Source organism: Eriocheir sinensis, chromosome 63 (genome assembly GCF_024679095.1).
Source record: "Eriocheir sinensis breed Jianghai 21 chromosome 63, ASM2467909v1, whole genome shotgun sequence".
Taxonomy (NCBI): domain Eukaryota; kingdom Metazoa; phylum Arthropoda; class Malacostraca; order Decapoda; family Varunidae; genus Eriocheir; species Eriocheir sinensis.
Genome location: NC_066571.1, coordinates 1375381 through 1447469, shown reverse-complemented (window position 1 = coordinate 1447469; position 72089 = coordinate 1375381). Strand labels below are relative to the sequence as shown.

Here is a 72089-nt window from a genome sequence, read left to right as displayed (position 1 = left end):
GCGAAGGGAATAGCCAAGCAGGAGAGAATTAAAAAAAAAAGGCCTAGATTAGCCTGTTTTCTAGGGAAAAAAGACAAGGCGCCAAAGTCCCAGCTCAAAAACCAAGATTTAGTAAAAAAAAAGCCAAGGAGTGGCAACGCGGGTCACGTGAACAAAATCAGTAAGGCTAGCCAGAATTCAGGCTGCTAGATGTGCAATAGCCTTTTTTATCATTATAATACAATAACATCAAAAAGTTAACATATAATAAGATATTCAGTAATATCAATCATAATATAGTTTTTATTGCTGCATATCATTAAAATTATATGTGAACAAATAGTACGTATTATGATAGTGATAAGCAGGTTATTTTTTGGTTACTTGCCGAGGGCCGCATTAAACTTCCTTGAAGTCCGCATGCGGCCCTCAAACAGTGGGTTGAGCACCCCTGTTCTAGAGTCCGGGTAGATGGTGGTCTTCAGGACATCATGTGGGTAGTCTTTGGCCATTCGGCGGTGACTGAAAAATCTCAGGTGGTAGCGGCGGATTCGAACCCGCGTCGTCCAGAACGCGGTGAATGCAGGGCCCGCACGCTAACCACTCAGCCACCGCATATATATATATATATATATATATATATATATATATATATATATATATATATATATATATATATATATATATATATATATATATATATATCTATAGATATAGATAGATATTTTCTCTCGATGTGTATATATATATATATATATATATATATATATATATATATATATATATATATATATATATATATATATATATATATATATATATATATATATAGGTAAGGTGTGTTGCCCCTAAAGAGAGATTACCTGTTGTAGCCACATTTTTTGCAATAGAACTTTAAAAAAAAAAAAGTTCTGTTGAAATCTAAGGCTAAGGCCTATCTATGGTATATATCATATCCATTCATTATGATTTTGACTTTATTATAATGACAATTTAAAAAATAAATAAATAAAGGGGGCTTCTTACCCCGCATGTGGGGTAAAACGCCCACTGTGTAGGCCTTTTACCCCACTCTGGCTTACAATAATAAAACTCACAGAAACATAAGGAAAATAGTTTTTCACATTATAAAAATATAATATGTATTCCCTTTTTGAAAACTATACCCTATAAATCTCTCTTGATGTGAAATATAGGAACACAATCAAATTTGTGTCTCCTAATGAACAGAATGTAAAACTAAACAATTAGTTAATTTTCTAAAAGGTATGCCCTTTTTTAGACTAGTAATATTAGACTAGGTTCCCTTTCTTCTGAATTTTTGTAACAAAAGGAACATCTACTTTCATGAAAAATATATGGAACTAAATATTCAATTAATTTGATAAAATATGTCCTTTCTGTTGAATATTGATATCTGAAACAGTTAAAAACACCAACTTCTTTATAGTCTCAAACTCAAAAGTGTTCACTTATGGATGCCTTTCAAAAACTTAAACAAATTCTTTTTATAGCAATACCGTAATGCCTAATCAGACTCACAGTTTTGACATACATACAGATCTAGGCCTACTCCAGTTTTGCATTCTGCATGTGGCCAATTTCTACAACCCCGACATTGGACCCATTTTTCTGAAGGTCTGCTATTCGCAAATAGTTTCCCACACACACACAAAAAAAACAAGGCCATTTGCCAGTTTGTTGATAATGCGGTAAAAAGCCCACTTGTGGGGTAAAAGGCCTCCCTGTGGGCAACTTACACCAAAGGCACAGGGGACCTCTTACCCTGGCAACTCATATATACACAAAATGTCACCATCTTTCCTACGAGTAAGTAGGCAGAGTATAATCACATGCAATATGGTCTAGACATCTTAGAGCAAGTATCCATTGCCATCAGGCTATCTCTAAAGTTCTTTGTCGTTAATTAGGTATCATTAAAATCACTGAAAACTTACAAGAAATTAGTCAAAAAGAAGAAATGTCCCCTTGTGGCCAGAACAACTGTCCATTGTTTACTCCAGTTGTTCCTGTGAGCACAGAGAGTTGGCGTTGCCTACTTGATCATGTGACTGCTTGAGAAAAGAAAGAAAGAAAGACAAAACCAAGGGGGGCCTTTCACTCCAGGGGGGCATCTTACCCCACCTTACCCTTTATATATATATATATATATATATATATATATATATATATATATATATATATATATATATATATATATATATATATATATATATATATATATATATATATATATATATATATATATATATATATATATATATATATATATATATATATATATATATATATATATATATATATATATATATATATATATATATATATATATATATATATATATATATATATATATATATATATATATATATATATATATATATATATATATATATATATATATATATATATATATATATATATATATATATATATATATATATATATATATATATATATATATATATATATATATATATATATATATATATATATATATATATATATATATATATATATATATATATATATATATATATATTTTTTTTTTTACGTCGTGGCTTATTGTGCCGGTAGGCTTCTTCCCGGTGGATCCTGATGGTCGGCCCAAGGTTTCTTCCTGGTGGGGCCTGATGGTCGGCCCAGCCCGTACCGGCGCAGGCAAGTGTTTATAGTGGCGCCATCTTGCACTGGCTCATGCTGCCCTCCCGGAGCTAATCTTTAATCCTAGAATCTAGAGTTCGGGTTGATTGGTGGTCTTCTGGACAGAATGTAGGTAGTTTTAAGCCACTCGGCGGGGGCTGAAAAAATCCCAGCTTGGTGGCACCAGGCGGGGACTTAACTCGCGTCGTCCTGAATGCGGTGCCGTCACGCTATCCATTTAGCCGCCGCCTCCCCAATATATACATATACATATACATAGTGTTATGCCGGACGTATTACTTGGGTTCCGTGTCGCCGTCAAAAGACTCCGTGGGAGGGAGACATGTAAACACTTTGCATAGCTTCTGTAGTTTAATTTTCTTCCTTAGTAGTACAATTCACTCTGACTCTTCACTGGCCACTAGCTTACTATGACTGGGACTAACTCCTCCCGCCCTCTTCTCCTGTATATATATATATATATATATATATATATATATATATATATATATATATATATATATATATATATATATATATATATATATATATATATATATATATATATATATGTATGTATATATATACCGAACAGTACAGTCTAGAACGTTACAGTATATAATCGATTATACAAAAAAATGTAGAAAATATATGTGCGAGTTGGCAATACTTCCCGCCTGGGCCCCTGGGCGCGGGGCTTGCTCCTCCCGCCCCTGCTCGCTCCTCCCAGAGTCTTCCAGAGGCCCATAGACCCCGGGGGAAGCTTCCAGCACAACACTATCCCCCCCTCTTAATTGTGATCGTCCCGATCACACACTTAACTATATACAAACATAAGAAAATTAATCAAAAACATAATAATCGTCGTATCGCTGTGGACGCCTGCGTTGTCTCTGTCTTCTGTTCGCTGCCTCCTGCGCGTCTGTCTCCTGGTGCGCCTCGTCGTCGTCCGCTTCTTGGGGCGTCCCTGGAACATCTGCCGAAGCCGGGAGGTTATCTCCCTCGGCTGAAAGGTCCAGAAGGCCTATGTCTTCGTCGACCTCCTCTCGGTCCTGGACGTCCCTTGCGTTTTCGTCGGCTGCTGGGTGTCTGTAGTTGTTCCAGGTGTAGTTTACCGGACCGTGGTACCTCCATAGGCGGTTGACGTGGACAACTTTCGGCTTGGTCCTTTCCGTTCTCCGGATTCGGTAAGTCACGTCGGAGAGGCGTTATAGCACAGTATAAGGGCCTTCCCAGGGGCTTTGTAGCTTCGGAGACTTTCCTTTCTTCCCCTGCGGGTTGTAAAGCCAGACTTGGTCTCCTTCCTTGAAATCAACGTGGCTTGCCCTCATATTGTAATCAACGTGGCTTGCCCTCATATTGTAACCACGCTTCATGGCCTCCCCGGAGAACTTCAAGGCATCACGGACTTGATGGTGCACCTCTTTCAACCGTTCCTCTAGCTGACGGGCAAAACTGGAAGCGTCCCTTGGAAGGCTTTCCTCAGGAGGCCTTCCTATCAGTAGGTCCACCGGCAATCGCAGCTCACGTCCAAACATCAGCTTTGCCGGCGAATACCCCGTAGTCTCGTGGGCGGCAGACTTGTAGGCCATGAGGAGCGCAGGCAGCTTCTGATCCCATGAAGACTGATCATTGTTGCAATGCTTGGCCAACTCCAGGCCCAACGTCCAATTAAACCTCTCCACCATTCCATCTGACTGTGGGTGCAGAGGAGTGGTCCGGGTCTTCTTGATACCCAGAAGCTTGCAGCACTCAGCAAGGACTGTTGACTCAAAATTCCTTCCCTGGTCGGAATGGAGCTCGTTAGGCACACCGAAGCGACAGAAGAACTCCTCCACCAATACCTTAGCGATGGTAGTGGCTTCCTGGTTAGGGATGGCGTAGGCTTCCGGCCACTTGGTGAAGTAATCCATTGTGACACAGATGTACCTATTTCCGTTCGTCGTCAGAGGCAAGGGTCCTGCTATATCCACTGCCACCCGTTCCATGGGGGCTCCAACCTGGTATAGTTGCAATGGGGCACGGTGACGCTTCTTGGGGCCTTTCTTTGCACAGCACACCTCACACGCGTGACACCATTCTTCCACGTCCTTCCTCATGCCAACCCAGTAGAACCTTTGGCGCAGGCGACTCAGTGTCTTCTTTACCCCAAGGTGTCCGCTGGTGATGCTGTCGTGCATTTCTTTTAAGACGCCTTCCCGGGACTTCATAGGTAGCACCGTGGACCAGTAGTGGTCAAGACCATCATGAGAGACCTAGCGTCGCTGCAACACCCCGTTGTCCATCCGAAGAGTGTCCTGCTGAGTCCAGTAATTCTTGGTGGTAGATCTTTCTCTCGAGATTACTTCCCACCCAGGTCGCGTTGACGACTGACTCAGCCACTCCATAATTGGTCTCAGATCTCGGTCCTCCCGCTGCAGTTTTCCCAAGTCTTCCTATGGCACCTCCGCTGTCTGTTCCACTGTAGTGCGGCGGCACATATTCTGGACACTTTCCCTCTGGAGGCAATGTTGACACTCAGGTAGGCAGGCCGCGCTGTCGGCGTGCAGTACGGGTCACTCACTGACACCTAATGAGCCGTGTCACTTCTGACACGCAGTGATCACGTTCTTCCAGCGACTCTGTGTACCGGGACGCCACTCTTTGGAGTCTGCCCTTTGTCGCTGGCGCAGCTTGCCTTATTGCTGCCTCGTGTGTGTGTGTGTGTGTGTGACTGGCCTTTTTAGCTCCTGCTGTAGTACGAAGCCGAACCCCGAGGGCAACGCCACGAGGGGGCCCCCAAGGATAACGGGGTGGTTATAGGAGGCAGCAGGAGTCTTGAGTTAGTCTTTCAACAAGTCCCTTTTTAGGGGCATCTGCTGGGTCTCCTGCGAGGCTTATTAGTAGGCCGGGAGTTTAGGCCTCAGCAGATGTAGGATGGCCACTTTTTATTTTAGCTGTGGTTCTGGCTTCGGCCAGTCTCGTCGCAAGGAGTTTAACTTAGTGATAAAAGGAACACTATTCATGGGCAAGGGTAAAATCTATAACTTCAAGTATGGCTAGGGTTAAGTTAAAACACCCCGACCCCACGAACGATGCTAGACTGAAGCTTTTGGAAATTTTATCCATTCACCTGATTTATGCCACTAGAATAATACAGTATCCTGATGGATTTGTCGCATTAACAAGGAGAGAGGAGGACATAGATAAATTGTTCAGTGAGGAAGTAAGAAATGCTCTCAAAAAAGATAACTTTACACCAATTCTTCCTCCGGACTTACGAGCCAAGAGAAGCATCCTCATTTTCAATGTCGACAGACACATTTTCGAACACCAAGAAAAAGAAATAGAAGAAGAATTTATAAGTAAAAACCAATGGGTCACGGGTATCGAAAGCATTTTCAAAATACCAAATAAAAACATTCTTAAAGTCCAATTCAAAACCACCGGAAATGTAAAGAAGGCCACGGAAACCGGGTTACTGGGTTTCAGTATGAGCATCCCAGACTACAACATCAAAATAGAGGACTACATTCCAATAATTACCTGCCTGAGATGTTATCAAATAGACGATCATTATACCAACCAGTGTAAGAAACGTAATGACTACAAAACCTGTTCTGAGTTTGCTTCCAAAGAACATACATGGAAAGACTGCAACTCAAACATTAAAAAGTGCATTAATTGTTCAGGTGACCACAGAACATTAGCTTTCAAATGTCCAGAGAGAAAGAAAATTAGAGACAAAAAGACTGAAGAACATAAGGAAAAGAACAAAGTCACTTACAGTCAGATTACTGCCCCAGTTCCACAACCTCTAAACATGCCATCATTAAATATCGGAAAGGACACAGCAGCAACAATATTGACCTGCATGATGCACGCACATATGATGAACACAGCCAACCCAGGAACCTACAATATAAGAATTAATAAGTTGCTGAAAGCGAACAACCTACTCAGTGTCAATTTACCTGATAATCCCCCCTCTCAGGAAATTATTAATACTTAATTTTCACAACCGCAGCCTACAGAGGATAACCAAACACGTAAGGAGGACGAAGGAAAGGTCATGGAAGCTGAACATCAGGTAGATCCAGAGGATGATGAGTCCGAGCAGATCATCGGAAAAGACATCGGGCTAGAAATTATTGCCAGAAAGAGCGTGGGTTTTCCCAAGAAACATTCAGCTTAAGAGCACTAACAACTGGTCTACTACAAGGGGAGTACAAATGGACATATAGCAGTAGCCAATACAGAGAAGAGGACGTATTGCGCTCTCTAAACAATAACAAAATAAGCCTAAAGGAATGCTGGAGACTTGTGGATGATTTTCAGAAAGATCAGAAACGGGTATACTCAGCAAAACACTTCACCACCAAGTAAAATCAAGGATAGGAAAAGCAGCAAGTAGAACAGTCTCTCTGTAGATCACTCAACTTCTCCATATTCATGGAAGAACTAAGAATCGTACAACACAATGTCTCTAACTGGAAAACAAATAAGTACAATCTCATAAATACATATAACAACCTAAAACCAGACATAATCATGTTAAACAGTCATGGTCTCAAAAACAACGAAAACATCAAAATGTATGGCTATTCATCTCATCTAATTAATTCCAGCAACGAGTTACATGATGGCTCTGCAGTCATGATCAAGAACAATATAAAATACAGATTAAAAGACAATTTCGATACTGACTTCTTACAAATCACGGTTGATACGAGCACAGGTCCAATAAACTTAGCAACAACCTATCTGCCTCCACGTAGACCTTACTTACCAATCACTGATTTTCACACAATAGCATCTCAGGCCTCACCAACTTATATTTTAGGAGACCTAAACGCAAGACATTCATACTTGAACAGCACAACAACAAATACTGTAAGAAGAGGAATTAAAATGTTAATTGACATCAATAAACTAGACTTCCTGGGACCCAATTTCCTAACCTTCTTCTCCCATAACGCATCCACTACCCCCGACATAGTTCTTGCCAACAATAAGACTTACCATAATATAACAATAACACCAGGCCCATTAACATCCTCTGACCACTTACCAGTAATAATAAATATTACTGCCAAACCAATAAAGGTACCATCTGAACCAAGGATGGACTTCAGACACGCTAATTGGGAACAATTCGCAATAGAAATAGATAACAACATGCTTAACGTTAATACTAACCCAATACAAAATCAAGAGGAGCTAGATGACTCGACGAGAAGATGGATAAGCACCGTAACAAATGCAGCTACAAACCACATCCCTACCAAAACTCAAGTAACTGAGCAAAAATGAATTGTGAATGAACAAATAGTTATTACAATATTGGATAAGAAGACTACTAGAAGACAGCCAGAGGACAGGATGGACATACCAAAAATACATCGCTTTTAAAACAATAAAACAGCAATTAATAAAAGAAAGCAGACAAAAACTGGGAGAACAAAATAAAAAACTTAAACATTCTCTACAAAGATCCTAAGAAATTTTGGCAAAAAATTAAGAATCTTAAAGGAACCTCAACCCCAACAAAAGCGTACCTGGTACACAACAACTCTAAAGTGTACGAAGCCAGAGAACAAGAAACAATTTTTTAGAGAAATATGGACCAATGTCTTTCAAATCAGTGCACAAGAAAACCAACACTTTGACCTGGACACAGACCAGCAAGTAACAAACTTCATACAAACACATAATGAACTCTTCTCACCATTCGAACAGGCTAACCCAAGCAAATTAGACAACAGCAACTATCTAACCGCAGAAATCAAACCAGAGGACTTAGCGAATGTGATTAAACAAATGGAAAACAATTCTCCAGGTCACACAAAAATCAACAAAACAATACTCCAAAATCTACCAAACATAGCAATGACAAAACTTACAAAATTATTCAACATTTCCCTTTCCATGGGATTTTTCCCTAATAGCGGGCACATGACCCCATCAATTATAGACCGATCTCCCTGTGAGAAGTGCCTGGAAGAATTTTAGAAAAAATATTAAACCATAGACTACGCAATTACCTAGAACACCAAAAAAATTTATCCCTGAAACACAGCATGGTTTCAGACAGAACCGCTCAACGGACACAGCGATTGCAACAACTACTGAAGCCATAGCCAGCGCAGTAAGTAATAAAACCCAATGCTGTCTGGTACTCAGAGACGTGTCAAAAGCATTTGACAAAGTCTGGCATCATGGCTAGATCTACCAGCTTCAATTACCGGATATAATCACAAAAATACTCTGTAACTTCATAGAAAACAGAACAGCTGCCATATCCCTCAAAAACTATGATGGTCCTCCTTTCCCAATACTAAGTGGTGTTCCTCAAGGTAGCTGTCTCTCCCCAACCCTATATACAATATACACATCTGACATTCCCCAACCTCAGGCAGACTGCATAATGTACGCGGATGACATTACGCAGATCATCACACAGCCAGGGAAATCCAGAAAAATGTTAGCAAAGAAAATAGAGAAAGAAGTGAAGCGGATAAATGATTACGAACAAAAATGGAAAATAAAAACCAGCACATCAAAGTTCACAATACTACCCATAGCCATTAAAAAGACCTCGCCAGTAAAGATAGATAACAGAGAAGTTGAATACTCAGGAAAAACAAATGTATTAGGGTTACAAATAAACAGTCAAGGTTATGGCACACAACTAAAAGAAATAAAAACAAAAGCCAATGTCGCACTATCAAAACTTAAAAGATTCAAGCAACTTAAAACTAACATAAAACTCCATTTAGTTAAAGCATGTATTCTTCCACTACTAACTTACCCAGCTTACCCCCTCAACACTTTATCTAAAACGGCATTGTCGTCACTACAGAAAATTCAGAATAAAGCACTAAGATTCGCTCACGACGAAAAACATCCATACGTTAAAACAACATTACAGCTACACCAAATGGCGGGAGTTCAGTCTATAAACACAACACAATTTGACAAAGGAAACAGCACAAAAAACAAACTAGTTAATCTCATTAAGGACGAAACTTACATCAATCTACTCAACAGCCAAAACATAGGGAGAGATCACAATTGGTTCCCAAAACCATGCAAGAAAATAAATGTCAGAAAACTTCCTCCTCAATACGAATAACAAAGGAAAGCAACAATAACTAAATAATATGTTTGCAAGTGTGAGTGTATGCGCGGGTGTGTGTGTGTATATGTTACAATATCGATTTATTTATATGTACTTGTAAATGTATATGTTAATGAATTTAAACTTAAAAGGCACTGGCGGTCTTGATAATAGGTTAGTTGTATTTTGTTAGGTCAGCTGTGTTTCTGCCAGTGTCATGGAAAAAAAAGAAAGAAAGAAAAATAAATAGATAAATAAATATGATAAGTTTGCCGGAATAGTTAAAATAGTTAAAATTTTTAGACTCAAGAACCCGGGCGCGGATTACCGGGATTAGATTATTAGATTTATAAAGCAAAAAGATCCAAAGCAAGGTGGTTAATCACACCACTTTTCTCTCACACTACATTTGTACTCTTTTTTTTACTTGAACTAGTTTTTCCCCCCCTTTTTGTTTTTCACCCCTCCTTCGACCTATCCTCCCAAGAAGAAGAAGAAGAACCCCATCAGTCACATCGCGACAGTTGACCTGATACCTGACCTCCGCTCTCAGCTCCCTGCCGTCCCTCGCCCGCTCCCGCTAAATTCACACACACACACACACACACACACACACACACACACACACACACACACACACACACACACACACACTCTCTCTCTCTCTCTCTCTCTCTCTCTCTCTCTCTCTCTCTCTCTCTCTCTCTCTCTCTCTCTCTCTCTCTCTCTCTCTCTCTCTCTCTCTCTCTCTCTCTCTCTCTCTCTCTCTCTCTCTCTCTCTCTCTTTATTTAAACATCAAGATACATATGACAAAAGGGGCGGGGAAATTGTCTCCATGCTAAAGACGACCTCTGTCTTGGGGTCGCCTATCTTAAAGCATTGTCACTAGTTGTGCTTGTGCTCAGGCGGAATGTGACTAGGGCGGGTAAGTGCGACACCAGGCATGAGCCGCCACCTTCACCTGCTGGGTGTTCATTGCCCTAACGCCCACTTCACCCGTGAAGGCGTTCCACAGGTGGGCCGTGGCACTCGTGAAGGCCCTCTAGCACCTGGCTGTGCGGCTTATTGGGATTTCAAGGAGGAGGTCGTTAGCCACCGCCGCTCTCGTGGTGCGCTGGCTTCTCCTCCTAGGAACCCGTAGTGCCGCCAGGTGAGGTGTGTGTTGGACCTGGGCCTTGTGTAGGACTGTGATGGCATCGACCCTTCTCAGGTGCCCGAGGCTGTCGAGCATGCAGCGGGGGGCGACCTGCTGGTGATGTAGCCGGTGTCCATGTGGTCGCTGCTGTGGTCTTTGTGGTCTTTGCCTTCTGTTTTCTCTTTTTCTATCTCCTATTGCTTTTTCTACTTCTTCATCCCACCAGCCTTTCAGTCTCCTTTTTTCCTACCTTGTACTTCTTTATACCTATTGATATCTTTGTCTCCTCTGCTATTACCTCTTTTACCTGTTTTTCCCACTGATCACTTGTCCTGTTGCCTTCCTCTATTTCCCAACATAGCTTTCCATCTAGGTTATCCTTATATTTCTCCCAGTCGGGATTCAGCGTGTCCCATTTTGTCTTCCACTCTGTCTTCATCTCCTGTTCCTGTTCCTTCCTCCCTCCCTTTCCACATGTTACACCTATCATTATATGGTCTGATATATCTACGGTCTACCTCCTCTTCCTTCCATATCCTACATTTGCTTTCCTCCACTGCCTCACTTGCCATGATATAATCTATAGCTGATGCTGCCCCTCTGTCCCTCCAAGTTATTGGGTCCTCAAGCTCCCAGTTCTAAATTTTCAGGTGAGCTGACCCCGCAAATTCTAGCATCATGTGTCCATTTCTGTTGACTGGTGCATTATTTAGGCCTATGTGTTCATTGAGGTCTCCCATTACTATTCACTTTTCTTTGCCTACCCTGCCGCTAATTTCCATTAATGCACCATACAGTTTCTTATTTTCCTCTCGGTTTTCTGCCCCTTCTACTCCCATATATACCACTGTCAACCGCCATTCCTCCTTCAGGTCTGTCACCTTAACTGTGATCAGATCTCCCTTGTTATATCCTAATTTTTTCTCCGTTTCTTCCAATAAGTCTACCTCCGTTACCTTTCTTCCCGCCCTCTCCTTCACTATCACACCCACTCCTCCTCCCTTTTTCTCTCCTACTTTCCTTCCTCTCCCTATACACAGCCAACCACCTTCCTGCCACTGTACCGTGTCATGCCACCCTGTTTCTCCTACTCCGATCACTTCAATGTTTTCACCCTCCTTCAACAAAATTCTCCACTTCCCTTCGTTCCAGCCTCTCGTGTTCAGGAAGGAGAAACACATGTGTCTTCTTGTGGCCTCATGCTATTTTCTTTCCTGTTCAACACCTCTGTACTGCGCCCACTCCACTATGTTCCAGCCTGCCCACACTTTTCCAATGGTGGACAGATGCACTCCATCACCTGCCCACACTCTTTTCCAGGCCATATTTTCATTGAGTTGGAGACCGTCACACTGCCACTCTTCAGTCTTTTTCATGCACTGTGTGTTCACCCACTTCCTTTTCCAATCATACGCAGTGCCCTCCTTGCTTCGCCTCCTCGGCACACTTATCACTAGCACTTTTTCTGGCACCCGTGATTTCACTCGCTGCACTATTTCCTTCAGCGTTTGCACCGTTCTTTCCTCACCCAATCTCTAGACCATTTCCTCCTCCTTCCACCACGACTAGGTCATCTGGTAGAATTTCCGGTAGATGCTCCTCCACTATGTCCTTGATCTTTTTTACTCTGGCACCACTTTCGGTCCTGTCCAATATCCTGTAGAAGCCATCTGTTACGAAGTGGATCTCCTTTCCCACCCCCTTCAGGATGCTGTCCCCGAACAGCCACAGCCGTTGCTGAAACTTTCCTGGTCTTCTTCTCATTCGCCGCCCATCCTGCACCTTCTGCCAGGTTTGGCTCCCCACCCCGACCCATGGGGTGAAGTGCTGGCCAGACTCGTTCTTCTGCTTGTCCTGGTTGTCCTCTGCTGCTCTTTTTCTCCTCGTCCCTGCCGTCTGGGCTGCTGCTGTTGTTTCCTTCCCTTCCTTAACCCCTGACGTCTTTCCTGTTGCTCCCTTCTCCCCTCCTGTCTGGACCCCTGTTGTCTCTCCTGCGGCTTCCCTATTCCTCATTGGTGGGCCTGTTGATGAAACTTCCTCCTCCACACTTACCTCTGGTGTAGTTACTACCTCCTGTTTCTCTGCCGCTGCTCCTTTGCCCTCCTCTGGACTTTCTGGTATTGCTGCACCCTGCCTTACCTTCCCTACTGCTTCTGCCTCCTTCTCACTCTCCGTCCCTGGTGCAGCCTCCTTCTCCTTCACTGCTGCCTCTGGCTCCCTCATACTCTCCGTCCCTGGCGCAGCCTCCTTCTCCTTCACTGCTGCCTCTGGCTCCCTCATACTCTCCGTCCCTGGCGCAGCCTCCTTCTCCTTCACTGCTGCCTCTGGATCCCTCATACTCTCCGTCCCTGGCGCAGCATCCTTCTCCTTCACTGCTGCCTCTGGCTCCCTCATACTCTCCGTCCCTGGCGCAGCCTCCTTCTCCTTCACTGCTGCCTCTGGCTCCCTCATACTCTCCGTCCCTGGCGCAGCCTCCTTCTCCTTCACTGCTGCCTCTGGCTCCCTCATACTCTCCGTCCCTGGCGCAGCCTCCTTCTCCTTCACTGCTGCCTCTGGCTCCCTCATACTCTCCGTCCCTGGCGCAGCCTCCTTCTCCTTCACTGCTGCCTCTGGATCCCTCATACTCTCCGTCCCTGGCGCAGCATCCTTCTCCTTCACTGCTGCCTCTGGATCCCTCATACTCTCCGTCCCTGGCGCAGCCTCCTTCTCCTTCACTGCTGCCTCTGGCTCCCTCATACTCTCCGTCCCTGGCGCAGCCTCCTTCTCCTTCACTGCTGCCTCTGGCTCCCTCATACTCTCCGTCCCTGGTGCAGCCTCCTTCTCATTCACTGCTGCCTCTGGCTCCCTCATACTCTCCGTCCCTGGTGCAGCCTCCTTCTCATTCACTGCTGCCTCTGGCTCCCTCATACTCTCCGTTCCTGGTGCAGCCTCCTTCTCCTTCACTGCTGCCTCTGGCTCCCTCATACTCTCCGTCCCTGGCGCAGCCTCCTTCTCATTCACTGCTGCTTCTGGCTCCCTCATACTCTCCGTCCCTGGCGCAGCCTCCTTCTCATTCACTGCTGCATCTGGCTCCCTCATACTCTCCGGCCCTGGCGCAGCCTCCTTCTCATTCACTGCTGCTTCTGGCTCCCATACTCCGTCCCTGGCGCAGCCTCCTTCTCATTCACTGCTGCCTCTGGCTCCTCATACTCTCCGTCCCTGGCGCAGCCTCCTTCTCATTCACTGCTGCTTCTGGCTCCCATACTCTCCGTTCCTGGTGCAGCCTCCTTCTCATTCACTGCTGCTTCTGGCTCCCTCATACTCTCCGTCCCTGGCGCAGCCTCCTTCTCATTCACTGCTGCCTCTGGCTCCCTCATACTCTCCGTCCCTGGCGCAGCCTCCTTCTCATTCACTGCTGCTTCTGGCTCCCTCATACTCTCCGTCCCTGGCGCAGCCTCCTTCTCATTCACTGCTGCTTCTGGCTCCCTCATACTCTCCGTCCCTGGCGCAGCCTCCTTCTCATTCACTGCTGCCTCTGGCTCCCTCATACTCTCCGTCCCTGGCGCAGCCTCCTTCTCCTTCACTGCTGCTTCTGACTCCTTCTCACTCTCCATCCCTGGTGCAGCCTCCTTCTCCTTCACTGCTGCTTCTGACTCCCTCTTACTCTCCGTCCCTGGTTCAGCCTCCTTCTCCTTCACTGCTTCTGGTTTCCTCTTATTCTCCGTCCCTGGTGCAGCCTCCTTCTCCTTCTCTCCCGCCTCTGCTCCTTCCTCCATCTTCCCTACGTCCTCGCTGGCTGCGGTACCCTTGTGGCTCTGCCTTCACCTCATCACCAGGGGGATGTCTCTTGTCGTCTGCCGTTTCCTCCTCTTTTCTTGTTTTCTTATCTTTTTCCTTCCACTCTCTCCTTGTTCTATCTTGACACGCTTCACACACAAACCATACGTTCTTGCATTTCAGGATCTTCATGTGTTCGGGCTTTACCGCGCCCTTCACCACCATGCAGCCCACATGGTACCAGTCATCACATCTCTCGCAGCTCACTCCCTTACTCCAGGCTGTGACCTCTTTTTGGCACTTTGCACAGTCGCTGCTGAACATTGTTCTTGTCCACGGTGTGTTCCTTGTTTTTTTCTATAACATGGTTTTAGTGTGCCACACCTCCGCGCCTCCGCACCTCTGTACCACTGTAACTCATCCCACCAGACATGGTCAACCCAAGAGCTAGTCAGAGCACGTTCTATCCCCTTGAAGACCTGAGGTGAACTGAAGACCTGAGGTGAACTGAAGACCTGAGGTGAACTGAAGACCTGAGGTGAACTCTCGCAATCAAGATGTATATTATTCATTTTGTTGCCTTCCCAACACGGTGAATATCTAATATATTGTTGTGCTGAAAGCTTCCCCCGGCGTCTATGGGCCTCTAGAAAGCTCCGGGAAGAGCGAGCAGGGGGGCGGGGAGCAAAGCCTCGTCCGCGCCCCGCGGGGCGCGGCCAGGCGCCAGGCGGGAAGTATTGCCAACTCGCACATACTTTTGCTACATGTTCTTGTATGATCTAAAATATACTGTAACATTCTGTAATGCCGGGATGTGAAGGCAGGAGAAGAACCTTAGAAGTACAAGGACAAGACGTAGTTTAAGTCATTATAAGTGATTACAAGTAGTTGTAAGTAATTATAAGTCACTGTAAGGCCATCATAGATATGTAAGACTGTAGTAGGTATTCTTGATCACAACCCATAACAGAATACATTCCCCCCCCCCCTCCCTCAGACTACGATTACACCATATGGTGCAATACCACGCCAAGTATTTTCCCGCCCAGAGACATAGCGTCGGTCGCCCCTCCCTTTCCCCCCTTCCCCCCTACCAGCGCACGCACCTTGGAATTGTTACCAGCCCTTGCTTGTCAATCCCCTATCAGTTAAAATCATCCACCCTTACATAGATTTTTTCCGCTGCTTCACATGAAATTTCGTCACCTTACACGTTAAGAGATCATACCCATGTATAAACTACCCTAGTCTTCCCTTCATTTTGAATTAAAACGTGATAGATTATTAATCCGCTACTTGGCTCCCTTGTCCGTGCGACGGGGCCGCCGCAGGGCTGGTATAAAACGAGGAGAGCGTCGTTTCAGGGCATCTTCCGGCATCTTCCGCACATTGGCTAAAGGGGAGACGGTAATTAACCCTGGGGGAGCGCTTTAGGGGGAAAAGTGGGATGGAGGAGGGAAAAATCACGGAGTACAATACCTGTGAGTAGTAAGGAGGATGAGTGGGCGGAAGTCTTCCGCCCACTCATCCTCCTCTCATCTCCCCTTTAGCCAATGTGCGTCTTAATTATCCTATAAATGCATTTCTGAGTCCAGTATATGAAATAAGCTTGATCAATCTTCCGCCCACTCATCCTCCTTACTACTCACAGGTCGGGCGTCCCAGTCTCTGCCACACCCACACACCCACCCCACACACCTACACGAACCAGTGTATCCACCCCGATATGTTCTTTTAGTTGTTGATCTCAATAATTCTCGTCTTTCCGCGGTAGGAGCTGGAGCCATACCAGGGGTAGGAAACGGGGAGTCGAGTCCCCCCTACAATTCCCTCCTGCACCCCCTATTGCGGGAAGTATTTTTGGGAGTATTTAGGCCAGTAATCTGTGCTTTACCTGTAGTGTAAGAAGTGTTTAGTGAAATAAGAGGCTGTATGTTTGTGTCTTTACGACAAAAATGGTTCTCGTCGTGTATGGGTTTTTCCCGGAAATGTAACGTTCCCCCTCTCTGAGTCTCATACATCATATGTACCTGGTTTTTACAATAATTGTACACCCGCCCAAGGGTAAAGATTTCGTGGAGAATCCTCAGCCTTATTCTGGTTACCATTGCGAGAGGAGAAAACTAGAAATCAGTCGTGTGTCCATTCGCCCATTTCCGTCAGTTTCGGGTAAATCGTGCCTTCAATGAGGAATTAATTGTAAACCGTGTCGTCAGGTATGCCTATGTATTACCTTCTAAACTAAGTCAGAGGAATAAATGTAAGCACTCCTATATATAGGCCTTTATTTCTTGTCACTCCCCGTTGTAAGATTTGTCCGGCCGGCTGTGAGTTAAACTAACCATTTACCGCACCCGAGCCTGCCCCTCTCACCTCGCTACCCTGCCCAAGGGATCAGAGTCTCGCTCTGGGTCATTTAAATCCCTCATTAAATCCTTAGTCCTTTCTATACACATACTCTTAAGGTTCCCAGTGAGCTACCGGTGACATAGTTCATCGGTAGATCTCTGGGTGGTGGCAGCAAAACTACCCCCAGGGTGAGTCCCCCTTGTTTTCCTCAGATATCCAAAGGTGAATTCCCTTTTTTTTTTTACATCATTTAGTGCCCCGAATTTCCGGGCACGGCAATTCTAGACTGTACTGTTCTGGATATATATAGGAGAAGAGGGCGAGAGGAGACAGTCCAAGTCATAGTAAGCTAGTGGTAAGTGAAGAGTCAGAGTGAAGTGTACTACTAAGGAAGAATATTAAACTACAGAAGCTGTGCAAAGTGTTTACATATCTCCCTCCCACGGAGTCTCCTGACGGCGACACGGAACCCAAGTAACACGTCGGGCATAACATTGGCGTCAGGAGTGTAGCCATTTGTTTTTTCGCCATGGAGCCTCGTTCCCAAGCTGCCCAGAGGGACGACATGTTGACTGAACTTTTGGAAACCTTGAGACTACAGGGGGAGAAACAAGAAAGAGCACTCCAAGAACTCAAAGAACAACAAGAAAAAGCACACCAAGAACTCAAAGAACAACAAGAAAGAGCACAGCAACAACAGGAAGGAACATTCCAAGAACTCAAAGAACAACAAGAAAGAGCACAGCAACAACAAGAAGGAACACTCCAAGAACTCAAAGAACAGCTAGAAGATCGCTTCACAGGATTACAGCTACAACTAAAAGCAGTACAAGATGGAAGTGAGTCAGTGCGAAGAGAAATGACTGATGTGACCACGAACTTGGGACAACGCCTGATACAAGTGGAGAAAGAACACACAAATCTTCAAAAAGAGATGGAGCTGGTACGGGAGACGACACACAAAGAAATACTAGAAGTAAGTGACAGAGTGAAGGCTCTTGAAGACTGCTTGGCTGTAAACGGACAGCCAGTGCCTGCAGGGGCTAGTTGTACCCAAGATGCTCCTCCTACGCAAGTCCGGGGTAGTTTGAGCCCTGTTTCGCCTGAGTTTATCCCCGCAAGAAGTTCCGCCAGCCCCATGAGTCTGCTTGGTTCGCTTGTTAGAAAGAAGCCTCAGGAGTTTGATGGCAAGGTCTCCTGGGAGGCTTACCGCGCTCAGTTTGAGCTGTTGGCAGCTCGGAACGGATGGGATGACCAAGAGTGCGCGGTACAGCTGGCCACTAGCCTGAAAGGGGCGGCGCTGGAGGTCCTTGCTCAGCTCGACAATGCGACAAAGGGCAGCTACAGCGGGCTGGCACAGGCGCTGGAGCAACGATATGGGACCAAGCACCAGAACGAGCTCTTCAGGGTTAGGTTCAGAACCCGCAACAGGAGGCGCGGTGAGTCTCTTCAGGAACTCGCTCAGGACCTTGAGAGCATGGCGCACAAGGCATACCCAGGTGCCACCCCTGACCTGCTGACGGTTTTGCTGCGTGATCAATTCATCGATGCCCTGGACAGCCCTCAGCTGAAGATACAAGTGAACCAAGCTAAGCCAATATCAATGCAGGAAGCTCTGGCACGTGCCATGGAGTTTGAGTCCTTTGTTAGGTCTAGCTGGTCAAGCTTCAGGGACGACTCGACTTCTGGCTTTCGGGCACGAAAGGGCGCTATCAGCGACACAGACAGGTTCCAAGGAACGTGCTGGTACTGCGAGAAGGCTGGGCACAAGGAGAACGAATGCTATAAGAGGAAGAAGGAATATGAAGGTGGCGCTAAAAAAAAGCCCAGGGAAGGACCCAAGTGCTGGACCTGTGGAGAAAAGGGGCACTGGAAGAATGAGTGTCGAAAAATGTGCCCCCGGCGAGAGACCACCACTCGGGAAACTAAGAAGGACTGGTTCACGGGGGCAACGACCAGTCTGTCCTGTACATGCCCCGAAGATACCAACGTGCAGGAGAACCACCATGACGAGCTGCCAAGTGGAGGGCAAGGTTGACGGAGTGTTGTGGCCTGTGGTCGTCAACACAGGCTCAGAATGCACATTTGTGCGGCCTGACGTGGTGAGTCATCGTCGGCTTCCTAAGACGCCGCATCGACTGTGCGGAGTCACAGGACACTACGCAGAGTTCAGAGGCTCAGTGGACGTGAAGTTTGAGCTCGGAGGAGAGGAAGAGTTCCTCTCTGTCTACGTGGCTGACATGGACGACCCCTGCATCCTAGGTATGGATTATCTTGTCTCCCACAGGTGCGAGCTGGACTTCCGCGCTAAGCAGCTGACTGTAGGAGGAAGGAGGGTGCCACTGACGACTGTGAACAAGGAAGACCTGCCAGTGACGGTCAAGCGCACCACCATTATTCCTCCGAGGTCGGAGATGCTGTTACCCTGTCAAATTACGGGTGCCCCCCCGGCTAGCCTGTGTGTGGTAGAGAGTGGAAGTCGATGCCCGGTAGAAAACGGGGTGATTGTAGGCAGTACTTTGGTAGACCCTGCTGCAGCGGAAGTGCCTGTCGTCGTGGCCAATGTCTCCTTCAGTCCAAAGAAAATAGAACAAGGGACCATGGTGGGGTTGTGCGAAGAGATCGACCAGGAACCAAGAACCTGTGTCTGCAGGAGAATCCTGACGAAGCCCCAGGAGGAGCTGCCCGACTACCTGCACGACCTGTTTAACAGGAGCTCCAAGTATCTAGAGGAGCCCCAAGTGGAACAGCTCAGGGAGCTTCTCGTGAGGAATGCAGATGTGTTTTCCACAGGAGACCTGGAGTTGGGGTGTACGGACCTGGTAGAGCACCACATCGACACAGGTAGCCACCGCCCAGTGAAGCAAGCTCCTCGAAGGATGGCACCAGCCCGTCGCAAGGAGATGGATGAGGTGATGGATGATCTCCGGCAACAGGGGTTAATCGAGCGGTCCAGCAGCCCGTGGGCGTCTGCTGTAGTGCTCGTCAGGAAAAAGGACGGTTCCCTCAGGTGCTGCGTGGACTACCGAGCCCTCAACGATCTCACCATCAAGGATTCATACCCACTCCCACGGATCGACGACACGCTCGACGCTTTGGTGGGCTCCAAGTGGTTTTCAACACTGGATATGAAGTCTGGGTATCACCAAGTCAAAATGGCGGAGCAGGACAAAGAGAAAACAGCCTTCTCCTACGGTCACGGCCTGTGGCAGTTTAAGGTTATGCCCTTTGGCATGTGCAACGCGCCGGCCACGTTCGAGCGGCTGATGGAGAGGTTGCTGGAGGGACTTCACTGGAAGACTACCTCGACGACGTGATTGTCTTTGGCCAGACCTTCGAACAGGAGATGGAAAGGCTATCAGAGGTTTTCGCCCGGTTTAGAGCAGCACACCTTAAGCTCAGCCTGAAGAAATGCTGCCTATTCCAAAGGGAGGTCCAATACTTGGGACACATCGTGAGCGAGGCTGGAGTACGCACTGATCCTGAGAAGGTGGCTGCGGTAAGGGACTGGCCGACACCCACCAACGTGAAGGAGCTGCGGAGCTTCCTCGGGTTGTGCTCATACTACCGCAGGTTTGTGAAAGGCTTCGCTACGATTGCTGCACCACTGCACCTCCTGACGAAGAAGGGGCGCAAGTTTGAGTGGACAGCGGAAACTCAGGTTGCCTTTGAGAAGCTCAAGGAGGCCCTCATCAGCTCGCCCGTACTCACCTACCCAGACCCCTCTAAGCCTTTTATACTGGATTGTGATGCCAGTGATGAGGGGATTGGTGGAGTGCTGTCCCAGGCATGTGCCGACATGGAACGGGTTGTGGCCTACTTCAGCAAGGAGCTCACTCCAGCCGAGAAAAACTATTGCGTGACCCGGAAAGAGCTCCTGGCAGTAGTCAAGAGCCTTGACTTTTTCCATACTTACCTGTACGGTGCAACTTTCACCATCCGCACGGATCACGCTGCATTGCGGTGGTTGAAGTCACTGAAAAACCCTGAGTGCCAGCTTGCTCGCTGGATATGTAGACTAGAGCAGCATCACTACACTATTGTGCACCGATCTGGGCTAACACACGGTAACGCGGACAGCTTGAGCCGGCGCCCCTGCCTACCTGAGTTTCAACATTGCCTCCATAGGGAAAGCGTCCAGAATATGTGCCGCCGCACTACAGTGGAACAGACAGCGGAGGTGCCATGGGAAGACTTGGGAAAACTGCAGCGGGAGGACCGAGATCTGAGACCAGTAATGGAGTGGCTGAGTCAGTCGTCAACGCGACCTGGGTGGGAAGTAATCTCGAGAGAAAGCCCTACCACCAAGAATTACTGGACTCAGTGGGACACTCTTCGGATAGACGACGGGGTGTTGCAGCGACGCTGGGTCTCTCATGATGGTCTTGACCACTACTGGTCCACGGTGCTACCTGTGAAGTCCCGGGAAGGCGTCTTGAAAGAAATGCACGACAGCATCACCAGCGGACACTTTGGGGTAAAGAAGACACTGAGTCGCCTGCGCCAAAGGTTCTACTGGGTTGGCATGAGGAAGGACGTGGAAGAATGGTGTCACGCGTGTGAGGTGTGCTGTGCAAAGAAGGGCCCCAAGAAGCGTCACCGTGCCCCATTGCAACTATACCAGGTTGGGGCCCCCATGGAACGGGTGGCAGTGGATATAGCAGGACCCTTGCCTCTGACGACGAACGGAAATAGGTACATCTGCGTCACAATGGATTGCTTCACCAAGTGGCCGGATGCCTACGCCATCCCTGACCAGGAAGCCACTACCATCGCCAAGGTTTTGGTGGAGGAGTTCCTCTGTCGCTTCGGTGTGCCTAACGAGCTCCATTCCGACCAGGGAAGGAATTTTGAGTCAACAGTCCTTGCTGAGTGCTGCAACCTTCTGGGTATCAAGAAGACCCGGACCACCCCTCTGCACCCACAGTCAGATGGAATGGTGGAGAGGTTTAATTGGACGTTGGGCCAGGAGTTGGCCAAGCAGTGCAACAATGATCAGTCTTCATGGGATCAGAAGCTGCCTGCGCTTCTCATGGCCTGCAGGTCTGCCGCCCACGAGACTACGGGGTATTCACCGGCAAAGCTGATGTTTGGGCGTGAGCTGCGATTGCCGGTGGACCTACTGACAGGAAAGCCTCCTGGGGAAAGCCTTCCAAGGGACGCCTCCAGTTTTGCCTGTCAACTAGAGGAACGGCTGGAAGAGGTGCACCATCAAGTCCGTGGTGCCTTGAAGTTCTCCGGGGAGGCCATGAAGCGCGGTTACAATATGAGGGCAAGCCACGTTGACTTCAAGGAAGGAGACCAAGTCAGGCTTTACAACCCGTAGAGGAAGAAAGGACAGTCTCCGAAGTTACAGAGCCCCTGGGAAGGCCCTTATACTGTGCTAGAGCGCCTCTCCGACGTGACTTACCGAATCCGGAGAACGGAAAGGACCAAGCCGAAAGTTGTCCACGTCAACCGCCTATGGAGGTACCACGGTCCGGGAAACTACACCTGGAACAACTTCAGACAACCAGCAGCTGACGAAAACGCAAGGGACGTCCAGGACCGAGAGGAGGTCGACGACGACATAGGCCTTCTGGACCTTTCAGCCGAGGGAGATAACCTCCCGGCTTCGGCAGATGTTCCAGGGACACCCCAAGAAGCGGACGACGACGAGGCGCACCAGGAGACAGAGGTGCAGGAGGCACCGAGCAGAAGACAGAGACAACGCAGGCGTCCACAGCGATACGACGATTATTATGTTTTTGATTAATTTTCTTATGTTTGTGTATAGTTAAGTGTGTGATCGGGACGATCACAATTAAGAGGGGGGGATAGTGTTGTGCTGGAAGCTTCCCCCGGCGTCTATGGGCCTCTAGAAGGCTCCGGGAGGAGCGAGCAGGGGGGCGGGGAGCAAAACCTCGTCCGCGCCCCGCGGGGCGCGGCCAGGCGCCAGCCGGGAAGTGTTGCCAACTCGCACATACTTTTGCTACATGTTATTGTATGATCTAAAATATACTGAAACATTCTAGACTGTACTGTTCTGGATATATATAGGAGAAGAGGGCGAAAGGAGACAGTCCCAGTCATAGTAAGCTAGTGGTAAGTGAAGAGTCAGAGTGAAGTGTACTACTAAGGAAGAATATTAAACTACAGAAGCTGTGCAAAGTGTTTACATATCTCCCTCCCACGGAGTCTCCTGACGGCGACACGGAACCCAAGTAACACGTCCAGCATAACAATATAATGAATATTGCAGGGTGCAATATTCAATAAGATCATAATAGTGATAAGATTGTTTCGTTTTTAGGATAATAACAAAGATTTTGTATAAATATCACGACACTTGACAATGTTGTATTCCAACGTTGTCAAGTGTCGTGGTATTTATACAAAATCTTTGTTATTATCCTAAAAAATGAAACAATCTTAACACTATAAAATTATGACCTTACTGAATTATCCAATTATTTAATTAAATTAATTTAAAGGTAGTAAATAGCTGACATATGAGAGGAAGTGAGAGGTGTTGAGCAGCGTTCCCACTTTTGGGGATTTGTTCCGAAATAGGGACTTTTAAACTCATCTGGGGACAAATCTAGGGATTTGACAAAATCTGGGGATTTCTGGGGAATTTCATGTACTTATCGGGAATCTTTAAGGAATTTTCAAGTGAATGTTGTTTAAGTAGTATCTATTATGTTCTACTGGCAAAAATATAACCAAAATTATAGGAGAATAAAATCTGACAGCGGAAAAAAAGTCTACCTTCTTATTTTGTCAACCGTTTTCTTTGATTGAAGTGTTTCATTTGATGTATGTATGTACCGCCCGTGGTGCGAGTCACGACAGTGTTTACAGCGGTCAGCTGACAGATCTGAATGTGCGTCTGTCTCAGCCTGCTACTCTCAGGAGTCTGGAGGATGTAGCTTCACGTCTCCCTCTGAGACAAGGCCACAACGTCGGTACCACCTTCCACTGCATATGAGGTACTGTAGTTGGTCCATGATGATGTTGTGGGATGGTGGTTGTACTAAACTCTTGATAATCTAATGTGTTCGAACTTCGAATATTTTTAGTTTTGTACCTAGGGCAGTGTGTGTGTGTGTGTGTGTGTGTGTGTGTGTGTGTGTGTGTGTGTGTGTAGGCAAGTGAAATAGTACACACTTCAGTGTGTAGGTAGCTGATGGCCTCTGTCTTTGATGGAGTAATTGATACAAAGACTTACCATGTATATATTACTTTGTATCTCAATAATTTGTATGTTGCTAACAACTGCCAGTAACCTTTTTTTTTTTTTTTTCCAATATGTTGGGCAGTTTCTTTTTATGCATGAAGTGACTGGCCTTTGCATGCATATTGTGGTGTATGGCTTTGGCTGCAAGGGGACCGCAGCTGTAAGCAATATTTACATTTTAATGTAAGGAATAATCATAGCTTTTCAGAGTGATTAAGGGTGTGGGCTGCCTTGTGCTGAAGTTTCTCTGTAGGTATATATTGCATCAACTGTCTACATTTTGTTGTAATGATTTCAATGTAGGGACTGAAGGTGGCGATACATGACGTTAGTCTCTGATTTTTGTTGCGGTAATGATGTTGTTTCCATTTGGATCGTTATATGATGTGGTGGTTGATTCATTTTCTCTAGTATCTAGTTATTATTATTATTATTATTATTATTTTAGGTAAGGAAAAAAATTTGGGGAATTTTGGTCCAAATTTGGGAATTTTCAACCCTAGTCTGGGGAATTCTTATTCTGACATTGTGGGAACACTGGTGTGGAGTGTATGTGGCAAGATGCGGAGCGGGGCTGACCCCGCAGCCGTCACTATCCCACCCGCCAGTTTCTCAAATTCTCATGGAAGTACTAGGAACCCGGCCTTACACTGTGGCGGTTAGCACGTCCGTAGTCTGGGCAGTCTTCTCCATGCTGACTTCTGTCTGCACCGTCTTGTCCTGCTTCTCTCGCCGCCATTCCCTCCTGCTCTTGTCCACAGGCACATCGTACCTACATAGGAAGATGATCAGAGTTTGCTCCAGGAGCCGTGAGGTGGTCTTCATGTCCACGCATGGTTGGTGAAACCACACATCACACCTCGCAACACACACCGGTGTCGGACACTCCCTTGCCACACACGCCACAGTCATCCACACCCATCTCTTCTGTAGCTAAGGTGCTCACCAAAACACTGCAGGCCGACCGAAAATTTTCACAAAAAAGCTCAGAGCCGCTTACACACGTCTACTCTCTCTGCTCTCTGACTTGGCGTAGCTTGCTTGATCTTGGATCGGGCGTTTGGTAAGCGCCACCATTTTGGCACGATTGTTGACTCCGTTGCTGTTAATATTGCAAGGTCAGTTTCTGCTGAACTGCTGGGTGTTGTTGCACAGTGTTGCGTGGCCAGTGAGTCAAAAGCTTCCGGTAAAAACGTAGCTACATACTCATAGCCAGGAGATGGATATCTGAGTGTATAGTAGCTTACCTGTGTTAACTTGTTTGTTTGGTTTAATGAAATTGCATGGGTAACTTTTGAAAAATACCCCAAATATCCGGAATTTCCGCTTATCTGGCATATCTGTCCTCCGCGTTTGTCGGTGTATTACACTCATTATATCGGGCAAAGTGCTCTCTCATCTGCTGACGATGCAAATTCGGTCCCATCTGCTAAAGATTCAGAGACCCATGTAAGCCATGGTTCCTTCTGGAGCGCCGACGTGATTTTTGACTGTAGTGCTGACTTGCCTGATGGGCGAGCCTCCCATAACCCACTTAGCCAGGGGGGGTACCTCTTTGGCCGACTGGTAAAGGACGCCGACGCCGGCAAACCTTTCCTTGTCTGGATTAATTTCTCGTGTGTTTCGTTACACGCAGAGGACGTGTGGGAGTGCAGAAAAGAGAAAAATTCTGGCATTTCACTGGTGGCAGCGGCGGTGGCATCCTCTCCTGTGGTTCTGTTGTGTCACCCCGAGAGGGTAAGAGGTAGAGTGATGGCCCATGCTCTCCGAAGTTCATAGAAAATGGGACTCAACACACAGAAATTAATCTAAATGGGAATGGGGAGACGCGTAGTGCTGACTTGCCTGATGGGCGAGCCTCCCATAACCCACTTAGCCAGGGGGGGTATATCTTTGGCCGACTGGTAAAGAAGTGGCTCTCCCGTTACGCTGGTCGCGGGTTCGATCCCCGGCGCTGGCAAACCTTTCCTTGTCTGGATTAATTTCTCGTGTGTTTCGTTACACGCAGAGGACGTGTGGGAGTGTAGTAAAGAGAAAATTCGGGCATTTCACTACTCGCGGGCTATGTCGATCTCAATAAGGCATTTGACTCTGTGCACCGCGAAGCATTCTGATAGTCCAGGGATGGGCTAGTACCGTTAATTTGAGTGCCGGTAGTACCAGTACCGAAAACTCAGGTACCGTTAGTACCGGTACCGGAAGGAGTATTTTTTTTTATCTTAATGACTTCTGATGAAATTCCCAAATAAATTTCCTGTAAAGAAGACTCTCTCTTTCTCTCTCTCTGAATGAGGTGAATATTTATTTTTTCGATAAAAAAATAGCATGTATAGTTATTATGGATGTACTCGATCATAGTCTAATAACAATAACAATATTTATTAGCAACCTGAAAAAGAATCGGACATGAAGAATTATCCAGTAACTCCAATAAATAAATCAAATAATAAAATAATGGAAACGGGAGCTGTGATGGAAACGAAGAGCAGGACAAAATGGGAACTTGGGTGATCAGTGAGTGAGTTCTCAGCGGCACCAGGTACCGGAACGGGGTGCCGCGAAGAATCGATTCTTCGCGGCACCCGGTTCCGGTACCTGATGCCTCGAAGCGTCATGATCACTCGGGTGCCGGGAAGCGTCATGATCACTCGGCACTGAGCATTGCCGCTAGTACCGGTACCGTTTGGATCTTAGTGACGCTCGGCGCTCGCCCTCCTCCATGTGGTAACACGCTGTATGGGCCCTGTGTGGAGACGTTGAGTCACTGCCTCGCTGACCGTCTCCCCAAGTTCCCACCATTTTGTCCTGCTTTCCGTTTCCATCACAGCTCCCGTTTCCATTATTTTATTATTTGATTTATTTATTGGAGTTATTGGTTAATTCTTGATGTCCAATTCTTTTTCTTTTTTAGGTTGCTAATAAATATTGTTATTGTTATTAGACCATGATCGAGTACCCATATCACCGAGATATCTACTCACTGAGTGGTGATCTCTCTCTCTCTCTCTGAATGAAGTGAATATTTATTTTTTCGATAAAAAAAATAGCATGTATAGTTATTATGGATGTACTCGATCATAGTCTAATAACAATAACAATATTTATTAGCAACCTAAAAAAAAATCGAACATGAAGAATTATCAATAAATCCAATAAATAAATCCGAGCAATCAGGTACCGGTACCGAGCAATCTGGTACCAGTACCGTACCGTTTAGCTGGTACCGTTAGTACCGGTACCTGCCCACCCCTAATGTTGGCTCTCGAAGTGCTGCATGAAGAGGTGATCGAAGCCTGTAGGACGGAAGGTCTTCTGGGCCAAAACTAAGCTCCGATCATTTGCAGGCTTGCTGAATGACGCAGTTCAGTATGTTCATGCATGTGGTGAGATGTCGAGGTTATCAAAAAGGTTCAATTAACATAGAGATCCTAAAGAAGCTTGGTGAGAGATAACACAGTTCAGACTGATTAACTAATAACTATCAACCTCTTCAAGACTTTATCACTATGTTATGGGTTTAGTGTTTACTATGTTATTTATCTCATGAACCATTTCTCAAAACTTAAAATGGTCATGTCCAACATGATATCTACTTCGAGTAAGTCCAAAGTGGAGCTCATATATGACTTGAGGTGGAAGCAGTTATATCTCAATTGAATCTTTACTACATTTCTACATGTACAATAACCCCATCCATATCAAGCAAATTTTGTCTGAAAAAGTGTTAGCATTCACCCTTATTGGCTAGGTAACAAAGCTGACTATGTTCTCAATGTTACCCATGAGCACTAGCCAATCACAGGCCACTTCCAATAGAGGCAGAGTCCAATCTCTCCCTCTTAGTTCAAGGTATACTCTGATATATTTCCTTCAAGTTGTGGTCATTTGAAACAAAATTTTATGCTTTCTTGCCATCCACACCCCTAAATGGTGAAGCAGGCATAAGTTTATCAGAACAGCTTGCCATTTATTTGCGAGATGAGTGTGCCTTCTTTTTGGAGCACAACTACAATGTGATCGCTGTTATTAATATGTTATTGTGGAAAAAATAACCAAAGAGATTAGTCAAACTGAAATTAGTCAGTACATTTATTGCAGCCATGGATAATCCTAAATGTGTGTTATAATGAGGGCTTGATGGGAAGGGTAGTTAGTTCTCCATGTCTAGGGGTCTAAAAGAATCTAGGTAAGCATAGTCATTGTATTGTCTTAACCCGTGGGCTTTGGCTATGGGAAACCCAAGAAATGCCTGAGAAACGACAAAATTACTCTGCATTTTGAGACTAAGAAAAGAGCATGGAACGTACATCAGAGTACTCCTCTCATAACCATAAAGCCGTTAAAAATATTTACTTTTACTCAAACTCCATTCTTTTTGGGTGGTGTTTGTTACAAAATAAACAGTCTCGTGACACATGGTATCTAGCCGAGAGTCGCTTGTTGTCTACTATAGAGAATTTGACAAGTGATTAGGGTACTATATGGATAGCTAATTCAGTATGCCATGACCTTACATCACCACCTATGATGAAAAAGCCCACTTCAAGATCACTCACCCACCATATTGACCTAGGGCATTCATGGTGGTTTGCGCTATGCCACCACTGCCTACAATTAGCTCGAATTAGGCGTTTTATGGCGAGCCCTTTTTAGGGTCCACCGTACCACAGCCACGACTCGTGAAAGCCCTAAAAAGGGTCTGCCGACGTTCTCGGGTTAAATTGACATAAAATGTAAAAGATTAGTAATGATTAAATCATAAATTAAAATTGTGTTCGCTGATGTATTTTCACATTCTAGTAAACCTGCAGTCCCCCAGAAGCATCTCATGTCCCCTTTATGGGTCACAATAACCAGATTGAGAAACACTGATGAAAACCACTGTGCCCCACCTGGGACTCACCTAATCCATCCTTTTTCTATATTCACATATACTTTTGTCTGATATAATTAACTTAAAAATTGGTTTGTTTTCCTGAAAAGAGCCTTGAGAAATAGAAGTACGTTAGGTCTTATACACTGAAAGATACAAATTTGGTCAGTGTTTTTGATAGTGTCTGTAAAAGAAGAAAGCTGAAAGTAAATGTCAACAAAAGTAAAGTGATGGTTTGTGAGCAAAGTAGAAGTGAGGTTGTGGATTTTGTATGCCTATATAGAGTGGGTATTGAATGTGAAAAAGAATGCAAAATAATTTTGAATGGTGAAGAAATGGAGGTCAATGAGTTTAAGTACCCTGGATCAGTTATGTGTACAGAAGAAGAGAAGAGAAAGGGCATTGCAAGGAAGAAGGGTGGTAGGGTCTTTGGGACGTATCATGAATGGCAGAAGTGTGAGCATGGAGGTAAAGAGGGATTTGAGAAATACAGTAATAGTACCAACCCTCACATATGCAAGTGAAACATGGGCCTGGAATGAAAGTCAGAGGTCTAGAGTGCAGGCAGTGGAAAAGAGTTATTTGAGGAGTGCTTGTGGTGAGTAGATTTTTTTTTTTTCTCTTTTACAACAAAGGAGACAGCTCAAGGGCACAAAAAAGGAAACAATGAAAAAAAAAAAAGCCTGCTACTCGCTGCTCCTACAAAAAAGAATCAAGAGGTGGCCGAAAGAGAGGTCAGTTTCGGGAGGAAAGGTGTCCTGATACCCTCCTCTTGAAAGTGTGTATGAGTGTTTTGGAATGTGTCACAGGGGTGAAGGGAAGAAGTGTGGAGTGGTGGAAGAAGTGAAGCGACAGACTTTAAAGTGGTTTGGTCACATGGAGCGAAAGGAGGAGAGTAAGATGACCAGAAGGGTGTATGTGAGTGAGATAGAGGGAGGGAATGCTAGAGGACAACCTCCAGTGAAACGGAGAGATAAGGTGCAGGAGTATGTTAGGGAGAGGGGGGAAAGATCTTTGAGAAACTTTGAGCAGGCAAGGAGGGAGTGTCTGGATAAAGAAAGTTGGAAACTCTTCTGCCGTGGCCATCCCCTGGTGGGAGCTCCTAGGAGCAGGCGTCGTTGAAATGATGATGATGAGATACAAAACTTTGATGACAAGACTTACAATACTGGTCATACACTACCTTACATTACAGTGGCCAAGTGGTCAGTGAGCAGACACAGTGATCCCAAGGACCCAGGTTCAAGTCCCATTGCAAGACAATTTTCAACCAATGCTGAGTGACGAAAGATTGTCCACATGCTGTTTTGATCTTCAAGCAAGCACAACTTCAGCGACTTCAGTCAAGAGGAGCACCATGGGGTAGCATGGCCCAAGCAAGTCATTTATTACAAGTCAATAAAGTCCCCCTGCATCACTAATGGGCTGGGATCATCTACTAGGCCCCTCAAGAGAGCCTACCAGTGCTATAGGCAGGACATAAGGGGGAAAAAAAAAAGTCCCATATAAAAAGTAGTATGTAATAGTTTGTAAAAACATAGATCTCTTGGGCAATGGTGTCAAATAAAAGACCTCACACAATTTCTTAAACTATAATTTCTACCTACTTGGTTACATAAAACTTTCACACTATTTCATGACAAGCATACATTAAATTTAAAGCTTACAAGGTTATAAATAAAGCTACACATTTAAGTAGCCCTAAGACTGGTAACATACATCCTACATAACAAAACACAGGTGGAGTTACAGCAGAGGGTGGGAGGAGGAAGGGCCTGGGGGAAGGATGAAGAGGTCAAGGTAAAGGGAGAAAGGAAAGGAGTGATGGAAATAGGTAGGCAGGTAGGCAGATGAATTAGAAACACTTGCAAATAAACAAACTCGACAGAGGCGAAATACACAAGGTTTTGAGTCCATGTATGGAGAGGTGACAGGGCAAGTTAAGGGGAGGGTTGGATGGATGGGAAGGAGTGAGGTAAAAACATAAAGGTGAGATTATCATAAAGTAACAATCAACACTTACGATGAAAGCAGGATCACCCTCACAACAAAACGTGGCTTTTTTTCTTTCCTCTCTTCTGACCAAACAAAAATGGTGGTGTGCATCAAACACTGCTAGTCCTGAACCAAATGACTCAACTGGGACAAAAACAAACTGAAAGTATGATCAATAAAAAAGTAAACAGATAAATCGCAATAGTTGATAAGCTGAAATCATGCCCGTTTTGGTATAGGTTAATCTGTGTCTTGCTTGCTCCTAGAGACCATACAAGTACACATTAAACAACTTACCATGGTGATGATGATAATGATGATGATGATGATAATAATAATAATAATAATAATAATAATAATAATAATAATAAAAATAATAATAGTTGATGGTTTAACATTTACAGGTTTCCTTCCCATGGAGCACCCCACACTTTGGATGGAGTGCGGTCGTACCATACATGGAAACAGACACATGACCATTCAATCAATACTGTGAGTATAAAAAAGCTTATAGGCTAGTCCATTATTCCTACAGACAGAAAAGCATCTACTCATTAAAAAAAATAAAAAAAAAATAAAAATAAAAAAAATAAAAAAATAAAAAAGCCACAAGCCTCAAATTGGACCCCCTCCCCAAGCCATGGGCCCCAACAAATCATGTAATCAATCCTTTCAGAGTGCACTCTTTGATCTGTCAATTTCTTTCCTTAATCACTTGGGGAAAGAACTGCTGGCATTCATTTTTGGCACTAAAAACTTCATAGACCAAACACTATTCAACTCTCAAAGTTCTGGTTTCTATAACACAGCTAATGTATTTTCCATTTATGCACAAGTCCCCTTTTTATTTTTCCTTTCAGAATGTCACTCCATTTTCTTTCCTTTCTATTACCAGTACACTTGTATCTTATGCTAGGGCAGTGCTTGGCACAAAGGTTCGGGGGTCTGAGAGGTCACGGGGATCTGATCTGCAATGAGAGTTGAGGAACATGCCACCAGAACTGCTCTTCTGAGGTCCCCAGTGCAGCAGATATTGTCGAGTCACACGAGAATATTGTTATGAATCAGACGTACATTACTCGACGGGCACAGGAAGCATGGAATGAGGGAGGGAAGGACTGGGAGAGAAGGGAGATGGGAGTAGAGTGGGAGAGGGATATCAGGTAAACTAAATAAATACGTTATGTGGCAGTTTCACGCGAGGAACCAACCATTTGGTAAGGAGATGCTCGCACTTAAATGCTACGACACTCATGGCAGCACACATGCCTCACCCTCACTGTGACTCCAGGTACACTCTTGTCTCTATATTGCACTAACGCCTCAGTCGCATAGTCTCTGAAAGCGCTGCATGATTTGAGAAATGGCTTCCATGCAAATCAACAACATACGATTTATAAAACCAATAACACAAGAAAAACAGAAGTAATCTTATCATGTAGTTTGCTATAGTGTATAGTATTTTTTTTTTGTTTTTATAAAACGCATCCTCTCACTTTCACCATGGTACCGGGCCCTCAAATGTTTCTCAAGAGAATATTTACATATGTACTCTATTGCAATTTGCACCTTTGTGGAAGGAACTGGAAATCATGGCCTTCCAGTAGTGGCCTCCAATCAACTAACATCCAACATCTCTCTGGGCCCCACCTTAGGGTCGAGGGAGGAGTCAGCCTTAACAAGTCTTCCTCAACCTTAACCTGCTTGCTGCTGCTTGTGTTGCTGCTGCTCACCTTTACATCAAGCTTTACATCAACATTCTTCATAAAGATGAAATTAAAATTAAAAGGAAGAATCAATCACAAATTAATAAAATAAAATAAAAATAAATTCCACTAAGATTTAGATGAGACTCCAAGGAAAAAAAATATGGCCACAACAGAAACAAATCTGTGTCATAGCTGTGTACTGCCAACCCATCAGTGCAGATTGTCTGTAAATGGTGACCACATGAGCATCAGCATCAGCAGCAAGCGGGCCACCAAAAGGTTGACAAACTCATTCCCTGCGAGGACTCAAGTGTGTAGAATGAAAAGTTAAAATATGAGGACTGATAGGAGAAGCTGAGAGAAAGATAGAAGGGCTCCTAATAGTGTACACTGTAAATTAAATAAAAAATTGTTGAACCTGTGACAAATTCGAGTAAATCATACAAAGAGATACACACACAATTCATCCACAACAATAATCAATCATGCAAGCTGAGAGAGAGAGAGAGAGAGAGAGAGAGAGAGAGAGAGAGAGAGAGAGAGAGACTATGGTCCAGACTAGGTGGTCTGTCCTTACACCTGAGTGAAATGAAACCAAGCGGCCACCAAGACGTTGAATCTTTGACTTAGCAAATCTTAAGTTGGAGGAAGTGGTGGTTGAATTTGCTTTTTTAAGTAATCATTTATTGCTTTGAACTGATGAAGGTAGGTGCTTTTTCTGTTCTCATACATTAGTGAAAAGAATTTGTTGTAGTCTGACTTTATTTGCTAACACTTAATTTTTCACCATTATTCCTCGTTCACATCAATTTGGATTCATCCACATTCATAGACATAAGTACTTGAATCATTCAATTATTCACTCGCAGGCAGAGTTACTCAATGGAGAATATGATGAGATGTTACAGCCATTTTAGGGAATATTATGAAAGGAAGAAACTCACAATATAGACCACAAAATTAGAGCAAGGAGCTGGCTGAACATTGTAGCCAATGAAAATAATATATAATAGGGCCAAATCAAGATATACATAGACCTGAGTGGTCTATTTTAGGCATTGACTTATTTTCTGAATTAAGTATGATGTTTTTAATGTCGGCATAGTTTTTCACCAGAATATAGCTATGAAAGCACTACAGGAAATTTATTGCAAAAAAATGTGGAGTGCCTATTAGGATGAAAAACAAATACCGGGGTGTAAATTATTTAGCAGTCTTGACCCCATGGATCTATTTATCAACTAACACCAGTTGCACCAGTTTCATCATCCAGTCACTTTGCATATGTTTGATGAGGAGGACATCAAAACATTAGGGAAAAGTTGAGCCTTCTTCACTATGACAGACTCCCAACCAAGACCAAAATCATTCTAGTATAGTATAAACAGGCGATATTGACAGCAAGCTTGACACGTTTATTCCAGTTCCCATCTTTCTCTCGTGTGATAAAACAGCATGTTAGATTCTTAGCTTTGGGTGTTTGAATAGCAGTCATGGTAAAGGACTGTATGAATGTCTAATGAGACAAAATTATGAAGACTTGAGCAGTCTATTTCAGACACACTTTTTAATCACTTCTGAATCAAGTATAATTTTTTTCACTGAAAAAACGCTACAAAAGTATTTGAGTGAATTTATTGCAAAAATTGTGCTGTGTTGTAGCTACAAGCTAAATCTCATTCAAAGTTTCACTTGTAGTTTCAGATTTCAAAACTGAGCAGAGCATGAACTGTGATTTTCATTAATGATATTGTGATCACTGGTGTTGCTGATGGTAAGGATCAAGATGATCACTGGAATGGCTTTGTGTCAAACTAACGACTATTTCATAAAACTGAATCAGTCTGTTTGTTACCAGTTCAGTCTGTGAACACCAGCTCTGGCCATATGGGCATGTGGCATGCTTCCTGGATGTTAATCCTGCTCATAGGATTGTTTCTGTATGAGACAACCCTGAGTGTAAGACACCAAAAGGATGCCCACATAATTTACGGCTAGGGCAAGGTGACTGATCCTTTAAGGGGTTTAGAATAGGAAGGGCAGCGGTGTGTAGGCTTGCCCATGTTGACTGTCTGGTGGAGATTGTGGGTGAATGAAGCAACATGCCTTTTGGAATATACTCCCCGTTAGTTAGTTAATGTAGTTAATGTCAACGCATACCAATCTGTGATTGCAAGAACCAAGGTATTCATTCTTCTACATAATGTTACTGACTAGATTACCCTGAGTCACTATAACAAAGTTCAGTGTGTTATGTTGTCATGTTGGTTCTGTAACCATTTGACTTAATTATCTACTAAAAATCTGAGCATTCCACGTGATTCTCCTTCAGTACCAAAGTGTGAAGTTCTGTTTAAGCAAGGAATATTAAAATCTTCAGTGACAAACTGTTCTGTTCGAAACACTACATTTCAAGATCCACACACAACTGTTCCACAGTCTGTATGTAACAGATATATTGATTTTAAAATACTTCAGTGTCTAAACACATGCAGAGATTACATATTACTGTATCTTGGTGCTATCAATAAGCTGTAAACAACTTTTAACATAGAGGGGACTCCTCCACCCTTCTGAGAAATACAATCGTTGCTGAAAACTACAGTCATCTATATTATATATGGAAATTAAATAAATATTTGAGGTGTCAATGAAGATGAGGACCTGCCTAAAGCTATAATGCTTTCTTTTTTTAAAAGAGAAAAATCACGATTGAAAATATATGAACTTCACTATTTAATAACTCAATGCCTATATGTCTGCTTGCCTTTTTTTTTTTTTTTTTTTTTTTTTGCCTGGAAGTCAAACCATCCCATCTTTGTTATACAGGAACAGTTAAAATTGTAGTCAGTGTCTGCATATTATAAAAGTCATATATTATAACAAGATGTTTTCATGCAGAAAGTTTTATTTAGCCTGGAATGCATGTAGGCTATGCATGTGTTTTTTATACTATGATTGTATGTATGTACTAACATACATCATATGCATGTACAGTATGTATGCATCCATGAATGCATATGTATGCACACAAACATTACAAATGTTCTGTATGCTTACTTAACCATAAAATGCATGTTGAATGTATGGTACTTATGATGTTTGCATATATATATATATATATATATATATATATATATATATATATATATATATATATATATATATATATATATATATATATATATATATATATATATATATATATGACATGGATGATACATTACTCTCTGGTGAAGCCAGCCTCACAGTATTTCCCCTCAATCTTGTTGCTGAGGCTTTTACAGCCAAATGTAAACAGATGAGCCACTGGAAAGTATGTGGATTGAAAGATGAATGCTTAAGGAAACCACTGCGATAGAAAATGGGTTTTTCAGCTGCCTGGTTGACACTTTCTTGCTTTAGGGAGGTACTCCTATCTGAAGTTATATGAAAAACATTTGGGGGGGGGGAGGCATCTCAATTCTTCAATATTTTTTCTTAGGCCATGTGCATGGAAACTTAAAATCTTATAAGTAGCTTATCTTTCATTTTGACTGTAGATAAAGGTGTTACTAGAGGCTTTATGATTAGTCATCGGGGTGGCCGCATGGCATCCTATTCACTACCCAACGGTAGGGGGAGGGGAATATACTAGGGAGACATTTTTGGTCAGGAATTACCCACTGCTTCACTCAAGTCTTCCAAACCTAATGGCTCTAATAGAAGGTAAGTGTAAACCCTCCCCTCATGGAGAGAGAGAGAGAGAGAGAGAGAGAGAGAGAGAGAGAGAGAGAGAGAGAGAGAGAATTTGAGGAAATTATAATTACACAATACAAAAATTTGTAGCTTAAAAATTACACACAGTAAAAAACTCCTATCAGCTCACTATCTACATCACACTGTATTGCCATTTGCCTCACAAAACAAAGTGGGCCTTCAACGGCGAGTCTTGGGTGCAGTGTGGCCATCGCTTGTGCTGGGACCCTCATCCCAACACAAACAGCCACACCTCAAGCTAAACCTACATACACATCCTGGCCCCTGTTGGCCACACACCCTTACAAGGGCAACAGGCACTCAGAGGTCACACCGATGGATACAATTAGAGGTCTTTCAAAGAATCTGTGGAGCTCTGAAAAAATAATTTCCACTTCCTTTCACAACTTCATGGCTGATTTTGCCTTTTGTCCTTGTAGTGGCCCTTGATAATTACTGTTACATGATATAATAAATAAATTCAATAAATATTGGATAAATCAACAAAAATACCTCGGAAGTAATAAACACCTTAATGTAGAACTTGTAACCATCCTAACTTGCCACCAGATATAAGCCCTCGTGGAGTCAAGCATGTGTGGGGAGGAACAAGGCTGCCTCACCATGTGTACAACAGTCAAGAGTCCACTATCTGTGCATTTGCTTCTTAAGGCATAAAAAAAGGTGCTTACTGATGACCTAAAACCCTGGGCAATCAAATAAAAGAGGCCTGCAATTGGCTTAAAACATTCTGATGGATTACTGGAATAATACATGACTAAAAAAATCCTAGAAACTGTGTTCAAAATTACATCAGCATACTTCCCATGGTGAAAGACTGATAAAATCACACCACCACTCATAGTTAGGCATGGCTGTGGAGACACCAATGCCTGGGACACTGTGCCCAAAACAAGGCCACCAACCCTAGGGTGTCCTGGTATATGGATTTTTGATGGCCGTGAAAAGTGACCATCTCGCTTAATATGCCTTCATATCTGAAGCACTGCACGTAAAACAGGAGCCACGCGGAGGGGGGGGGAGGGGGGGGACTTCAAATTTAGGCTACTCCCAAAAATGAATAACTAATTTTTCAAGTTTAGATTTTTTTTTCAAATGAAGCTCTTAATTGGTACAAAACAAACATATAGTTTTATGTTTTGTAGTCATCAAATAATCAAGAATTATGGGTGTAGTAATTGTGATGACTGCATGCAGTGAAGTGTACAAACTTTCATTTAATATAACGAACAAGCTTTGTTACATATGCGAGGAAATTATCAGAATTAGCAATCTTTTGGCTCATACAGTTTGTTAAATACCAAAAGTTCAGATCCCTCGGTTATAAAGGATTTTCGGATTTAATGTTACGCCCTTGCCCCTAAGTTATTCATTAAAGTGAGGGTTTACTGTATATGCAATAAAAGTTTTGGCCAGGGGTGCCACGGGACTCCCTTTCTATGTGCAGCGATTCATTTCTGATGATAATATTCAAATAGAATGGAATATGTTATTTCACTTGTAACAGGTCTCGAAATTTAGAATGATAAAAAATACAGTTTAATGTGATGTGGTCATAGGAGATATCCAGCAGTATGGTGGTTAGCTTTAAATTCTAATAGCTTGTCAATTTGACCATACCATCTGCTGCTGAAGTAGACTTGTGCTTAAATTCATGCATATTGACCAATGTGTTGAGTATTAATTCTTAAGCCAAGTCTTACTAAGCCAACTCACTTAAACCATCACTCAGATGAATGACTCCACTCCATGACTCTTCAATCATGCCAACATTTTAAAAGACTATAATGAAATTATATATTTTTAGAAAAATAAAGCATTTAAAACCTGGCATTTACTTAAGGTGCTCTCTTACTTCCATTTCAATAAAAATTTATAAAAAGCAACTAGATATTTGTACAATAATTATTCCTAACTTTACAATTCTTCATTAACAGCATGCCTTTCAATGTGGAATGCCTTCATATGTACGTTGTAATTACTTTTCTGGGTAAAATCTTTACGACAAATAGTGCACTCGTAGGGCATCTCCCCTGTGTGGATACGGACATGGTTGTCAAGGTTATATTTTCTGAAGAATGCCTTGCCACAAAACATGCACTTATGCTGCTTCTCACCGGAGTGCTCACGCACATGCAGCTGCAAGTTATTTTTATGAATGAAGGACTTACCACACTCATTGCAGGTGAAGGGCCGGATATTCTTATGGCTGCGAATATGTGCATCCAGGTCCTTTTGCCGGTGGAAGCTGCGCTCACACATCTTGCATTTGTGAGGGCGATCCCTTACTCCCATGTGCACCCATTTGTGGGCCTCCAGATTACACTTGACAGCAAAGCTCCTGTTGCAGATGTTGCACTGGAAGGGCTTGATGCCAGTGTGGGTGCGGAGGTGCAAGACTAGTGACGACTTCTTGAACACTTTACGACAAACAGGGCAGGTGGCATTGTTCTCTGTCTTGCCATCAGATGTCTGGTGATGGGGGTCGTGCTTCTGTCGGATGTGCTTAGTGAGGCTCGACTGGTGCACAAAGCACTCGCCACAGTGCTGGCATTTCTTGGGCCAACGTTCGTGGGTCTCCTTGTGCCAGGCCAGCTTCTTGGAGGAAGGGAACACCTCATTGCAGGTGGAACACATGTAGTCCCGCCGCACTTTGGACTTGCCTTTGTTCTTGGAGTGAGCTTTGAGGCGGTGCTTGTTGAGGCACACTATGTTCTTATAAGTCTTGTGGCACACATCGCAGTCCACTTCCTGCCCATCCATGTGGGTGACAAGATGCCGTTTGAGTGCCTGTCGGGTGGTGAAGGCACTCTGGCAGGAGGCACAGCTGTAGGGACGCTCTCCTGTGTGAGTGCGCATGTGCACCTCCAGCTCAGACTTACGTTGGAACCTACGTCCACATTCCTTGCACTCAAACAGCACAAGGCCCATGTGGAATAACTGATGCTGCGACCAAGAGTAACGATTGGGATACGTGCGGTTGCAAATGAGGCACTTGAGATCATCAAGTGTGTGGGCCTTCATGTGCTTGATCTTGTCATGCCGCTTCTTAAACACCATGTGACACACCTGGCAGGTCACCCTCGACTTAAAAACAGCCTTGCGGTGCTCAAATAGCATCTCCGGTGAGGGAAAGCCCAGGGAACACTCGGGACACTTGTACTCTCCATTGGAGGCAAAGGATTCCAGCATGTTGCGTGTCTCCTCCTGGAGGGCATTCATCTCCTCCTTGCACTGGAGGAGGACCATGGCTGCTGCCTTCTCCACAGCATCCCGGTGCACCTCACCTTGCAGAGACTTTACTTGTGTGGCACTCCTGATGACACCAGACTTCTCCATGGCCTCAGCACATGGCGAGTGCTGACCAGCGTGAAGCAGCTTCTCCTTGAGACTCTTGAACATTTTGTTACATACAAGACACTTCCAATGGTCAAGGTCAAGTGGGCTGCGGTTAGCCACCCCTGAGTCTGAGTCACTGTCACCGTAGCAGTCAGATTCATACTCCAGCTCATATTCTTCCTCCTCCTTTGTGATTTTCTGACCTGCTGGTCCCTGAAGGCCAGATGTAGATGGAACAGGAGACGGCTGCCGAGTGAGGCCACTGCTGCTGTTGATGTTGCTAGTGGTAGTGATGATGCTGGTGTTGTTGATAATGCTGCTGCTGCAACTGCTCTCCAACACTGTGATCTGGTAAGTAAATCAAATGTGAATAGTACATAAACTGAAAAAAATGAATGAGGATAACAATAAGCATGAACATGAGAAACTGAACTCAAACAACCTCTTTCACACCTAATATTTAAAAGATCACACCCTCACCTTGTTGCTCTGCTTTGAGTGCTCCATGAAGCCGGATAATGATGCCTTGCTGGTGGTGGCAGTAACTGTGGCAGAGGACAGTGATGCAACACTACAGGTGGCCTCACTGTAGGGGACTGGGAATAGTTGGCTGATGACAATACCCTCTGGTGGTGTGATGGAACAACACTGGTCAGAGGTGATGTGCATGGTAGTTTCTGAAGTTAGCTCCACTACTCCACTCCCTGAGCTGCCCTCACCCAAACTGGAGAGTGTGCCAGAGTCTGCCCGATCCATCTGTGTTTGAGTGGGGGAGCAATAAGGTTAGTCATATTGCAGTGAAACCAAAAGGATTTGAGAGAATTTACTAACTGGTTCAGATTACTGCTGATATAATATAGGAAAATGAGTGTCTCTCCTTCATTTGTTACTGCTGAGAGAAAGAGAGAGAGAGAGAATATCCGTTTTACCTGTACTGTTGAGTCCATGGGTGAGATCATGGCCGGGGCAAGGGAGTGATAGGCTGTGGAGTCCATGGCTGGGTAGGTCCGGGGTGACAAGTTAGCTGGGCCTGGCTCCCCAGCAAACATGCAACTCCGATCATAGAACATCAGCTGCTCCCAGAAAAAAATAACATTATTTTAGTGATACTGTATGCTAAAGCCTAAAGCAGTGTGTTTTAAGGATATAACAGCAGCTTCAAGCTATAAAACAAGACAAATAGAAAAAAAATCAAAGTTCTTACATCAGACAGTTCCTCGTGTGGGGTGGCTCGTTCACTGTCACTGTCAGCCAGAGTCTCTGAGGCCTTGAGAGACATCACCTCCTCTCCCTGCTGGCCAGCAATCTCCCGTTCAAACATCTGGTCATCAGGGAAGATGGTGCCCCCGGTCAAGCTGTCCACCACCAAGCTGGGGTCATCCACCAGCTCCTCCTCCTCATCATCAATCTCCTCCTGCCTCATGATTTCCTCCTCCTTGCTGATGGAGTGCTTGTCTCCCAACTCCATATCATCTTCCTGCTGCTGTTGGTGGTACTGGTGGCTGTTGTTTGACTCGTACCCTGTCACCATGCGGCCTACACTTGTACTCAACTGAGATGGAGGACCAGCGACCTCATACTTGCACTTGACATCCTGCTTGCTGCCCTGAGAATTGTCCTTGTGACTGGAATCGTATGCAGTCGTCAACATACGCCCTACACTGGAGCTTGGCTGGCATGGGGGACCAGACACTTCATATTTGCACTTTACATCTTGCTTGTCCTGAGTCTTTTCTCTGTAGGATGTTGATGGTAGTGGCTGCATGTGATCCCCCACAACAGAACTGCAAGATGTGCTGAGCCGTCGTTGCAGCAGCTTCTGGCCACCAATCTCAGAGGAGCTGGTACTGGGCGTGGCTAAGGCTGTTGAGGTTGCAGTATCCCCAGAAAAGACTTCCTCAACAGCTCCAAGTACTTGCTCCTCAACATAGACCATCTCCTGCAGGCCTGTTGACCCTAGTAGACTGTTCAGAGTGCGATCTGCTGCTAGAAAACTCATGGGCTGCTCCTCTCCTTCCCCCATCTGGTCCCTCTTAACAAGCTGACCCATAGATGGTGTGCTTGTAGAAACTGCCCCACCCAGAACCATCTCGTCTTGGGGCCCAGGAATACTGCTACCCACGATGGTTTCTGCCTCAGCTCCATCAACCTGCCTCCCTGGCTTGCCATGCAGTCTACCTTCCCCTCCTTCAGGGCTACTGGTCACCATTAACTGAAGTCTGCCATTGCCTCTGTCAAATGCTTTATCACTGTGCCCAACAACAATAGAGGGGCCAGGGCAGTCTGAGATTTGGGTGCAAGGATTCCTTTCATTGAAAATTACCTCCATAGGTATATCGCCACGGTAAGAACCTACATTATCAGGCGTGATGTAAGCTCCGTTCAAGCTGTTCTCCATGATATTGTCGTCTGGTGATGATTCACTGGGGTCACTGAGTGGGCCAGCTGGGCTGTGTCCTGATTCAGGTGTCCCTGACAATGGGTCAGAGGCCAAAGGGTCTACGTCCTGTGAGCCACCACAATACTGCTCGTCCTCACTCAACCCTATGGTGCTGTCATCCTCTTGGCAGAACTCCTGACCAACACTGATGTCCTTCTCATCTACGTCATCATCCTCCATCTTAGGGAAGTAGACAGTCTTCCTGGGGCCAGAGCTGGTGGAAGGTTGGCTGGCATCTTGGTTGCGATTCTTCTTGGCCTCATTCATAAGCAGGGCACGAAACAGCTCCTGGTTGATGATGTCCTTTAGCTTCTCCTTCTGGCCCACCAGCTCCCGGGGAAGGGAAATGCTAATGTTTTTGCCGATGTTTATGGTGGCTCGGTGGGACTCGACAGCACCTTCACCTCTTGCCCTCACGTTGCTCCCACTAATGCCTGCCGTGTGTGCTTCGCTGACAGGTGGTTTCTGCCACATGGTACCTGTAGCCAGGGTATGGGCCTCATTTTGTACTGGGGCAGCTGGGCCCTCAAACATGCATAAAGGGCCATCAGACTGCAAGGGGCGTGGCGGCCTACATGCCGCACCATTGTAGAGGCCACCTGGCAACGTAGCCATGGGAGCAGCTGGTGGGGTCTGCTTAACAGTTAGAGGTGGAGGGGGAGCAGCATTGGGAGGCTGCACCAGAAGGGTCTGGCTGGTGGAAGGGGCAGTGGCAGCCAGCACCAATCCCCCTGAGCTAGGGATGATGTAGCTTACCCCACTACTCCCCAGCTGCAGGTTGTTGGATATTACACTGCTTGTGGGAAACATGTTGTTGCCGATGAGGAGGTAATTCCCTGCTGGAGCTGGAGTGCTGGGCTGCACAGCACTGGGGGGCAAGGGCATGCCATTTCGGGGGGACTGAATCAGGGGCCCGATGGAGCTGAGCCTGACGGGCTGCGAGGTTGTGGGCTGGGGTGTCGGTGTAATCTGTGGGGCAGGGGTGATAGTGGCTGCCACTGGGGGTGGTTGGGGTTGGCTGCCGGCCAGCAGCAGCTGTGGCTGGCTAGTGGTTGGGCGCAGAGAGATAGGTGCCACAGTAGCCAGAGGTGCCGGTGGGAAGGTAAACTTCCGGGGACGGCCTGGCCCTGGCCTTCGGTTGGCCAGTTCATATAGTGGCCGGCCATGGGTAACAGCCCGGATGATCTCCTCCTTGCTGTGGCGTGACAGGTGCTGGGTGAGGTTGGCCTGGTTGGTGCCACACACCAGACACATGGCCGACACACTCGCCCCAGACCCGCTGCCACCCTCTTCCCCTGTCATTGTGCCTGCAACACAAACCCTCATCAGTATTGGATACAAGAAAGCTCTTTATACAACATAATGCTAAAGCTTAAATACAAATTAAAAATACTGCTACTCTAATGGATTAGGAGACAGATGAGTAAGTACATGTTTGTGCAGTGTGAATTTAATTCATACGAGTGAATTACATGACCTAGTTTTACCACTATATTTGCGGACATAATGCAAAAATACCTTGGTAAATGCAGTACTATTATTCTGCTATGAAATGCATGGCAGTGTTGTTGTGTACACTTTGTTCCAAGAAGCAGCTAAATTAGATGCTAATGAAACTTTGTGAGTAAAATCATACAAAGGGAGCTAGCCTTAGTGCTTTTTCTAGGACTGTCAGAATTATCATGTATGATGAGCAACATGCTTCCATATAAGAAGTCGTAAGAGGGACTCTGTCCTGGCCCGCCTTAGGGTGGGCCACACTCGATACACACGGCTTCCTCATGTCCCGGGGAGTTCAGCCATATTGTGATGACTGCTTGGTCCCCCTGACTGTTCAGCACTTTCTAGTCGAGTGCCCCAGTCTGGGGGACCTCTGAGAGCGGTACCTCTCCTGGTGTCGGGGTGGAGATGGGAGTTTCTCTCCCTCTCTCTCTCTCTCTCTCTCTCTGGTGGTGGGGCAGAAGGCACTCTCCCCGGGACATGACACTTATGGCTTCCTACAGGAGGCTGGCGTCCTCAACCTTCTGTAGGTTTTATTGACCTCTTATTGAGTCCTTTTATCATGTTTTTAATTAATTACCATTTTTTAAAGTTTTATAGTATAGTTTAGTTAGTTTTATATTTGGCACCATATGACCCTACAGTTACGGCACCAATAATCATCATCATCCTGGGTAGGCGGTGGCCGAAGTGGTAGCGTACTGGACCCACATTCGCCGCGTGATGGACGACGCGGGTTCGAATCCTCACGCTACCACTCAGATTTTTCGGTCACCGCCGAGTGGCTTAAAACTACCCACATGCTGTCCTGAAGACCACCCATCAACCCGGACTCTAGAGGAAGCCGTCCAAGCGAATCAAGTACGAGTTCCGGGGGGCAGCATGAGCCAATGCAAGATGGCGCCACTATAAACACTCGCCTGCGCCAGAACGGGCTGGGCCGACCATCAGGCCCCACCTGGAAGAAGCCTTGGGCCGACCATCAGGCCCCACCGGGAAGATGCCTACTGGCGCAATAGGCAACAACGTAAAAAAAAAAAAAAAAAAAAAAAAAAAAAAAAAAAAAAAAAATGCCTCAAATGTTTCATGATAAACATGGTACAAGCAAAACTTGCTCCAAGAATTGTAAAATGAGTTCACTAAACATGATGTTTGAAGCATGCATGCCAAGCAGTACCCAATAGCAGCTGTCTTCATGTCTCAAATATGATTATTGTGCTTTTATGAAATATTCATTGAATAAATTGTGTATGCACCATAGCAAGACAGACCGGCAAAGTATAAAGTATAAAGCCAACTGCTTTTACAGGGGACACTTCAGGTTAACACTTTCGCGCACACCCTCCCATCTGATTTTCTCGTCCAAAACGCACACCTAACTGGCTATTGGGAGGCCTGATTTTGATACCTTGAGCGCGCGGTATAATTTTTTTCAAAACTTGCTATCGAATCTTTTGCTCGGTTCACTTTTATGAAACTAAATATATTCCACTGTAAATTGTAAGCTCTTTCATATGGAAAGAAAAAAAAATAATGTTTGTTTTATATTTTACCGAGATATCGTGAGTTGGTGACATGAACCAATTTCCGAAATAAAAAAAACTCACATTTTCACACAGGAGTAAAAACATAACAAATTGCATTCTATAACAAAAGAAGCGGACATTTGTGAGCTAATTAGTGTAACAAACAGAGTTTTGATACACCAATTATAACAGACATAAATTTGAAAAAAACGAAAAACTAGATTTTCCAAAAATGTTCACTTTTTTCCACTCATCTCCATAACTATTATAGTTTATTTTTTTTTTTTTTATGGTTTCATCTCAAAGAACAGATTTCTTATAAATGTATAGTTGATGAAAGGCTTGAAAGAAAAAAATCTGTGATAACCCTGCCCCCCCGCCACACACTAACCCGTCCACGACTGCTAGAGTCAACTGAAGAGATTTTCTGTTTGTGTCACCAGTCACCAAGGAGAATTTCCCGGCAAGAAGGGTCTATCAGCTTACCTAGAGCCGACGTGCGCTAGCCTGTTTACAGATCAAGTATCACGCATCAATGAGAATTACAGAATTTTTGGTGATTTTTTTTTTGTCCCAGTGACACGATAGTCGCGTCAATCAGAAGCCGTGCTTTTTGACCACAATTAAAGTGACACGTATGTCACGTCCACGCGTGCGATAGTGTTAATTTCCCCCCAAAAAAGTTTTATTATGATATTCAATTAATGGTATATTTTGTAATTGAAACAAGTTATTAGATTGATTTTGGATAAGTCCCCAAGCATTACATACGTAATTTATAGGGTCAGAGTTATACCATATTTATTTTGAGCCAATCTTGTTTTTTTGCCTAAAGTTTAAAAAAAATGCATTTCATTTGAATATACGAGCTTTCTGGTGGTATTGGAATACAGGTAACTCTCGATTTACGCGAGTATTGCGTTCTTGGAGAGGTCGCGTAAATCAAAAACAATGTAAATCAAACAAGAGGTAGGTTTCTGTCGAAAAATAAAAACCGTATTTTTCAGCGTATAGCGCGCACCTTTTTCACATAAAAAATGCCTGAAAGTTTAGCCCTGCGCCTTGTACGCCGAATGTACAAATTTTTAATTATTTGTTTCTTCTTTGGGGTGTTTTTAAGGGTCTTTTTTGTCTTATCCAATAACAACGGCAAACTTTCCTTTATCATTGTATATAATCCTTCATAGTCCGTAGCTGTCTCATAATATGTTACCATAGAATACAGGGTGATCTAATAACTACTATACAAAACTGACCCTATTAGTGAGAATAATGGGGTAAATATGATATCAGAAACTGTACATCATGAGTCTTGTACGAGGAGATATTTCGCGCAATACCAGCCAGGCCGCCATTTGCATTGTTTACAAACCACACAACCACACCCATACAACAAACAGCTGCATGGCGTGTGTCACCAGAAACGTGTGAATTGTGTCTTGCCTAGTTCTCTGTCATAACCTACGAGTGATGGTGGGAATAATATGCTTATTCGCTTCATTCGGTGGAGAGAGAGAGAGAGAGAATATCCATATCACCGAGATATCCACTCAGGCACTCAGTCTCAGCCTCACTCGTGTGAGGAAGAAATGAGGGACACCATGAGTGGCAAGCTAGTATTGGTACTGGTACCGAGCAGTCTGGTACCGGTACTGTACCATATAGCTAGTACCGGTACTGTACCATATAGCTAGTACCGTTAGTACCGGTACCTGCCCACCCCTATTGTTGAGTAGCGTGGCAGCGTGGGTACTGTATTGTTGTTTAAGTGGCGCGCGGGAAGAACTGAGCTCTGCTGTGTGGCCGCGGCGCTATGTGAGTCCAGCTGCATGAGACATCTGGTGGCCACTCCATAAAATATCGCGTATAAGTGGAAAAAACGTGTAAATAAAAATTTATTTTGGATTTTGGACCCCGCGTTATTTAAAAAATGCGTAAACCAAACTCACGTAAATCGAGTTACCTGTACTCTGGTTGCCTAGGCGAGAGATACGGCTGGGTGGAAAGGTGATGAAGTTGCTATTAAGTTTGTCTATTTTTTGTGCCATTGTTTTCCTCCTTACTTTTCTCCATCCTGCCCAACATGGGAAAGTCAAAGAAGCAAATAAGGGAGGAGTCTGCCTGAAAGGCTATTCAGGCAAGCTGAGCATGAGCAAGAGGCTGTCAAGCAGGGAAAGAGGGGATACACCACACTCCTGTTTCTACCTTGGTTCCTACATCTACTAAATATTTTCCAGTCAACAAATTTCTTCTTGCCTTTCCTACATCTGTTTCTGCCTCTACTATGTCTGTTCCTGCCTTTTCATCATCTGTTCCTGATGTACTTCCTGCACCTCTTCAAGGCATCAGAATGTTGTGGTTCCACAGTCAGATTACCAACCAGGAAGTTTCTGAAAAGCATTCACAACATATGGTGATTCCACATGTCACCTCTACCACAGACTTGACTTTTTGGTTTAACCGCTTATATCTTAATGTGATGTTTTCTAACTTCAAAATTACAGTTGTTGATATTGTAAACAGATATTCAATCTGTTTGCACTTTTAGAAACCGCAATTGATGGAGAAAAGTTGAACAAACGATTTCAACTAGAGACGTGATAGGTACAGGTAACTCTCGATTTACGCGAGTATTGTGTCCTAGAAGAGGTCGCGTAAATCAAAAACAATGTAAATCAAACAAGAGGTAGGTTTCTATCGAAAAATAAATTTTCACTTCATTCAGTGGAGAGAGAGAGAAACCATATCACCGAGATATCCACTCAGGCACTCAGTCTCACTCGTGTGAGGAAGAAATGAGGGACACCATGAGCGACTGGCTAGTATTGGTACCGGTACCGAGCAGTCTGGTACCGGTACTGTACCATATAGCTGGTACCACTAGTACCGGTACTGGTACCTGCCCACCCCTATTGTTGAGTAGCATGGCAGTGTGGGTACTGTATTGTTGTTCAAGTGGCATGCAGGAAGAACTGAGCTCAGCTGTGTGGCCGCGGCGCCGTGTGAGTCCAGTTGCGCAAGACATCCATAAAATATCACGTATAAGTGAAAAAATGTGTAAATTAAACATTTATTTGGATTTTGGACCCCGCGTTATTTCAAAAACGTGTAAATCGAGAGTTACCTGTATCTGATACTGAAGTAATATGCAAAACAAAGGAGCAAAATCAGGAACCTTGGATTTGAAGAAAAAAAAAAAAAAAAAAAAAAAAAAAAAAAAAAAAAAATCAAGCTATTGAAAACTAATGTGTGAATATTCAGGAATGTTCATTAAACATCCAATATGAAGCAAAGTGACATAGGATCAAGGAGACCTGAGAGCTGTTGCTCTTTACTTAAGCTTTTATACTTCAAGATACTTGGGTAAGGAGTGTAATGCATAACTTAGGTATTATGTGTGTATGGATTTCAAATGAATTGGGTCATAAATTAGTGGTGCCAAAAATGAACACCTTAAAAATAAGAAGCCATCAAGTTTTGAGATAAAAATTACTGCATTATGATCAGCAACACAAAACTACTACCATAATACATTCAAGGCAACAACAATAATTATTATAATAATAATAATAATAATAGTAATAATAATAATAATAGTAATAATAATAATAGTAATAATAATAATCATCAACAGGGACATGGAGTTGGTTGGTGCTGCCTACTGTTGACCAGAGCTGTTGGTAAAAATATCGCCGACTTCGACTCATTTACGTGATCAATTCTCATATAAAGTACTTGGCTGCACTGCTAGGCCAGTGCTGCCACTTTCTTGGAAATTTCCACAAACTTGTGGGGGAATAAGTTATTGTGGGAGGTCTTGTGAGAGGACATTTTAGAATATTCCTTTAATGTGGAATTTTTGTTTTGTTATGTATTTCATGGATTATTAATCTGCATGATGAATGAGGTAAATCACAAGAGGGTCATAGAAGATGTAGCCAACTACACACGATAAATCCAGTACTGGACGAGTCTGATTCCTGTAGTGTATACTTGTATGTCTCCAATAGTGAATCTGAGCTAGGCTGCTCAGATTTCAGCATAAAGTTGCCAAGTCTGTCCTTTTAGAGATCTGAATGTCCTATTTATTCAAAACAAAAAAGGACAGGGTGAACCTGTGGTTGTAGTGTGCTTTACCTGAGTGTAGCTAATGTTGTGCAGTGCAGCATGGTATGGATGGGTGGGGTGTGGCTGGCTGTCATGGTGTGTGGTGTGTGTGTGTGTGTGGTATGGCTAGGTGTCATGTGTGGTATGATGTGGCTGGGTGTGATGTACAGTATTGTGTGACTGGGTGTGATGTGTGCTGTTGTGACTTTTTTTTTTTTTTACAACAGAGGAACTCAAGGGCAACAAAAAGATGTAAAAAGAGAGAGAGAGAGAGAGAGAGAGAGAGAGAGAGAGAGAGAAGCAAAATGCCAGAAGCATCGCCTCTTTGGTGGGTCCAGAGGGTGTACAGGAGTGATAGGACAGGAAACAGAAACAAGGTTGTGATCGGAGGAGCCCAACGGAGAAAACAGTTTGACAGAGTAAGTAGAAGGGTTAGAGGTAAGGAAGAGGTCTAGTATGTTGGGCCTGTCTCCAAGACGGTCGGGAATATGTGGGTGTGATGTATGGTGTGTTGTGGATGGGTGTGGTGTATGGTGTGGTGTGGCTGGGTGTCATGTGTGGTGTGGAGTGGCTATGTAATGTGTGGTGTGGTGTGGCTGGGTAGGATGTGTTGTGTGGTGTGTGGCATGACTGGATGTTGTATGTAGTGTGGAGTGGCTGGGTGTTGTGTTGCTGGGTGCGGTATGACTGGGGATGATGTGTGGTAAGGTGTGGCGTGGCTGGGTGTGATGTGAGATATGGTATGACTGGGTGTGATGTGTAGTGTGGTGTTCCTGGGTGTGGTGTGGTTGGGTGGCATGTGTGTTGTGATGTGGCTGGATGGCATATGTGGTGTGCTGTGCAGGGCCAGATCCAGACCCAAAATCTTACAGATGCCAATTTTATCAGAATCTTGTTGCGGTTTATTGATCGCGCGCGTCCAGCCCAGTGTCCTGTCTCGTACACGTACGGCAGTTGTTGACTAGTGACGCATTACCAGAGAATACAAGTATACTATTATTATGTACTACGCACCGTGGACTTAAAAATTACATCTTATTATACTAAATAATTTTGTGTTATCATTAATATATTTTTCATCGCTATAAAACATCCAATTTCTGCTTAACAGAATAATTTATGGACCAGCTAGGGAATACATTGGATTTTGGCGGCAAAATCTGACCGATGCCCGCATCGGTGATCTCAGACTGACCATCGATGGCTTCATCGGTCTGGATCCGGCCCTGCTGTGGCTGGGTGTGATGTGTGGTGTGGTGTGCCTGGGTGTGGCTCAGTGTCATATGTGGTGTGATGTGGCTGTCATGTGTGGTGTGGTGTGGTGTGGTGTGGAGTGGATGGGTGTGTGGTGTTGTGTGGCTGGATGTGATGCACGATGTGGCATGGCTGAGTGTGATGCGATGTGATGAGTTGGGGTGTGGCTGAGTGTGATGTGCAATGTGGTAAAGCTGGGTGTGATGTATAGTGTGGTGTGACTGGGTGAAGTGTGTGTTGTAGTGTGGCTGGATATGATGTGTGGCATAGTGTGCCTGGGTGTGTGGAGTATGGCTATGTGGCTGGGTGTGGTGTGGTGTGGTATAGCTGAATGTGATGTGTGGTATGGTGTGTGGTTATGTGGCTGAGTGTGGTATGGCTGGGTGTCATGTCCTTTGGGAAAGAGTGATCATATGATATTGGAAAAAGAGAACTGAAGGAAGCACACAAGACCAAGAAAACTTTGCAAAAATAAACATTACAAATCTTAAATAATTCCTCAGTGAAACAAACTGGAGCTACATGAAGAAGTGGAAGGATGTACAGAAAAGATATATTTTTTTCCTTGATGCAAATGATGAGCCTTGAAGAAAGAAAGGCAACAGGATCAGAGGGGGTATCATCAGGTTAAATGAGTGTAGACAACGGTTGATTGAACTAATACATGATATAGTTGATGTTCACTAATAATGGAGAAGGTTCTGAGGGAGTAAAAAAAGAACAAATCCCAATTTTTAAAAGAGGAAGTAAAGAAGAACAGTTAAATTATAAACCAGTATATTTGACAAGCATGGTATGTATAACATGTGTGAGGTGGTAACGAAGACACAATGGATGGAATATTAAGAGAAGATAGACATCAACAGACTAGGGTTACTGGGTCAGTTTCAGTATATTTGCCATGCACAGCATAGTTTACAATTCAATGAGTGTTTTTCAATAACTTTTTTGCACAACAAACCATTTTTCCCATTCATTTATCCCCAATTTAATTGTTGACATTGATAAGTTTAAAGCAAAAGTCAACACCCATCTGTTAACTTTTTAGGTATTGCTTTCCCTCTCCCCCTTTTCTTCTTATTACTTTACTGTCACTTGTCTTTTATTATTCATGTCCAAGTCTGCTCATCTAGGGAACTCATGTTTGGATCTATACCCTTTTTATTTCTCTTGATATCCTTTCATTGCAATTTGATTACCTTTTCATATACCTCAAATAATAATAATAGATAATAGTAATGATTAATAATCTACATTTGAAAAATCCTGCAGGCAAGTCCTAAATCCATCAACACTAACCAAAGGAGGGATCAGGTACAACCTCAATTCAGTTGCCCTGCTACAGAACATCAACTGCAATTGTAGGATTTAGTCAACATCTGAGGTCCATATATTCCACCAGTTTTACCGGTGAGGGACCAAGACTTCAACTGCCTGCCGAGGGACATCAGGGACACTTTTAACTACAGTACAGAGACCTTCTGGAGGAAGCTGGACCTGTTACCTGATGAGACCTCTATCCTACACCCACCCACTACAAGGAGCAGAGAGTAACTCACTCCCTGACGAGCTGAATCACATCAGGAATGGAGCACAGTGTAGGGTGGAGGATTACCAGGTTGCCTGTAGTGATCAAGTCACAAACTTATAGACAAGATTGATATGCTGATATTTGGAGATAATGTGGTGTCGTGAGCTGTCTGGGTCTGATTTGCGCAAGCGCATGCTGTCCAGGTTTTGTTTACAAACACATTCACTGCATTAAGTCTTCTAATAAATTATAATAAGCTTACCTATTATCTTGTGATTTTCCTTGTCTCCTTAGAATTTAACCTGTGTAGCAGCGACGGACAAAATTTGTGGCTTTACCATGTAGCAGCGACAGGCCAAATTTGTGCCACGATATAAACCCCCCAAAAAAGATGATACATAATCTGATCACAAATGCTTTGATATATATATTATGAAATGGTTTATGTGAGGGGTGATTTTTTCTTATTTTTCTCGCTTAGACTAGAGGGACCATTAAGAAACATGATCCCCGCTGCTACCGGGTTAAGGCTAAAATAGACCCTACATGTCAGCTATTATATATGCACATATTCGCTGATCCTGACGGAGAATCAGAAGAGAAATCTGAGACAGAAGGAGTATCATATGATAATGGCTAAGTGTATTAGAAGTCATCAAAAGACTGATTGCAAGCGCCGTCAGAGCATTTTGTATCTGGCGCCTGAACAAGGTACTATGTACAATTTACTTTTTTTTTTTGCCTATTGCGCCAGTAGGCATCTTCCCGGTGGGGCCTGATGGTCGGCCCAAGGCTTCTTCCAGGTGGAGCCTGATGGTTGGCCCAGCCCATTCTGGCAATGTTACATTTGTAGATTTTTAATTTAGATGGTGTATGGTGACTTGAATGGGGATTACTTTTCTAGTTTTGTGCAATGTAGGTTTGGTAGGTTTGATTTGTGGATTTCATGTACTGTCATGGCAGCATGGTGGATTCTAGATTCTAGGATCAGAGATGAGCTCCCAAGGGCAGCATGAGCCAATGCAAGATGGCACCACTATAAATACTTGCCTGTGCCACAACGGGCTGGGCCATACCATCAAGCCCCTCCAAGCAAGCCTACCGGCACCAAATGCAAAAAACGTACCCCCCAAAAAAGTGATGACATAACATAGGTGGCAGGGATGGCAGGGTACACTGAAGTTACCCAAGGCTTCTGATATGCATGTTTGACTGCTGCGTTCCTGGATGTGACGGTGACCCTGTACCACGGTTATACATGCCAGTAAGTGCATCTGGAGAGGACTGGGAGCCAGCCTTGATAACTCAGGAGCCTGCTCATTGAGGTCTAGTATAAGATATAATCTTGGTGAGTAGTCAACCCATGGCAGTCAGCAGTGCTGATTTTGTATGTTTCAGTTTAAACAACAGCCATTGTAATATATATCGTTACTGCGTCATTTACGTACTGGTGTTACGTCATATGTCCACCTACTTCCCAGATTGTTTAGCTACTCGTGTAATTATAAAAATTGTTTGCAGAAACAACTAACTCTTCAGCTGATTAGGATGAGGAATAAAGGACAGCCAATGTGGGAAGTTTCCGGAAGTTTCAGTTAATCCAGTAAGAACAGAGGCTTCTACAGTGAATGAAAAGTTGTAAATAAATCCAAGTAGCTCATGCAAGTGCAGATCAGTTCAGACAGCTCAAGATAGCTGGACAGCTTACAGCATCACAACAGGATGACCAGCTACTGCAGCAAGACTTAGACAAAATCCTGAGGTGGGCAGCAGACAACATGGTACTAAATGGAGACAAGTTTGAGCTCTTGCAGTACAGAAGTTGTGAAGCTCTCAAGGCATTTTCAAACTAGACATAGCCAACAAGAAATCACTACCAAAGATGTGGTGAAAGATTTAGGGGTATACACCAATCAAATACAGGCTGGATCCCGAGGAACTTCCATACTAGAAATAGAGTGCATGTTCACTCTGTGGAAGACCCTGGCCCTACCACACGGAGTACTTCTGCCAACTCTGGTCTCTCCAAAAGGTATCAGATACTTCTGAAATTGAGGCCCCCCAGAGGAATTTATGAGTAAAATCAACAGTCAGCACATGAACTACTGGAAGAAGCTCAAGGAGTTGCAGCTGTACTCTTTAAAGACAGAGGGAACACAACATAATCTACTTTTGGAAGATTTTGGTAAAAGAAAAAAAAGTCCTTAGTATAACTTGGAACAAACCACCAGAGGCAAGAGAGGCTATGTTATGTAAGAAACACTCCTGGATCAACTCAGAGAACTAATTCCCTGATCAATAACAGCTTCAGCTTCAGTGGCAAAGGACTTAAAATGCATCCCAGCCATGCTAAGGGACATGAAAGGGGTGTCTCCTAACCCCTTCAAGAAGCATTTGGATGCATGGCTGGCCAAAATACTGGACAAGCCACCAACACCAGGATACCCAAGTTCCAACTGCAACTGACTTCTAGATTTGAGCACTGAAAAGGAACAGCATGGTTGCAGTGGAGCCCCATCTCAACTGCATTACTAAATGATGAAATTTTACAAGTAACAAAGTGTGAATCTAATGGGACCCCAGAAGTGGAGCTTGCATCCTTTCAGTAAATCACGACAGATTAACACACACACACACACACACACACACACACATTCATAACAAACAAAAACATCAAGCTAGGAAAATAGCAAAAACTTTCAATTCCCCTACAAAAACAAATTAATAAAGTAAAATAATTTAATTCACAGGGGATAATAATATAGCTGGTTGGTCAAACACAATTATCTCTACTTCACATGATCTGGATGCACTAAGGCCCCGATGGGAGCACTGGGGGGCCATGAAGACCAGAAGGGTCACACTTTGGTGCCAAAAAACTCAGAGGGGGACAACCTTCCTTTGTGTTCAGCCATTTGCAAGCAACAAGTGTACGGGAAGATATGAGGCCCAGTATGGTATTGGAGGCCCCGTTTACACACCCACCTTGTGTTATGAGTCCCCTACTGTCTATATAAGGGGCACAGGGGCGCCTTCCACGAGTATTTCTCACTTAAATGCCACAAACTCAGCTCGTACTCAGGTTGCCAGACGCCGCCACGGCCACCAATACGCCAAACAATCAATAAACCCTTAACTTGTACCTTTTTCTGCACCTCCCTTCACCTGGGCCACCTTAGCCTGCCTAGACCACCGCCGAAATAGACCTCCCAGCCCCCAGGAACCTTCGCGTGGCTCAGGAACGCCCCAGCACTGCCCAGCATCAGTCCGGACACGGGGCTGAGGTATTGTCAGTAACAGCCGCGCACACCTGAGTCTTCACCCCCCTATTTCACCTCCTCTGCACCCCGATAGTCTCGCTTCACCTGTATTACCGTGTGGGGCGAGGCCTTACCTAGGGCGCCGCGGCCAGGGTGACGGTGGGGCGGCTACAGAAGGGCCATGGCAGGGGTAGAGAGGAAGACCACCCGACACAACCTTTGTCACTTCCCTTAAGATGGCGGGCGCTTCCAACACCAAACGTACCAGCTGCTCGGAAGGTCATCATCGTCATCATCATCACCCTGGGTCATCCTGGGCTGGGTGGTGATGACGATGACTTACGGTGGTGTTGGTTATTCGGTTTCATACGGAAGACTCAGCTTCATCATCACCCTGGGTCATCATAGGCTGGGTGGTGATGACGATGACTTACGGTGGTATATGGAAGATTCAGACTGCTAATAATCATCACCCTAGGTCATCCTGGGCTGGGTGGTGATGACGATGACTTACGGTGGTGTTGGTTATTCGGTTTCATACGGAAGACTCAGCTTCATCATCACCCTGGGTCATCATAGGTTGGGTGGGGATGACGATGACTTAAGATGGTGTTGGTTACTCGGTCTCATACGGAAGATTCAGACTGCTAATATTCATCACCCCGGGTCATCCTGGGCTGGGTGGTGATGACGATGACTTGCGGTGGTGTTGGTTACTCGGTCTCATGAAAAACTGCCCAAAAGAAGAGGCTGCTGCAGGTCATCATCATCATCTCGGGTCATCCTGGGCTGGGTGATGATAATGGTGACAACGACGTGCCTGAAAGTTTTAATTGACCTAAGACAGTGTAATCCACATGCGGAACTGCCTGAAAAATATCGCTTAAACTCTATTGCTTTTTTGGGGTAGAACATTCAGAGTTAATTAAGTCCCTTATCCATCAATGTTTCATTACAACTCATAATCGTAATGGTCTTTGATCATAGTTTATAAGCGTATACTCACCCCCATCACGAATGAGAGAATAAAAATTATTTGGATAACATCATGATCATAGTAGGGTTGACACTCGACAGCGGTATCAACAATTAATATTCTTTACGAACGATTAGTCTACCCAGCCTCTTCCTATACTACTCAATCCTTATAATGATACAAGCTGAGAATTGCAACCATGCCATGTTAATAACATTTTTACAAGAGATAAAGATAAAAAAGTCAACCTCAAACTTGAATGGAAGTTAGACAAGTTATATAAATTATTCGACGAATGAATACCATTATCAAAAAAGTTTTTGTTATAAATAAACTTAATATTATATATGAACATAATTTTGACACGTACACGACTTGGAAATATAACCTTTAATAATATAGATTATAATATAAATGGCATAAATACCATTAGGAGTGTATGAAATCTTCACCAGGATCAAGAAATCAAATTTAGACATAAACACACTAATATTCTTTGCAAATTATGATTATTACGAAGTGTTTTTACATTTGGTAAAGTATTCTCCAATTCATTAATCATTCTTCAAGTTAGTAATATTACTTGGTGTTTTTTAGCGCATAAAATTAGTTGATGCGACAGAAACAAATCCTTAATTGACAACATAAACAAAACGGTAAGAATCAGCTGATGTGTGTCTCGCAGCGCTGGACGAGGGGGCCGTGCCGTGTTAGGGCCTCCTGGGCTGTGCCATACTGGGACTTGGAAGGGAAACAGTGATGAGACGCTGCTGTTGGCGTCTGTAGAGGAAGATAAATGATAAATATTAAATGTAACTATAGCAGAGGGAAGGGTAACTGGGGTCATATTCTCAAACATTTCGGAGCCCAGCAGGCACTTATTTGACACGGTTTTTGTAGAAGTTTCGGGCATTTCCAGGGGTAGTTTAATGGCCCTAGTGGTAGTTTTGTAGTGCGGCGACGGCCTGATGAACGAGCCTCCCATAACCCACTTAGCCAGTGGGGTACCTCTTTGGCCGACTCGGTAAGGAGTGGCTCTCCCGTCACGCTGGTCGCGGGTTCAATCCCAGGCAGCCGAGGAATACCCTCACTCTTGATTAATTTCTCGTGTTATTTCGATACACGCAGAGGACGTGTTGAGAAATAGGAAGGATGGAAAGTAAGCTCGTCGGAGCATTACAGTTTGACCCTTCTTCTGTACCGTGAATATATAAAAAAAAACTAATTAGAACCAAATTGATCCCTTTTTGACCTTTGAAAAAAGTTAACATGAGGCGAAAGCATCTGTGGATACCGACCCTGAGTAGAAAGCGGGAGTCCGCTACAGATTACACCCTGGTGAGTGGGGGCTAGGAATGTTGCCAGGGGTATGTGGAAAGATAGGGGGGTCTATAGATATAAAGAAAATTCCACAGAACAATACAGTGTCTTTGTAACTGCCTAAGTGAGCTATACAATACATAATTTTAGGTCCTCAAAAAGATTTCTGGTTAAGATTCATTTTAGGTCCGTGCCAGTATCTCATTACCTACCTTATGAAACATCAATATCTCTTCATATATCTTTTCTACAAACCTTCAACAGTCATGGAAACGCTTTGAAAATCAAATTCAAGGACTTTTTTTTTACTCATGAAAATAGGGGATAATGTTTACGGAAACGCATCGCCTCCTCTGGTGATGGTGCAGCCGGTGTTGCGAGAAATACCTCCTTGCTGAAATAAGTCACATATACATGTGGGGGGGGGGTCCAGGGGGGCGCAGCCCCCCCCGTTAGTAGATCGTAAAGTTCAGTTGGAGTAGTTTAAATATGCTCCCCGACCCTAAACCCTCTGCGAGCTATTTTACGGGCTGCGGTTGCAGTAATGCAGAGCCGCCCAGAGAGGAGGCGACGCGCTTCCGTAAACATTATCCCCTATTTTCAAGAGTAAAAAAAAAGTCCTTGAATTGGATTTTCAAAGCGTTTCCATGATATCTCATAAAGTAGATTATGAGATACTGGCACGGACCTAATACAAATCTTTACCAGATTTCTTGTATAGTTGCCTCAAATTTCTTACCTTATAAATGAACACAAAATACTATACAAGAAATTTTAATAGCGTTGTGTTTGGTTTTACTTTTGGGGGCTTACAAACCTGTGTTGAACTGTGAAATTGGCCTTTAGTGAGTGGCTGCAACAGGATGGTATTGAACTGTATTAATTTGCCAGGGCCAGTGGGAGTGTAATGTGGCATTATGTGGTGTGTGCGAGACTTGGCTTAATTCTGATATTAGTGACTTGTTAGCAGGGTTGGCGGTTTAAACCAAATGGTTTAAACCAATAAAAAAGCAGTGGTTTAAACTAACTAATAAAACCTTTTTTTTTTTCGGTATTATTCTAGTGTTTGCCCATACTCACCCCTCGCAACCAAAATTGTCTAGGGGGCCATCGAGACTTTGGGGAATGTGGTGGTAAATATGAAATGCGTCGCAAATGCATAGTTTTTAAGTTATGAGGGGTTGAAAAATACCCTAGATGTAGGGAAATTCCTTACAATTACTTAGATGTAGGGAAATTTCATACTTTCCAGGGTTTTTTACAACATACGGAAACCACGCAAGGTAATTATTGAAAATCACTCCGCACCTCGAAAATACGATATTACGCCTCCATATTGTACTTAAGGGCATATTATACATACGGACGATATGTTTACATGGTGATGCCATTGCAATGTGAGCAGCGTTGCCAACGATCCGGTTAGCAATGGTACGCTAGGTTAGCGATGGTACGTTTAGTTAGCGATTAGCCCACGCATGAGACCAGTTGTACCACGCGTTTTTTTTTTTTCAGAACACGCACCTTTATCTAATACTATTTCCGATGGTACGCTAGGTTAGAGATGGTATGCTTAGTTAGCCATTAGCCCACGCATGTGGTCCACCACACGTGGTTATTTTTTTTTTAGAACACGCACCTTTACCTAATACTATTACCGATGGTACGCTAGGTTAGCGATGGTACGCTTAGTTAGCCATTAGCCCACGCATGTGAGACCAGGTCCACCACGCGTGGTTATTTTTTTTTTAGAACACGCACCTTTACCTAATACTATTACCAACGGTACGCTAGGTTAGCGATGGTACGCTTAGCCATTAGCCCACGCATGTGAGACCAGGTCCACCATGCGTGGTTATTTTTTTTTTAGAACACGCACCTTTAAGAGGGGGGGGGGGTCGAGGGGGGCGAAGCCCCCTCAATAGCAGGTCGTAAATTTCGGTTGGAGTAGTTTAATTATGCTCCCCCACCCAAATACCCTGAGTTCATGCAGGTCCCCCAAGATCGTTGGGGGAAGGGGATTAATTCGGCTTCTTTACTTTTTAGTACTTTGTTTTTTTAACTATGATATATGGAGGCGTATTATCGTATTCAATAGGCGCGGAGTCAATATCCACAATCACCTTGTGTACTGGGAATACGAGCCCGCGAAGCAGATTCAAAATCCGGTCAGTAAGGATTCACATGTTCGAACAGCTCAGGCAGGAGGTTCGAGAGCCTGCACTTCCTGCACAAGCCTCAGTACTGTTTAAGGTGCGGCGTTGGACGGATCCTGGCAAGCCAGAGCCAGTGGTTTTACTTGTGTCAGTGATAAACAATGAAGATACACTGTGTTTGGTGCCACAGACTCTACTTGGAGGACAGAAACCTTGCGATGAGGTGACAACCTACTATAGTCTGTTCGGAGCATGAAGGCGGTTCAAGGTGTGGCAGATTCCAGAATTCCCATGAGTGCAGCGCTGCCAGTTCGACCGCCAATTATCAGCTTAGCACTCTCTCCCGGCCTATCCACCCACAACCCACCTGTTTATCTCTCTCTCTCTCCCTCTCGACCAGGGGGAGGGACCTAGAGGGACACACCGACCACCACCACCACTGCCAACACCACAACGTGGCAACATGGGAAAAAATCGCTGCTTCATGTCATAGAATTTATACAAATCCTTGTTATAATCCTAAACATCGACACTCATTGTACTATGTAGCTTCCTTTACTATATACATAATATATAAAATATCGCTTTCAAATAGCACATGGATGGGAAATAAGAGAGAGACACATGTACGAAGGCTGATTTGGCAGCATGGGTAGAGGTAAACGACGATACCAGCTCCACCCTGAACCGCCTTCTTGCTCTGAACAGACTATAGAGAGGGCATGAGTGTGGTGTAGGCAGTTTATGTGAGCACAGATGGCCTCCGGTGCCAAGCCAGATGGTGAGGTGAGCATCATTTGGTGGGTTTACTATGCTTCTCTCCCAAAACAAGCTTGGGGATCCAGTGAGTGCGTGGTTTCCTTATGGGAAACACTAAATTCGTCGCAAACGCTTATTTTAGTGGTGGTGGGAGGAAAAATTCCCTAAATTTAGGGAATTTCCCTAGATTTAGGGAGTTTTTATCCCCCCCCCCCCACACACACTAAAAAAATATGCTAATGCGACAGATTTCGTGTCCCCCACCCGAAACCCCGCATTCTCACCAGGTCCCCAGGCTTGTATGGGGGGGAGGGGGGTAGGCGGTGGCCGAACTGGTAGCGTACTGGGCCCACATTCACCGCGTGATGGACGACGCGGGTTCGAATCCCCACGCTACCACTCGGATTTTTCAGTCACCGCCGAGTGGCTTAAAACTACCCACATGCTGTCCTGAAGACCACCCATCAACCCGGACTCTAGAGGAAGCCGTCCAAGCGAATCAAGAACGAGTTCCGGGGGGCAGCATGAGCCAATGCAAGATGGCGCCACTATAAACACTCGCCTGCGCCAGAACGGGCTGGGCCGACCATCAGGCCCCACCTGGAAGAAGCCTTGGGCCGACCATCAGGCCCCACCAGGAAGATGCCTACCGGCGCAACAGGCAACGACGTAAAAAAAAAAAAAAAAAAAAAAAAAAGGCCAAACACTAGAATTTTACCTTTTTTTTCTTTTGTGTGTATCTTTGTTAGTTTCATCAGTATTGTGGTTTTAACTATATGTAAGATTTTAATTATGTACAGCAGGGTTGGCGGTTTAAGGCAGGGGTGTCAAACTCAAAACCCTTCGAGGGCCAATTCATACTCTTAAGTGCCGTCATGGGGGCCAACAAGGGTGGAAAATACATTGACAAGATTGAAGTTACCGTGATACCGCGGGCCATTTATGACTATCCCGTGGGCCATGAGTTTGACACCCCTGGTTTAAACCAAAAAAACATCAATAAAACCAGTGTTTTTTGTGAATCTTTTTTAGTTTCATCAGGTGTTGTGGTTTTATTATTTTTTATTATGCACAGTCATTTTACTAACACCAGGATGAAAACGTCAGTTGGTAAATTCAAATCTCTATTCAAATGCTGTAACTTCAAAGTAACTGAAAACATAATTTTGGTACATTATATATATATATATATATATATATATATATATATATATATATATATATATATATATATATATATATATATATATATATATATATATTTGCCACTTCACTAAACAGCAGATAAATTGTTTAAAAAAAATCCTTTAGCACGTCATCTTAAGGCGGTGTCACACTAGCACTTTTTCCGTCAACTTTTTCCGTCGTTTTTCTGAAAATCGTCGATATCTTGGCTGCAGCCTGTCACACACAAACTGTGTTTCGTCTGAAACTTTCCGTCGGCACAGACCAAGGAATGTAAACAAACATGGAGTCCACGCTGCGGCAAAGATACGCTGCTCTGAACCTAATACTGTGTATTGTGAGACTTAGACGAGCTAAACAAGCCAAAAAGCGTGCATGGATGCGCTCATGGTTGGCTCGTCGGGAAAGAGAAAGTGTGTACCACAGGCTGTTAAAAGAGCTGAGTTTAGAGGATCATGAGACTCTGAAGAATTGGATCAGGTTGGACAAAAGCCAGTACCACAGACTTCTGGAGTTAGTGACCTCTCTTATTGCCAGAAATGACACCAGGATGAGGAAGGCTGTCACTGCAGGAGAGCGTTTGAGACAGATTGAAGCCACTTGATCTTGATCTTGATCTTGATGTCACAGGTGGCTCGGGATTTCTCCCCAGCCAGCCTTTTTATTATCAGCAGCAAAAAAAAAAAAAAAAAAAAAACAAAAGTCAAATGTTCTGGGGGGATATCATTCATATCATTTCTCACCACATGCATGCCTTCCAAGAACTCTCTGCCTCAATCACTCGTCTCCACTCACTCGTCTCTCAGCCCAGCAGCAGCACCATCCCCTCCTTCCAGTCCTCCCGTTTACCATCACGTCCCATCGCTCAAAACAAAATGCATCATCTCGTTTCTCTTCCTCTCTTCTATTATCTTCTCATTCACCATGCCAAAATGCAAGAAGGAAAAGTCTCGGTCTTGGTCTTGGAAATGTAAACAAAGGCGGAAATTTGCAGGCGGAAACGATCCTGATCGTCTGACAAATTCATGCGATAAGTTCATGCGGAACGATGAAAAATCGACGGAAATCGCATTAATCGACGGAAAAAGTGCTAGTGTGACACCGCCTTTACATAAGACCCGTTTTCGCGCCAAACTTGCGCGTCCCTCACAGCGGCCTCCCTCACTCTAGCTTAGTTACAACACAATTTTGGTCTTTCATATCTTGTTTCCAATGAAGCACTGTCCACTCCCTCCACATTCCACACCATCGCATCACCGACGCCCCTGTAACTAATGTGTGCAGCAGTAGATTACAAGGATGCAGAGGAGTTCTTTGACTCAGAAACCCACTCCTATCAGCACATTTTAAAGATTTCTGGCTTCCTTTCTTTGATGCCACACTGTGAGGGGAGAATACGATACGAACGGCTTTATTTACTCCTAAAATCACGTTAAAATGGCCTCTCAGGGTCTTTACAAGTACATAAAAATGTGATGCCGCAGTGTTTCCGCCATATTCGTCGATGCCTCCGAGGAACACGCCACAAATACTTCCAAGGTTTTGCGACTCATAGCCTTTACTGCGGATCAGGAACGGATCCTAGCACACTCTGATACTTAAGTCCACTTGTAAGACAGAATAACACAGCTTGGATAGCGCAAGTCCTCGTAAAGTAGCGTACAATCCTGGGCATTGCTGGGCAGCGGAGGTCACTTTCTCCTTTCCCGCACAGACCCGCAGACTAGTAACCGAACACGAACATTACGCGTTCTGCGGTGATCAGGAACTTTAGGTCCTGAAACGGTACTAAGAGGAACGGTACCCGCATCTGATGAGTATAATGCTTTTTTCTGATGTTTTATTCACTAGATATATTATAGAATCTGGTCAACATCTTTGACTTCCAGCACCTTATTATGAATATAAATGAAATAATATTAACCCTCTAGCTCACAGTAAGTTTCCAGTAAGTTTCTCTTCCACTCACCATGCATCTCTCAGGCCCGACCAGACTTTTTTTGCCGCTGCGAAACTCTACATTCCAATACGTATTTTACCATCACAGATATATCGTACCCCAATAAATTTAGTATCAATGGCTTCATAAAGACTTGTACTAGAACATGCGCAAATAAAAATAGGGGAAAAAATATATATAAACAATAGAAACTCGTTTCAAGTCTCCGTATAGAGTATTGTAGACAATAAATCCTAAGTACCAACTCTTCCCCACTTGCTATCTCGAAATTTTGTGGGCCAACTTTTTTAGCCGAATATATGTTTCGAAGCGGACTTTAGTGTGGATTCTTATGGTATCCTCAAAATCTTCACACGCCTATTAGTTCCTGAGTTACACCAAGAAACCTGTATTTTTTCCTCCCGTCAGAGTAGGCTAACAACTAAAAATCGCTCCGCGCACCTCATTTACGCTCCTTAGAAAGGTTGCCATATGTTACCATTAAGAAACTTATCCCAACAAATGACGCTCCGAATTTGACGCACTTCCACCGAAAACTTAATTTTTAATAAATTTTTTAACTTTTATGACGCGTTTCGCGTCATCGTGCGCCAGGACATTTTACCTTTGATGACGCGAAACGCGTCATCGTGCGCGAGAGGGTTAAAAAAAACCTGAATATACCAAAAATTATGCCAAATGAGGTTAGGCATAAAACTAAATTTCCGGTATGCCAACCAGGCCTGGAATATACCAAATTGGCATAATTATGCCAAACCTGGCAACCCTGGTGGGAAGGGAAAGAGTGACTCATGATTCTAGTCATTCAGAGCTGCGAGCTGCAGTCGGGAGCAAGGTGCAAAGTGATAGTGTTGTGTACCGTTAGTGTATTACTGTAGCAGCGAGGTATAGTGTAACTAGGTATTGTAGGGGGGGCATCGTGAATGCAGTCATCACCGAAGGGGGGGGGGGGGGGGCGCACTGTCCTGGAAGCTCCAATGGTAATCGTCACCTGAATAATTGCCAGGACCACTATTCTAATGATTTTCAGTCCTAGTGACTCTATTCTCATTAATAACTCAGAATAAGTATTACTTAGGTTCTAGCACAGTAGATTAGATGCATGCTGTCCATGTTGCATGGTGACACTGGCGTCTGTGGACTACGAATTGTACATATGTACAGTCTGTGTATGCTAAGGTGGCCATTGTTGTTCTGAGTCATCATAACAGCGCCCCGAACTCCGGGGAGCGCGATACAGCGGCAGTATGCGGTGCGGGAGAAGCCAGGAAAGCCCCCCCTCTCTCTCTCTCTCTCTCTCTCTATATATATATATATATCTCTCTCTCTCTCTCTTACAACTGTTTTTGTTGCGTGCAACTGGAAAATTAGAAGAGGTCTTTCATGTTTTACTACTCTTTAACATTGCAATTAAAAAGCATGTTAGAGCAGCTGCATTTTGCCACTTTTACAGATTGTATGAAGATCAAATGAATATATTGCTAAATCCATCTCTAAATCTATCTATAATTCCTTTTCAAACTCATATATGTATATACGGATAGAATTACTGGAATAAAAATACTGAAAAAAAAATCTATGGTTTAAACCAAAAAAAAACTGGTTTAAACCAAAAAAATATGTTTTTTGTTTTATTTAAAAAAAACATTGGTTTTCGCCAACCCTGGTTGTTAGTATAGTTGGTTACAATTTTTTTTAGAAATGACTCCTTCTAACCTAAGAAAACATAGTGTTGGAATTTATATTAGGGATGACATTAAGGTTGGTAGAACCTTTAATGATCATCCCAACACAGTTGGGGTATGTTTGCCTGATTTTGGTGTTAGACTTACCAATAAAATCCACGGGATTTACTTACGATATATATATATATATATATATATATATATATATATATATATATATATATATATATATATATATATATATATATATATATATATATATATATATATACACACACACACATAGATCCTGTTGCCCGCCTCCATATTCATCTGTGTTTTGTGTTTGTCATATTTGTTCCTGAATGATGTTGTGGATGTAGCATTAACTATGTGTTCTGGTAGTGAGTTCCATGTAATTACAACTGTGTGTGAAAATGTGTTGTGTTTGTGTTTTGTTGCATCTCTGTTTGTATATTTGTTTGGAGTGGCCACTTCATGTGTTAGTGGTTTGGAAGAGTGTGTGTTTGTCAATGTTTTCAAAGTCACTCATTATTTTGAAGACTTCGATCAAGTCCCCTCTCTTTCTCTCTCCTATCTTCCAGCTTGGGAATGTTAAGTCTTCTCAGCTGCTCTTTATAAGGGTGGTTCTTAAGTGATGGGATAATCTTGGTGGCTCTTCTATGGACTTTTTCTATTCTATTGATGTTCACTCTACTTTGGGGGCTCCACACCTGCACAGCGTATTCTAGGTGGGGACGTGTGTAAGTTCTGTACACACTGGCAAAACCTTCCTCAGTCCAGTGCTTAAAAGTGCATTTGAGCTCAAGAGGCCTAACATGCCATTTGCTTTTGATGTTATATCTTCGATGTGATGTGTTAATTTTAGATTTTCTGTGAACAGAACCCCCAGATCCTTTTCTTCTGTTACCAGATTAATGTAAATGTCTTCCATCTTGTAAGGGTGTCTGTCATTTTGGTGGCCAATATGGATCACTTTACATTTGGGGATGTTAAATCTCAGTAGCCATGTTTTGGACCATTCCATCAGTTTGTTGGTCTTCTCATAATGATGTTCTTTTTTGCAATAGGCACACCTGACAATCACCATATGGGGGGGTACAAACCTGGCGGAGGGTACTTTTTGGGCAGCCATAGCCGGTAACGGGCTAAAGAAAAGCCTATCCAGATATTTTGTTTTTTATTTATTAATGATCCACGAGACATCCTAGAGTTAAATCAAAGTATGTGCTTATATTTGTATTCATTCATACACACTGGTAATATTTCTGTGGTGTCTGATTCACTTGTTGAGTGAAATTCTATTGTGAAAAACAGTCACATATTTGTGTCACTAGTAAAAATGAAACTAGTAATGAAAGTTTTGCCACCATGAAATATACACAAATAGATAAATATGAAAGCTCACGAAGTCACAATAAGTGACATCACCTGCTTTGCGCAGTAAAAATATGCTATTTGTGGTATCTGACACCCGCAAAATGGCGCACGGGCTGGCTCGGGCCTGCGGGCTACAGCCTCAATGTTGTCAGATTGTTGTACTCAGCCGATTATATTTCCCGACTTCCTACCCCCAAACTGTCTTCTGGGCTCCAATAACGAAACTAATTTATTGTTATCGTTAAGAGTTAGATCCTGATGTTTCTTGGCAATAGTTAGGCGTCAGAAACCGGTAAATACTGTGCTCTGAGTACGATGACCTGGCAACGGTAGCTATATTTATTTTCATATTATTGTCCTGTTGTTTATTCAATGTTCTGTTCAAGAAAAAGAATACCCATGATTTTAGTTAGTTTTTGTGTATAAGGATTCTTTATGAAATACAATTATAACATTACCTTCTACTAGTTAGGAAACGTACTGAATCCTGGATCGGTTAGTGATGTTAGGTGCGCCTATTGTGGTGCTTTTGCCATATAACTTTGTGTCGTCTGCAAAGAGTTTGCATTGTGAAGTAATGTTGATGGGGAGGTCATTTATGCCCGTATCCTCGCGAGGGTCCCAGTACAGAGCCCTGGGGAACTCCGCTGGTTACCCTGGCTGGAGCGGACAAGGCTCCATTCACCCTCACCTTCTGGACTCTGTTTGCCAGGAAGTCTTCAATCCAGCTGAGCATGTGTCCCTTTACACCAGTTTGATGGAGCTTGTGGATGAGTCTCTTGTGTGGCACAGTGTCAAAAGCTTTTTCAAAATCAAAATAAATTGTATCAAATGGGTGGTTGTTGTCATGCAAGCCTGACCAGTCCGTGATTGCAGTTAATAGATTTGTAAGGCAGGATCTTGCTTTTCGAAAGCCATGTTGATTGTCACATAGGGTTTGTTTTTCTTCAAAATTGGTTATCAATGTGTCTCTAACTATTTCTTCTAAAAGTTTGCATAAAATACTTGTGAGGCTTATAGGTCTGTGATTTTTAGCTTGGCTCTTGGATCCCTTTTTGTGTATTGGGGACACTGTGGCTTCTTTCCACAGCTTAGGTGTACAATTTGAATTGTTTCTTTCATTTGTCACATATACGTTGATTGCTCGGGAGCTGCGGATTTTAAGCAAAAAACCGTCATCACTATCCATTGGTCTTCACTGTTTTGAGGCTGTCGCTAACTTATGAAATTTTACCATCGGGGCCCCCCCAAATTGATTTTCTGGATCCGCCCCTGGTAGGAAAGTCAAACCCAGCCACACCACACCGCATACCACACCCAGCCACACTACACCACTCATCACACCCCGCCACACCTAACCACACATCACATCCAGCCACACTACACCTCACACCACACCCAGCCACACGACATAACACATCATATGAAGCCATACCACACCCAGCCTCACCACACTAACACCACACCACTCATTACACCCAGCCCCCCACACTACACATCCCACCATACATCACATCCAGTCACTCAACACCTCACGGCTCACACCATACCCAGCCACTTTGCACCTCACACCACATAGCATGTTAATATGATACAGACTTCTTTTTAGAAACTGTCACATTTATTCAGTTTAATCGCCATGCATAGGCTGACATTGGTAGAAAGTGTTTCTTTAATGCCGGGATGTGTAGGGAGGAGGAAAAACTTAGAAATATAAGAAAATAAAATAAAACATAGGTTAAGTCATTAGAAGTGATTATAAGTGATTACAAGTAGTTATAAGTGGTCATAAGTAGACATAAGGAATTATAAGTCATTATAAGTCCATCATAGGTATGTAAGTAATTATAAGAAGCTATCATTAATCACAATCTATAATTCTAAGTATCGGAAGGCTTGTATTTGTCTCTATATTGTAGAACATAACAAATTCCCCCCCCCCCCACACACACACACTCAGACTACAATAATTACACACGATGGTGCAATCTTTTCACAACACTGTCCCGCCAGAACTCGGCGTCTACCGTCCCTCCCCTTCCTCCCCTCCCCCTACCAGCGCACGCAATCGAAGCAGTTGCCAGCCACCTTGCTTGTAAATGTCTTATCTGTTAAAGTCATCCACCTTACATAGATTTTTTCGCTGCTTCAAAAGTAAATTTCGTCACCTTGCAAGTTAAGAAACCATAACTCATATGTAAACTACCCTAATTTTCCCTTCCTTTTAAATAAAACCTTAATAGAGCATAATCAGCTACTTGGTCCCCCCTTTTCCCGCTCTTACGGGACTCCGCCCTCGCCCCCGGCAAGTATAAAATCCTGAGAGCGTCTTTCCCGGGCCTCGCTCGCCCTCACTCATGCAACTCCTTTGCTCACAGGTATGTATGTGACTCTCCCGCCTTCCGCCTCCCCATTTTTTCACCCTACGTGTCCCCCAGTGTTAATTACCGTCTCCCCTTTAGTCAAGGTGTGTCTTAATTATCCTGTAAATGCATTTCTGATCCCAGTAAATGAAATAGGCTCGCTCGCCCTCACTCAGTCAACTCCTTTGCTCACAGGTCTGGTGGCCACTCTCTGCCACACCCACCCCCACACACACACACACACACACAACACCTACACCTACACGAAACCCGTGATTCTTTCCCAATGTGGTCTTTTAAGTGTTAACCTCAGTACTCCTCTTCTTTCCGTGATAAGGGTTGTAATAAGGTAAACCCCTTAAGCGTTCTTGGAGCATGACGGGGTGCAAACGGGGATTCGAGCCCCCAAAATTTCCTTCTTATCCCCTATTGCAGAAAGTACCTTGGGAGTATATAGGCGTGTTACCATTAACCTGTGGTTTTTCTCAAGAGTGAGAAGTGTTAATAAAATAGGGGGCTGTATATTTGTCGTTTCGACGGAAATTGTTCTCGCCGTGTACAGGCCTCCCCAGGTGTGTAAGGTTTCCCCTCCCTGAGTTTTTCCTATTACACATGTACCTGGTTTGCTATAGATGTACACCCGCGCAAGGGTAAGGTTTTCGTAGAGAATTCTCAACCATGTTCTGACTACCATTGTGAGAGGAGAAGGACTCAGTCGCTTGTCCATTCGTCCACTTCTGTCAGTTTCGGGAAAATCGTGCCTTCACTGAGCTGTTAACTGTGAATCGTGTCATCAGTTATGACTATGTATACCTCCTAAACTAAGTATCACCTGAACAAATGTACAAACCCGTATTTATAGGCCTCTATTTCTTATCTCTTCTCCCCGTCGTGAGTTTTGTCCGGACGGTTGTGTAGTTAAAATACCCTTTTACCGCCCCGAGTTTCCCCGCTCACCACGTTACCCCCTGTCCAAGGGATCAGAGTCTCGCTCTGGGTCACTTTAACCCCCAATTAAGTCCTTAGTCTTTTTATATACATATACTTTAAGGTTCCCAGTGAGCTACCGGTGACATAGTTCATCGGTAGATCTCTGGGTGGTGGCAGCAACTCTACCCTCAGGGTGAGTGCCCCTTAATTTATCCCCAGATTCCCCATTAGTTAAATTTTCTTTTAACATCATTTAATGCCCCGAATTTCCGGGCACGACATTTCCCTGGTGTCTGTGTGATGTGTTGGAACAAAATTACTCAACATACAGCAGTAAAGAAAAAAAATGCATGTTAACATGATACAAACTTCTTTTTAGAAACTGTCACATTTATTCATTTTAATCTCCATGCATCAGCTGACGTTGGTGGAAAGTGTTTTCTGGTGTTTGTGTGATGTATTGAAACAGAAAATGACCCAACAAACACTGGCAGCACGTGGTGGAGTATGTTTACAAGGCTTCCCGCGGGACTGGTAAAACTTGTGCACAATACTGGCTTTGTCGTGCAGACTAGAAAAATCCTTGCATTACAAGGCCTGCATTGACGCTTTAACCTTGAGAGCAGGGGTGGATCAAATACAATTGTATTTGTATTTGAATTGTATTTAAATACAATTTTAATGTATTTGTATTTTGGCATCCAGAGAAAAAGTATTTTGTATTTGTATTATGGCACCCAGAAAAAGTGTTTTGTATTTGTATTTATTTTTCGAGTCAAAACCATTTCAGGAGGATATGCAGACTCGCAGAGAGAGAGAGAGAGAGAGAGAGAGAGAGAGAGAGAGAGAGAGAGAGAGAGAGAGAGAGAGAGAGAGAGATTTACATAGAAAATCAGACCACACAGACCCCATGGTCCAGACTTGGTGGTCTGTCCTTAAACCTAAGTGATTTTACATTAATCAGAAGACTCCAAAACGTTGCATTTCTACTCTGGTTGATATTAAGTTGAAGGAAGTGACGGTCGAGCTTATTTTTGAAGGAGTCAATCGTGTTACACTGGACCACTGACGGTGGAAGCTTATTCCATTCTCGCACTACAACGTTGGTGAAGAAAAAATTGGTGCAGTCTGAATTTACTTGTCTACATCTGAGTTTTACGCCATTGTTCCTCGTGCGCAAAGTGTCATCGATCATAAACAATGTTGATCTGTCTACATTCGTGAAACCATTAAGTATTTTAAAACATTCGATCAGTTTTCCTCGGAGGCGACGTTTCTCACGAGAGAACATGTTAAGGGTAGAAAGCCTTTCTTCGTAGGATTTGTTGCGCAAGGAAGGGATCATTTTCGTTGCCCGACGCTGAACACCTTCTAATTTAACAATATCCTTTGCATGGTGGGGAGACCAAAACTGTACCGCATATTCCAAGTGGGGTCTGACTAAACTGTTGTAGAGCGGAAGTATTACATCTTTATTCTTGAATACAAAGTTTCTTTTAATGAAGCCCAACATTCTGTTCGCTTTATTTGCTGCATCGATGCATTGATGTGAGAATTTGAGGTTTGACGCGATTTTGAACCACAAGTCTTGGACGCATTGAACGCTTTTTAGTTTAACGCCGCGCATTTCTTATTCTAACTTCTTATTCCTCGTTCCAACGTTCCAACTTGAAGGACCTGGCACTTGTCTACGTTAAAGGGCATCTCCCATTTATCCGACCAAGCTGAAATTTTGTGCAAATCCTCTTGGAGGCTTTGCCTGTCTTCGTCAGTGAGAACCGAGTTGCCAATCTTTGTGTCGTCTGCAAATTTACTAATGCGGTTATTGAGTCCAACATCCACGTCGTTGATGTAAATAATGAAGAGCACTGGGCCAAGGA

The 72089-nt window shown here is 44.0% G+C and overlaps 1 protein-coding gene across 1 annotated transcript; it reads right to left on the bottom strand.

The window, feature by feature from the left end:
* Window positions 1-30651: 30651 nt before the first annotated feature.
* LOC126986820 (uncharacterized) lies at window positions 30652-55784 on the bottom strand. The gene is made up of 5 exons (XM_050843191.1): window positions 55630-55784; window positions 41082-43624; window positions 40807-40950; window positions 40358-40633; window positions 30652-40225 (listed from the first exon to the last, which is right to left on the bottom strand). Exons 2-5 carry the CDS (start codon window positions 43617-43619, stop codon window positions 38456-38458), a joined length of 4728 nt encoding a protein of 1575 aa, XP_050699148.1. The 5' UTR covers window positions 43620-43624; window positions 55630-55784; the 3' UTR covers window positions 30652-38455.
* Window positions 55785-72089: the final 16305 nt, after the last annotated feature.

Coding starts and splice junctions, on each gene's coding strand:
- LOC126986820 (XM_050843191.1), bottom strand. CDS start 43,619: ATGACAGGGGAAGAGGGTGGCAGCGGGTCTGGGGCGAGTGTGTCGGCC. Junction 40,634..40,806: donor CCATGGACTCAACAGTACAG/GTAAAACGGATA, acceptor ACTCAAACACAG/ATGGATCGGGCAGACTCTGG. Junction 40,226..40,357: donor ACTCAAAGCAGAGCAACAAG/GTGAGGGTGTGA, acceptor TTTACTTACCAG/ATCACAGTGTTGGAGAGCAG.